The following is a 60,948-nucleotide window of genomic DNA, read 5'->3' as shown; positions in this document are numbered from 1 at the left end:
GTGAAATCTGTAAGAAATTAATAAAATTATTGCCTTATTTTTCTATCTTACATAACTTATTTATTAGTTGTTGGTATACTGAAGTATTTTATGTGACTAATATTATTTTTTTATGTGAATAAATGGAAATAAACAATACTGTATTTTTAAGTTAGTAAGAATTGACAGAGAACTAAAGAAGTAAGAATTGACACACAATGCTATAGTATTGCGACTGACTCTTACCCGGTATGGTGGTCACCATGATAGTGCACGGTCCTCAGTGAACCATCAGGCTGATGCAGCGAGTAGACTCCCTTCACCACGTCTCCGTCTCTAGTCTCGTGCTGAGACTTCATGTCTCCTGTGTGAGGGTCTTCCACTTTGTAGTCGAATGTGTAGTGGGGGTGAGTCTGAAAAGAAAAGTCAAATTATTTCTAATATCAAAAATAATTTAAGTACACAAACATTTGAGAACTGAGGTGGTCTGAGTTTCTGGTCTTGTCTTGTCCTCACTACCACAATATGGGGAAAACAATTTTCTTTCTAATTTATATCCCGCACTGCACTTTCAGTTCCTTAAGTTCTTACTAATTGTAAATGATATTTAATACAATCTACTACAACTGCAAACGAAACTCTATGTTCTAAACATGAAATAGAAAAAAAAAAAAGAAACTCGTTCTCTAAGGTTGACTGTACCTCTAATTATGGATAAGTGGTTACATTAAGGTAGTGTGGATCTAAGTTCAGAAATTTGGTATGTAGTGGGATGCTGTTTTGTGGGACAGGTAATATAAACCTTCGGAATATTCCTCGTCATGGATACAGTTGAAGTCACGCGATTAACGTATATTTTTAAATAAAATAATTTAAATATCTTCAAATCAAATCAAATCAAATCAAAATATTTTATTGCAAGTCACATTTTACAGTAGAATGGTTGGTTTATTAATGGGTAGACAATATGTGACGCCCAGCAAGGTCACAGCAACGTTATACATAAATTAATAAGTCTTATACATTTTATACATTCTTATACTATATTGTAACTAATTCTCCCACTTGTAATTAAAAAATTCAGGTAAATCGTAGAAGCATTTTGAAACTAAAAATTTTTTATGATGTCTTTTAAATAGAGAAGGCTTCTCTTTATTTTTAATTTCGTTTGGGATGTGATTATAAATTTTTATTGCCATGTGGTGACGGCTCGATGACACTAATGACATAGTTGTTTGGGGAATTTTTAATTTGTTTAAATTTCTATTATTTCGCTTGTTATTTGGTAGTGTTGAGTATAAGTCCGAATGTTTTTTAACAAATTTACATGATTCTAGGATGTAAATTGAAGTTAGAGTTAAAATTTTGTGTTTAATACAATATGGTCTACATGAATCCATCTGCTGAATATTTTCTAAAATTCTGATTCATTGTTTCTGTTGAATAAATATATCTTTTATTTCTATAATTATAATTATTCTATAATCTAGAATGTGCATACGCATAATAAGCAGCAAGGGCAGATTTGAAATCTGTTACGCGTTTTAGTTGGTATACAGCATAAGTAAAAGATGACATTTTGCTTTTTAATTTCTGTAGATATGGCTTCCATGTCAAGTGTGAGTCTAAATCAATTCCCATTAGTGTAGCTGTGTCAATTGTTTCAAGTTGTGAATTTTTGTAAGAATATAATATATTTAAGGGGGATTTTTGATAAGGTTTAAAAGGTATAATTTTAGTTTTATTAATATTAAGTTCAAGATTATTATTATTTAGCCAATAAAAGATTTTGTCCATTGTAATATTTAATTTTTCTTCTAGTTGTTTTAAATATAGCATGGGATCAAAATAGAAATGTCATCAGCAAAAAGAGTACAATCATCGTCTATTAGGTTAGGAAGATCATTTATGTATATGAGAAACAATATACAACCCAACACACTGCCCTGTAGAATCGATCCTGATAAGTGAGCTTTATTAGATCTTATGTGGTCTTTCTTTCCAGTCTCGAAGTTAGTATTTTCTATTTCCACATATTGAAAACGATTATTAAGGTAAGATTTGAACTATTTGTGGGCAATTCCTCGAATTCCTGAGAGAAATAAATTTTCTAATAAGATATCATAAGAGACTCTATCGTATGCTTTGCTCATGTCAAGCAGTAGGCCAACTGAATATTTTTTATTATTTATTGAATCAAATATTTTTGTATGTATTTGTATATCGCTAAAGTTGTTGAATGGTTTTTCGTGAAACTGTTTGCTTGCTATATAACCTATTTCTATATATTAACTAAAAACTATTTAATTTAACTCACATGGTAGTCATGATGTCCATGCCCATGGTGTCCATGTACTTGTACTATTTCTGGATGACCGTCGTGTTTGATGAAGTGTTGAGAGGAATAAGCTGAACCGTGACCGTGTCCATACTGGGCTACGACAGCAGCAACCAACAACGACAGGCAGATAATCTAAAAATATTATTGAAATTTGATTATTTTCATGAATGAATCAAGATAACGGTGACTTATGATGAAGTAATTATAATATTTTTACTGAGTGTTTTCAATACTATCAAAAAGCTATAGATAGTTTTACATTTTACTACCAGGTTATTCATGTTGTAAATCATACGTTGTTTTTATCATTGCTAACGAAGCCCGCCAAATCCGAGTTAGATTTATACACCAAGGGTTTGTACCACCGTGTTAGAAATAATATCAATGATTTTGTAAAAAACTTGGGAGTTTATTATATTATATTCAATTTTAAATTTGGAGTTTGCCGTCTTAGCATTACAAGTACACACTTCTAAATTCAATGTTATTTTACATGTTACGTTAATTACAGGTTACAGTATAAAATATAATTTATAATTATCTGAAACAATACCTTTGAATACATTGTATATATTTGTACTGAGTCCTAATCTATAGAACGTTATTAAGATACTGATACATATTGTTTTCATGTCATGTCTTTTATATGAATAGACAAAGCAATACAATCAAGGTAACGTTTGATTTCACTCTTAAATTGTGGTAAACTGTAACCCGTATGAAGAAATTTGTAACTGTTTCATAAATTAATTAGATATCTACACTGATATTGGTGTAGTTTAATAGCACTAGGACACGAGAAGAAAAATACCTGAAGATTGCATTTTTTTTTTCGTTTTGCAATAATGTGACCCCAATATACAATTCTGTTAGTGAGTCCGTACAAATGCATTTGATTCAAGCTTTTAAACTTTATTTTATGCTAGCTTCTGCCCGCGACTTCCTCCGTGTGGCATAGTTATTTTGGGTTAGCGCCAACTTTAACACGCGACTTGTTTATGCAGAAGTTGAAAATATTTTTAAATAATACGTAAATTAAGGAGCTATTTTAGTTACCTGCATCACGCTTCACTATTGTTAGTATAAAGTACTTCTGCGTACACTATACGTATTTATATTTTTGTTTTCTTCCGACAGAAGTAGACATTGATTTTCATCAGATTCCGATCTAGATAGGGCAACATATAGTTCTCTTGTGATAAATAACATATCGTTTAACGAATAGCATGTTTAAACACCTTCGCAAATAATGCATTATTTTTGAACAAATTTGGTTAGAATAAAAAAGGAAGTGAGTCAACCTGAATAGATAGAGATAATATTATGTTGTCGACTGTTTTTAAGACTTGTAAAGGGCAATAATGGTGTCATACATTATTATTACGAAACTTTTACTGTCTTACCATTTACGCAACGTACGCAGCGGAAGCTCTCAAAAGGAAAAACGTTCGATTTTTAGACATTCTTAATTGTTGCACTGTCGCTCCTATTAGTCTTAGTATGTTGATATATAGCCTTCCTCGATAAATGGGCTATTTAACACATAAAGAGTTTTCAAATCGGACCCGTAGTTCCCGAGATTAGGGCGTTCAAACTAACGGTGAAGTAGGATGAGGACGAAGATGAGTGCACTTGACATCAAATCATCCATTATTAAATTATATGATTGCATTTGAATTTAACTTGTTAATATTGGTGACACATTAACGGCCGTTCCCAATATTTAGTCTATCTCTTACTTGAGATAAAAATAATAACTATTGTTGACTTTTCTGTCCCAATAAACATATCGACGGTAGCTCAACTTATCCGTGCACGATGTCTGTCAATGGGACGATATATAGCTTACCAGCGATAGAAGTTTGTATGCAAATTGCAATTCACGCGTCCCAATATAAGGCGATAAGAATGACTTATCGGGTATATTGGGATAGCTTTAGATTATTGACAGCTAATTACTGACTGCAGGAGGTACTAATTTATCTCTATCTGTAGAAAGTATATTGGGAACGGCCGTAAATTAACTGAAGGCAAAATGTGCAACAGAATAATCTACGTAAACAATAATAATAACGCATTATTCTAGAAGGTGTGAAATTTGCTATCGTCAAAATATAAAGTACCAGTAAGACACATCTTAATGCAAATTAAAAAATTATAGATATTTAAGATTAATTGTTCGAATTTTAATCTCACTGTTAGGTAGTCGATCTGAAGGTGTACAAGGCGCAGGTCCGGCCACATATGGACTATTGCTGTCATCTCTGGTGTGGCGCACCCCAGTATCAGCTCAATCCATTTGACCACGTGCAAAGCAGAACAGCTCGAATTGTCAGTCCTCTGTGAACGGCTGGATCACTTGGCGTTGCGAAGTGACGTCGCGTCATTGTATGTCTTCTATCGAATTTATCACGGGGAGTGTTCGCACGATACGCCACAAATTACATTTCAAATACCAATAGACATAAAGCATTGGACTATAAATATACTGGACATAACTTTGGATAGATAAGATCTTGTCATTAAACGGTGACAGCAATTTATCCGTAACTAGAGATACTTTATTGAAAACGGCCGTAAGTTTATCACGATAATCTGTTACTGCTACATGTTTAAGATTAGATTTCACTGTAAATTTGCAGTAAGTTGAAAACTGTATGAAGTAATTTTTAACTTATTTCTGTTGTAATATAAGTTTTACTATCAATCAGGCGATCGGCCTTGTGTATATATTTCTTATCTTTACATAATATTATAATGTAATATACGAGTGGGACGCTCCTTTCCACAGGATGGCGGCTATATTATGGGTACCACAACGGCGCTCATTTCTGCCGTGAAGCAGTAATGTGTAAGCATTATTGTGTTTCGGTTTGAAGGGCGCCGTAGATAGTAAAATTACTGGACACATGTGACTTAACATCTTGTGTCAAGGTGATGAGCGCAATAATTTTAGTACTGCTGAGAATTTTAGTGGTTTCCAAGAATCCGGCACTGCATTGTAATGGGCAGGGTGTATCAATTACCATCAACTGAACGTCCTGCTCGTTTCATCCCTTATTTGCATAAAAAAAATAGTATGCGTTTTTCCAAAAATAAATTGTGTCTACATGAAATTTAAATCAAAATTTTTGATTAATTTCTGTTTGTCGATTTATTATTTGTTTGTGCTTGCCAATCTCAAAAATAAACTGAACTGGTGCGATTTTTACTGGTATCTGGTAAAAAACAACGTTAATAAGAACAATACCCTGGTATCCCATGTGAGTAAATTAGAGGAAGCCAATTCTTTAAGGTATTTTGAACTGTTGAAGTTGCTTTAACAAAACTAATTCTGCTGTCCATGTTGACTCGCTTAGGACTAGAATGTGAAAAATTTATTATATTATACTAGCTGATCCGACAGACGTTGTTCTGTAGATAATAAATTAATACTGTTTTTTATGAACTTGTGAAAAATATTTCAAAACACCATGAATTATTTCGTGAAAAATGCTCCCTGTTGTTATAATGAAATTGTTTCACAGCAGAACTGTCAAACAGTGCGTCAAAAAATTCTCTCATAAAAAATATGTCAATACAAAAAAAAAATTGAAAATAAAAATAATTACAGGTCCCAAATCGAAATAAAAACTATCCTATCTCTCAAGTTAGCCCTAACTGCACTCCATGAAGTAATCCCCATTTAAATCCGTTCATTAGCTTGGACACCAAAGCTATCTAAGCTATCGCAGACAAAAATTTATATATATTAATATTATATCGTGCTTAGAAAATCAAGAAAGTACAATCCAAACCGAAATAAATACTTTTATATTTGCGATTATGATAATTTTATTACAACTAATTTTAAATTAAAGGCTAAGCAATTGCTGACTACACATCCCGATGGTTACCAGGTCTTTGTCGACGCCCCTCTCGGAACGTCCGACCATTGCCTGGTCAGGAGTGTTGTGCCTATCCGACGCCAACGTCGCAGACCACCAGCGACCCGCCGCGTTTGGCACTACAAGTCAGCAGATTGGGATAGGATGCATTCCTTTTTTGCATCCTACCCTTGAGGCAGGGTTTGTTTCCCTTCGGATGATCCTAGTGCCTGCGCCGTTGCAGTAGCCGATTTGATACTGCAGGGTATGGATATTTTTATACCAAACTCTGTAGTACCCATCGGTGGCAGATCACAGCCCTGGTTCGATGCGTCTGTTAAAGCAGCATCTGACTGCAAAAAACAGGCCTATCGAACTTGGGTTGCGGCGCTGGGCACAAAGGATCCGAACTGCACAGTTCTTAAGAGGAAATACAACCGTGCCTCCAGATTTTTTAAGCGGCAAATCGCCCGTGCAAAGTCAAAACACGTCGTCAAAATCGGCGAGCAGCTTTCCAGCTACCCGACCGGAACACGCAAGTTCTGGTCGTTGTCGAAAGCTGCTCTTGGTAACTTCAGCCAGCCGTCCATGCCGCCGTTGCACATGAGGAATGACACCCTGGCCCATACGGCAAAAGAGAAAGCCGATCTCTTGTGCACTCTTTTCGCCTCCAATTCGACTCTTGACGACAACGGAAAAACACCGCCGACCATCCCGCGGTGTCAGAGCTCTATGCCTGAAGTACAGTTCCGACAGAAAACTGTTAGGCGAGCTCTGTTTTCGTTGGACGTCAGGAAGTCGAGCGGGCCGGATGGCATTTCTCCAATCGTGCTTAGAACGTGTGCCCCTGAGTTGACGCCGGTGCTAACGCGTTTATTCCGACACTCTTATTCTAAAGGCGTAGTCCCTGACTCATGACTTCCAGTCAGCCCTTGTCCATCCGATCCAAAAAAAAGGAGACAGTTCGGATCCGGCAAACTACAGGCCTATTGCTATTACCTCCCTGCTCTCCAAAATCATGGACAGCATAATTAGCCATCAGCTCTTGGTATATCTAGAGGGTCACCAGTTGATCAACGATCGACAATACGGGTTTCGCCATGGTCGGTCGGCAGGTGATCTTCTCGTATACCTAACACATAGATGGGCAGCGGCTATTGAAAGCAAGGGGGAAGGCCTGGCAGTTAGCCTGGATATAGCGAAGGCCTTTGATCGTGTATGGCACAAGGCGCTCCTCTCCAAACTTCCATCATTTGGGCTTCCCGAGAGCTTGTGCAAGTGGAACTCCAGCTTCCTCACTGGGCGCAGCATACAGGTCGTTGTCGACGGATATTGCTCGAACCCGAAGCCCGTGAATGCTGGAGTGCCCCAAGACTATGTGCTGTCTCCTACGCTGTTTCTTTTGCAATGATATGTTGGACACCTCCAACATTCATTGCTATGCAGACGATAGCACTGGTGATGCCGTATACACTGGCCATGCAGGTCTCTCTCGGGAAATCGTCAACCAGTGCCGGGAGAAAGTTGTGTCTTCTATCGAGTCCTCTCTTGAGAAGGTCGCGGAATGGGGAAAATTGAACCTTGACCAATTTAACCCCCAGAAGACTCAAGTTTGCGCGTTTACCACTAAAAAAACCCCATTTGTGGTATCACCGCTCTTCGAGAACACTTCTCTTAAAGCCGCGACTAGTATCGGAATACTGGGTATCGAAATCTCGAGCGATTGCCAATTTCGTGGTCATCTGGAAGGCAAAGCCAAAATGGCTTCAAAGAAACTGGACGTCATTAATAGAGCACGGCAACACTTCAAGCCGGCCCACATACTAGCGCTCTACCAAGCGCAGGTCCGGCCACACATGGAGTATTGCTGTCATCTCTGGTCTGGCGCACCCCAGTATCAGCTCGATACATTTGACCGCGTGCAACGCAGAGCAGCTCGAATTTTCGGGGACCCAGTGCTCTGTGAACGGCTGGATCACTTGGCGTTGCGTAGAGACGTCGCTTCATTGTGTGTCTTCTACCGCATTTATCACGGGGAGTGTTCCGAAGAGCTGTTTAACCTGATTCCTTCCGCCGAATTCCACCTTCGCACGACACGCCACAAGTTAGGATATCATCCTCACCATCTGGATGTGTGGCGGTCCTCCACAGTGCGGTTTTCAAGGAGCTTCCTTCCACGTACTACAAAGCTGTGGAATGAGCTTCCTTGTGCGGTGTTTCAGGGACGATACGACATGGGTACCTTCAAAAAAAGCGCGTACACCTTCCTTAAAGGCCGGCAACGCTCCTGTGATTCCTCTGGTGTTGCAAGAGATTGTGGGCGGCGGTGATCACTTAACAACAGGTGACCCGTACGCTCGTTTGTCCTCCTATTCCATAAAAAAAAAAGCAATATAAACATTGGGAGGAAGTAAGGGGTTTTTCTTGGTGGGGAACGCTGAGGGTGAGAATAGCGTACCCTGCCTACAAAATGCTTATAGGATATCTTTACAATTAGAATATCAAATATCAAAAAAGCAGTTCCCCAGCCAGTCAATGTAATCCACCCAATTGTCCCTGGAGGACAATCTTTGGAAGAGACTTCATCCACGCGCTTGGGAGAAAAATTTTTCATACAAACGAGTACAAGATGAGAAAAAAGATTGCTTGAAAAATCAACCCACCCCTTGGCTCCAACGTGGTATCACTACCAAATGGAATATGTATTCACTGAATAGGCTATCATGCGCTAAATTAATTGAATTAAAACAATGTTTTATTATTTAAAGTGATATCCCTAGTTCGAACAACCGTTCGAGTGAAAGAGCGCTCGCACGGAACCCGAGAGGTGACAAGTTCGAATCCCGTGTCGTTCATAAATTTTGGTTACAAATTTAATATAATTAATTCCAGAATAGAGGGATATCTAATATACTAAGCTAGAGGTCCCGGGTTCGAATCCCGGTAGGTGCAAGCATTTATATGATGAATATGGATGTTTGTTTCCGAGTCATGGATGTTTAAATGTATGTTTATATGTATTTATGTATGTTTAAGTAAGTATATTGCATTAAATATATTATTGTCTTGCAACCTATAACACAGGCTATATATGCTTAATTTGGGGCAAAATAATTTGTGTAAAAAGTGTGTCATAATTATTATTATATCACTTAAAAAAAACGAATTTATTTAAAATTCTAAAATCACTTTTAAATATAATTAGATTTTCGATACGAAAATAGAACAAAACAGGACCAACGATTTTTAGCACAAAAACACGGACGTGAATTTCTGGCTGGAATGGGCCAACGCTAGGTGTTCATATAGCTAGCCCACGACGATGTAGAAATGGTAACTTATATCTGACAATTATTGGGTTTATTGGAGTTCGTAGAATTAATATTAATTTATTCAAGTTAATAAAAAATAAAGACATTTTCTTAACTTTAAAAATATTATAAACGAAATAATAAATTTAAATTAAATTATATCGCGTGACCTTTTTAAGTATATGTATACATAAAAATCGGTGGAACCCTTCTTCTTACAGGAAGAAGGGTACCACAGATCCAAAAATTTATAGATAAATTGTTTAAACTTTATGCGTTAGTATTTACTGTTGGTATGTACTGAAGCCTTTGAAAATGATAAAAAGTGATTAAAAATAATAGTAGGATGAAACTTATTGGAAAAGGAAGAGAATATACAAAAATGAATGGAAAAATAAATTACGGGCGATCTGAGGTTGGGAAGTGGAAATGGGGAGTGTTTTAGGGTACAAAACGTTTTATCTCGATTTCCGGCAAAACTACAAGTCCTGTGGTAGAAAGATAAATGGCAAACATGTAGGTAATAAAAAGATCTACGACTTTTGTTATCACACTTTTTTTACATAACCTCAAAGTTTTTGTAAAAAAACAAGTTTTCAGCTTTATATTTTGATCTTTTACAAAAAAAAATCACGAAATAATGTAAAAAGTCACCCCTTCATGCCCCAAATACACTGTAATTTATTTGAATTGAAATATTTATTTTTTCACCTTATTTTGACTCAAATATCGGAAAAGAACCCTTATTTTCAATCGAAAATTCACCCGTCAAAATATCAGCTTTTTTAAAAGTTTTGTGTGCTTTCTATTCGTTGAAATCTTTACTTTCTGATGGTGAAAAACCATTTAAAGCACACCACACAAAGGTCCACTTAACAATAATTAACATTTGATCTTGTTACGAGAATACGCATTATAACATTTCCCTAAATTAGTACGTAAGTACAGTAGACATATGTACCAGTAAGGAAACTACCTACAAACGTTCGAAATTACACTCACACAAACATGCGCATCGACGAGGCCCCTAAGAAGTTTTCGCGGTCCATACGAGTCGAGTGTCACATTTCCACGATCTTTTTAAAAATGCCAGCGTATCAGTGGTATACGGCTATTTGAACTCGGCCCCATCAAAACTCCAGTTTTCGTTTTTTAAACTATAGAGTATTATAGTATATAAGAATGCTTTATTATAATATTATTATTATAATTAGTAGGTATTCGAATTATAAGTCCGTGAGATCGATTATAATAAATTCGTGAAAAAATTTTTACAATTTACACTAAGATGGCGGCTGCAATATTAATTATCATTTTTTATGAGTGTGGTTTAATGGTTTTCTATGATGTTTTTTTATATTTATTTATTTTGGACAATAATACTTACCTACATGTGTTTTGTCATGTTTTGCGTGAGTGTTGAAACCAATATCAAGCTAGTGCTGCCAAAATGAAAATTCAAGATGGCGGCTGCAAAAAATTATCAAGATTTTTTCTGTTAAGTGATTTGATATAGAAAAATCTTATGAATGAATCAAAAACCAAATTTACCCAGAGCCTCATGCACAGTTTGAGTATAAGAATTAGGAGTAGGAGGACTACATATTATGTACGATGTATGGACTATAAAAGATGACTTTAATAAGTTTTTACGGCTGGCGACTCAAAATCTCAACGTTGTTCTAAGAAGTCTTAGGTGAATTTAATGTCTTTTTTTTTATATGAGAGGGGGCAAACGGGCAAGAGGCTCACGGGATGGGGAGAGGTGAGGCAACCGCCCATGGACATCCGCAACAACAGGTGTGTCAAGAAATACGTTGCCGGCCTTTAAGGTGGGAGTATGCTTTTTTCTTAAAGGTCCCTAAGTCGTATCTGTTCGGGAATACCGCTGTCGGTAGTTGATTCCACAAAGTGGCTGTGCGAGGCAAGAAATTTCGAAGAAAACGCGCGGTTGTGGAATGCCAGACGTCTACGTGATGCGGATGGTACTTTGCACGTAATGTCCGATGGTGGAATTCGGCCGCTGGAATCAACCCGAACAGCTCCTCTGAGCACTCCCCGTGATAAATTCGGTAGAAGATGCAGAGAGAACCCACATCTCTACGCAATGCTAGAGAATCAAGCCGATCGGAGATGACTTGATCGTCGATGATTCGAGCCGCTCTTCGTTGTATGCGGTCAAATGGAAGAAGCTGGTACTGGGGAGCACCCGCCCAGAGGTGAGAACAGTACTCCATGTGAGGCCGAATTTGCGCCTTATAAAGTTGCAGGCGGTGGCTTTTAGTGAAGTACTGTCTCGCCTTATTGAGTACACCACGCTTTTTAGAGGCCAGTTTGGCCTTTTCTTCCAAGTGACCACGGAACTGAACGTCGCTCGATATATCGACGCCAAGTATGCCAATACAGGCTGTGGCAAATAGAGGAGTGATCTCGAATCGAGGGGATACGACAAAGGGAGACTTTTTAGTGGTGAACGCACAAACTTTTGTCTTCTTGGGGTTGAATTGGACTAAATTTTGTCGGCCCCATTCCGAGACTTTGCAAAGCATAGTCTCGATTTCAGACACAAGTTTGTTCCGGTTCTCGTCGGCGCTATCCCGGGACATGTTGGCACGGCCGGTGTAGGAAGCATACCCCGTGCTGTCGTCTGCATAGCAATGAATATTGCTGATGTGCAGCATATCATTGATATGCAGAAGAAACAGCGTAGGGGATAGCACACAGCCTTGCGGGACACCAGAGTTTATGGGTTTTAAGTCGGAGCATGCACCGTTGATAACAACCTTGATGCTCCGATCAGCCAAAAAGCTAGTGACCCATTTGCACAACTTCTCGGGAAGCCCATAGGATGGCAGTTTCGCTATAAGCGCTTTATGCCACACCCGATCAAAGGCCTTCGCTATGTCCAAACTCACCGCCAACACCTCTCCCTTCGACTCAACCGCTTGCGCCCATTTATGGGTGAGGTACGCAAGAAGATCACCAGCTGAGCGACCCTCACGGAAACCGTACTGGCAGACGCTGATCAGCTGGTGCCCCTCTAGGTATCCCAAGAGCTGGCGGTTGATGATCGACTCCATTACTTTGGAGAAAATGGAGGTAATGGCAATGGGGCGGTAGTTGGACGGATCTGAGCGTACACCTTTCTTAGGGATCGGGTGCACTAAAGCCGCCTCCCATAATTTCGGGACTACGCCTGATGAGTAGGCGAGCCTTAAAAGACGGGTAAGGACCGGCGCCAGTTCCGGAGCACATGTCCGCAGCACTATCGGGGGAATGCCATCGGGCCCGCTTAATTCTGCCTATGTGCTTCGACTTCGCGTCAGCAATAACTCTTTTGAAGGACCTGGAGGCATGATTGAAGTGTTTTTTTAGTTCACTGGAATTCACATCCTTAGATACCACCACATTGACCCAAGCCTGATAGCACTCCTGCTTTCGGCGAGAGGCCATTTTGCAGGAGCGGTCAAACCATGGTTGGGATCTGCCACCGATAGGCACAGAGGAGGATGGAATGAAGAGTTCCATACCTTGCAGTACCACATCAGCAACAGCGTCAGCAGCGGTATCTGGATCTCCCAGCGAAAAACAGATCTGCCTCCACGGGTAGGATGCAAAAAAGCACCGCATCTCGTCCCACTCTGCTGACCTATAGTGCCACACGCGGCGACGGCCTAAGAAGCGAGGCCGTGTTAGGCGCGTGATCGGCACGGTGCTCCGGATCAGGCAGTGGTCCGACGATCCCAGAGGAGGGTCAACGGAAACTAGGTAGCCGTCCGGATGTGAGGTCAACAGAAGGTCCAACAGTGAAGGTGTATGATCTTGCACATCTGGGATTCGCGTTGGCGCAATAACCAGTTGCTTCAGACCATATGCTAAGGCGAAGTCGTGAACAGATCTCCCTGCATGAGGTAGTACGTGAGCCTAGCCATTCGGCGTGGTGGGCGTTAAAATCGCCAAGAAACACGATCTCTGCAGTGGGGATCTGCTCCAACACGGAATCTGTAGCCATTTGGATGTGTTCGAGGAGCCGGTCAGTCTCTGCGTTACCGCTATGGGACCTATACAGGCATGCGTAGATTCGCGGATGGTCAACGCAGTCTACACGCAGCCAGATGATGGATAGGTCCTGTCCTTCAAGAAAACTCAGGCGTCGAGAACAGACATCCTCCCTGATGTAAACGCACACGCCAGCCCATGGTATAAAGGAGTGTTCCAAATTATACCCCGGGTAGGAAAGGTAAGATGAATCAGCCGGGGAGGATATCTGTGTCTCGGTTAAAAAGAGCATGTCCGGCTTCGCCGTCTCCAGGTGAAAGTGGACGGCATTTAAATTTGAGCGAAGCCCCCTGATGTATCAAAAGTCCACAGCGAGTGTGGAGTGTTTGACCCTCCTGCTCTGTTTGCCCCGAGTCAGCGCAGATTTGCCCCCTCCAGAATACGCGGGGCAGCTTGGGCAACCACTGTTAGGTACAGGCCCTAATTGTGGACGCCCAGGGACGGATTCTCCAGGGCTGCATAGCCTGGTACCGTCCTGGAGTAGTCTCTTTTTAGTCTGTGCTGCCATTTGTATTTGGGTGTAGGATACCCCACTCACCGGACGAAACACAGCGGCATACCCGCTATTTCACGCCGGTTTCGAGTGGGGGAGTGGTATTTCTCCGGGCGTGCCGGCCCAATTCGGTTGTGTCCGTGAGGACCCAACATGGCACTACCACTCCTAAAGTATATAGTACGTATAAAGCGACAATACTTCGCGAGTAGGTACAATAAATTAAGCAATACCAATTCAGAACTTCATAATATATTCGGTAGTAAGCTGGTCACATTCAAAGAAAGTGTTGTTAAACACTTAGTTGGTACTCAATGTGCATTAGTCAAATAAGTAGATTATCTCTTTCCTTTTTCGTTTCCATTCTTTCAATAAATAAGTTTAATTTATAATTTGTACTTTCATTACTTATTTTGGGTTTATTGTAGCCATAGTATTAATTCTATTTTTCAGAAGTAATTAATTTTTTGTAATTTTTATGTTCACCATAATTGTCCTATACTTTAGAACTACTAAGTGTAACATAAGATTAAGAAAATTATATTGTATATAATGTGGCGTGCTATAATAAATAAATAAATAAGTGACTCATATATTTATAATATATAGATAAAGGTAACCTATAAAACAATATGTGAGGTAACGAAGTCATCCACAGGGCATTTCCCGTTCTTAATATACCAGCTTTTTTAGAGCCAAATAGCCACTCTGGCTCCTTCTCATGTCCAAGTTACGTCAGTTGGTGCTGGGGCGGCGGCTTCGACTGCCGAAGACAGCAAACGTCACAAATATATCGGTCTCAATGAGTCTTACATCTGTGTGCCGTTTGGTGTCGAGACACTTGGTCCGTGTGTCCCAGAGGCGCGGAGAATGTACAAAATAGTATCTTCTCGCATAAATAGGGATGCTGGCAACCCTAGCCCTGGCAGCTATATCGGTCAACGGATCAGCCTAGCTATCCAACGGGGAAATGCTGCCAGTATTCTTGGTACGCTTCTCCATAATGATAGTTTTAATTTTATGTTGTCATAGTATTGTAAATATAGTTATACGATTTGTTTTGTTTGAATAAAGGCATATATTCTTATAATGTAATCATGAAAACTTGCCCAGATATAACTAGCTGAAAAAACGCATTACTTATGACGCAAAGTACAATTGGATAAAAATAAAATATTCAAGACAACTCCAAATCATATGATTTATTGAAAGAAACATATTTTTAATATAATCTCATATAAAAAAGTTCAGTCAGCCATTCCATTGCATTCAATAGTGGTGATGATGAGGAACAATATGATGAGTATCGAATTTGACATCCGCGTGAAATCTATAAGAAATTAATAAAATTATTGCCTTATTTTTCTATCTAACATAACTTATTTGTTAGTTGTTGACATACTGAAGCATTTAATGTGACTAATATTATATTATAATTAGGAGAAAAATTTAAAGAAATAAACATTTTGACTGTTGCTTCTCAGTACATTTTTGTTAATTTTCTGTATGTTCATTGCATATTCATAAGCACATTGAGGAATTTTCTAGAAACTGTGACATTCAGAATGTTAACACGAGGAATAAACATAAACTTGTTATGCCTACTACTCGGTTGGGTCGAGTTAGTAAGTCTTTTGTTGGGCGATGTATATGCTTCTACAATATGATCCCAGAAAATGTACAAAACAAATGTGTTACGAAATTTAAAAGAATTGTTAAAAAACGTTTGTGTGGGAAAGGTTATTATAGCATAAACGATTTTCTTAATGACACCACGGACTGGGAATAAAGCGAACACCCTCAGGCTCTTTAATTATAAATGTTTATTGTACGATATCACATTGTAATCCATATTTTATATTAAAAAAAAAGTCCGCTGAGTTTCTTGCGCACATTCTTCTCAGGTCTGAAGCAGTTTCTTTTGAATGGGTGGTAGTTTTTGACGTTCAATAAGTGATTTTAAATCCTATTTTGAATAAAAATATTTGAATTTGAATTTGTTTATGTGAACAAATTAAAATAAACAAAATTATATTTTGAAGTTAGTAGGAGTTGAGAGAGAAAAATTGGTAAACCAATTATTAGTTTAAAAAAAAATCAAAGTCATCTACACTACACTATAAACAATGCTATAGTGTTGCGACTGACTCTTACCCTGTATGATGGTCACCATGATAGTGCACGGTCCTCAGTGAACCATCAGGCTGATGCAGCGAGTAGACTCCCTTCACCACGTCTCCGTCTCTACTCTCGTGCTGAGACTTCATGTCTCCTGTGTGAGGGTCTTCCACTTTGTAGTCGAATGTGTAGTGGGGGTGAGTCTGTAAAGAAAAGTAAAATTATTTCTTATATTAAAAATAATTTAAGTACACAAATAATTTGAAATATATGAGAACTGAGGTGGTCTGAGTTTCTGGTCTTGCCTAGTCCTCACCACCAGAATATGGGGAAAACAATTTTCTTTCTAATTAATATCACACACTGATCTTTCAGTTCTTTTAGTTCTCACTAATGAGCCTATAGGTCATGGTAAATGATATTTAATACAATCTACTACAACTGCAAACGAAACTCTATGTCACTTTAAGCATGAAATGGAAAAAAAAAAGAAACTCGGTGTGGATCTAAGTTCTGAAATTTGATATATAGTGGGATGCTGTTTAGTGGGACAGGTAATGTAAACCTTCGGAATTTTCCTCGTCATGCATACGGTTGAAGTCACGCGATTAACGTATATTTTTAAATAAAATGATTTAAATATCTTGCTATATAACCTATTTCTATATATTAACTAAAAACTATTTAATTTAACTCACATGGTAGTCATGATGTCCATGCCCATGGTGTCCATGTGCTTGTACTATTTCTGGATGACCGTCGTGTTTGATGAAGTGTTGAGAGGAATATGCTGAACCATGACCGTGGTCATACTGGGCTATGGCAGCAGCGACCAACAACGACAGACAGATAATCTAAAAATAATATTGAAATTTGATATTTTCATGAATGAGCCATGATCACGATCGATGATGAAGATGTATAATATTTAATATTTTTACTTTGTGTTTTAAAGACAAACGAACAGCTATTTATAGTTTTACATTTTACTACCAGGTTATTCATGATGTAAATCATGCGTTGTTTTTATCATTGCTAACGAAGCCCGCCAAATACCAGTTAGATTTACACACCAAGGGTTTGTACCACCGTGTTAGAAATAATAACAATGATTTTGTAAAAAACTTCGGAGCTTATTATTTTATATTCAATTTAAAATTTGGAGTTTGCCGTCTTAGCATTACAAGTACACACTTCTAAATTCAATATTATTTTACATGTTACGTTAATATACAGGTGACAATATAATATTTCATAATTATTTGATACAATACCTTTGAATACATTGTATATATTTGTACTGAGTCCTAATCTGTAGAACGTTATTACGATACTGATACATATTGTTTTCCTGTCATGTCTTTTATATGAATAGACAAAGCAATACAATCAAGGTAACGTTTGATTTCACTCTAAAGTTGTGGTAAACTGTAACCCGTATGAAGAAATTTGTAACTATTTCATAAATTAATTAGATATCTACACTGATATTGTTGTAGTTTAATAACACTAGGACACGAGAAGAAAAATACCTGAAGATTGCAATTTTTTTTTGTTTTGCAATAATCTTAGCTTACTGCTCCTCTGTAAGTGACCCCGTACAAATGCATTTGATGTAAGTTTTGCTTTTATGCTAGCTTCTGCCTGCGACTTCGTCCGCATGGAACTTTGGGTTAACACTTACTTTAACCCGCGCCTTAGTTTTCGTAAGAGTTAGAAATATTTTTAAATTATAAGTACATTAAGGAGCTATTTTAGGTACCTACCAACTTATAAAGGGAATCAATTCTGTCATACATCATTTTTACGAAAGTTTTACCGTTTACGCAGCCCACGCACCGGAAGCTCCCGAAAGGAAAAAAAAACGATTTTGAAAAGTTCTTCATTGATTCACTAGACAGGCTTGATCGTTTGCCCGAATTGCTGCCAGCGCGCTGGCAGCAATTGCAGCACTTGGGTTTCCAGTAGCTTTATTGAAGCGCGTAGATAGTACTTTGTACATTCTCCGCGCTTCTGGGCCCCACAGCCCAAGTGTGCTGTCCCCACACCAAACAGCAGAAAGGTTCGAGATCTTGACTTCTACATAGACACGAAGTTATCTCTTGATAGGCTAATCGGCCATATTCTTAATGATTCTTATAAAATATTAGGCTTTGTAACAGGTACCTCTAACGACTTTAAGGACATGCCTTAATAGGGGATTAGTATTGTCTCTATTGGAGTACGCTTCTCCTATATGGAATCCTTTGTACGATATTTATATTCGTAAGGTCGAAATCATACAAAGGCAATTTCTGCATATTTTAAGTTACCGCGTTTTTGGGAATCGTGATCATTATAAGGATCTTCTGTATCAAAATGATTCAACTACATTAAGATAGATTTGTGTTGGTCAAATAAGTTGTCCTAATCTACTTCAACTTGTATTATTTCATGTTCCACATAAGTCTACCCGTTCTAAGAACCTATTCTTCACGTCAACTCCCAAAAGTAATATTGGTAAACGCTCCACTCCTCAGAATCTCCCAATTTTATAATACAAAATTATATGAATTGGATATAATAGTTTCGTGCTCTACCTCAAGGTACAAGAGTGAATTAAATAAATTAATACTTAGATATTCTCATTAAGTACTGTATGGTTTTTGTATATTTGCTGTGATTTTTTTTATCTCCATATATTTTATCATGTGTTTAGATAGATATATTTTTTTTATCCTGATTCTAGTTTCTTTTGTCATATCACCGCTCTTCGACAACACTTACAGCTTCGCCTAGTATCGGAATACTGCGTCTCAAAATCTCGAGCGAATGCCAATTCCACGGTCATCTTGAGGGCAAAGCGAAAATAGCTTCGAAGGTGCCCGTAAATAGATCACGAGAATACTTCAAGCCCGCTCACATTCTAGAGCTCTACAAAGCGCAGGTCCGGCCACAATATATATTGCTTTTATCTCTGGTCTGGAGCAGCCCAGATTCCGCTCTATCCATTCGACCGCGTGCAACACAGAGCAGCAGATCAAAAAAAGCACGTATACCTTAAATTAATGTATTTTTACGAATCTACTTTGCATTTGCATTACAGATCATTTCATTGCTGAGTTTGGAAAGTTAATTCAATGAAAGACTTTTTGAAAAGTAAAAGTAAGTATTTCTGTTTTTTTAATTTATTTAATCAAACGGACGTTTTGTGACCTTTGCAGAGCACATTTCAGGGCGCTTTATTTCTCCAAAAGAATTTTATTTATAAAGATTTAACGATACTTATAGAAGTGCACTGACATGCTTGATGAGATATCCAAAATCTATCATCATGCCTATTTTTTGTAGGCATGACGTCACAAACCGTCAACTTAAAACAAAACAGAATAAAATTGTATGAAAGTATGTAGTTATAGTACCTGAGCGAACGTGTCGTTTTAGTTCACCATGATAATCTGTAACTGCTAAATGCTAAAGAATAGATTTCAGTCTTAATTTGCAGTAAGTTGGAAGCTGTATGGAGAAAGTTTTAACTAATTCTGTTGTAATATAAGTTTTACTATCAATTAGGCGGTCAGCCTTGTGTATCTTTTCTTATCTTTGTATATTATAATATAATATAGGAGTGGAACGCTCCTTTGCACAGGATGCTGGCTAGATTATGGGTACTAAAATGGTTCCATTTTCTGCCGTGAAGCAGCATGTGTAAGCATTATGGTGTTTCAGTCTGAAGGGCGCCTTAGCTAGTGAAATATACTGTGGAAATGAGACTTAAAATCTTATATCTCAAGGTGACGAGCGCAATTGTACTGCCGCTCAGAATTTTTGTCTTTTTCAAGAATCCTGAGCAGCACTGCATTATAATGGGCAAGGAGTATCAATTACCATCAACTGAACGACCCGCTCGTCACTTATTATCATAAAAAAAATAGTAAGCGTGTCTATACTATATACATATTTTTTTTTTCAAAAATAAATAATCTCAATGTAGCAAAAATATTGATTTTCGAATTATTTCTGTTTTTCGGTTTATTATTTGTTTGTGCTTGCCAATCTCAAAAGCAGCTGAACTGATGCGATTTTCACAGATACCTCATGGTTAGCTTTCCGTTTCAATACAGTTCCTAAACAAAAAATAACGGTAACAAAAACAATACCCTGGTATCCTATGTGAGTAAAGTAGAGGAAGCCGATATTTTCAGATATAAGAACTGTTGAAGTTGCTTTAACGAAATGGATTCTGCGGTCCCTGATTGACAACTGATGAAACAGGGATGACAACCTCCTTAACTCACTCAGGACTAGAATTAAAAAAAACTATCTCCAAACCCAAATAAAATTTTATATGTTTGCGATTATGTCAATTTTGTTACAACTAATTTTAAATTAAAGACATTATTAAGCTTGGAAGGAAGTAAGGGGTTTTTCTTGGTGGGAATCGCTGAGGGTGTGAATAGCTTACCCTGCCTACAAAATTCTTATAGGATATTTTTACATATTAGAATATCAAAAAACAGCTCCACTGCCAGTCAATGTCATCCAACCCACTTGTCCTACAGCTCCATCGGCGCACTTGGGAGAATAATTTTTCATATAAATGAGCACAGGATGCAGGGAGAAAGGAGAATGTTCTGCACCTCAGAGCAGAATCCAGTCTCGTGAAGTTTGCTCGAAAAAATCCAACCTACCCCTTGGTTCCAATGTGGTGTCACTACTAAATGGACTAGGGAATACTTGGCAAAACAATTTGTTAGTATTTAAAGTGATATTCCTCGTTCGAACAACCGTTCCTATGAAAGAGCGATCAGTGGAAGAGCGCTCGGACGGAACGCTTTTCCTGTTCATAAATTCTGCTTACAAATTTAATTTAATTAATACCAGAAGTTAGGGATTACAATTTAAAAATAATAAATTAATTCAAAATTAAAAAATTACTTAAAATTATAATTGAAATTTTGATACTTTAAACTTGTGCGTTGGTATTTTATATAAAAGAGATTGGATAAAAAATTGTTACTTAAAAATAGAATAACTATTTGAAATATTGTCCTAAAATTTTATTCTCATGAAGATTTATTATTTCATGTGTATGAATAATGCCGTAATTTCAAATTTTTAAATTATTACACTGGCCTTCAAAATTAAGTATCACACTTTTAAAATTGGGACAACGTTTTAAGTTCACAAGATGTACTTTCGAAATAAAAAGGACTCCAAAGAGAATTTAATTTTGTACATAAAAAAAGTTTATAGTCGGTAACCTTCTTTTAAGAATTGGCTGAAAAAAAACTTCAAAAACAAAACCATTCCTTTTTCAAAGTGGACGTTTCCGAATTACAATTTTACCATTCACATTTTTCTTTCTGTTTTAAATTTTTTTCAAGATCGATGGGTCTTGTTTTAAAAATTTATGCTAAAAAGCACACATTTATTTATCATGCCTCTTTCAGTTGAAGAATGTGCTAGGATCATGGCTTTTCTGGAACTAGGCATCAGTATGCGTCGCACTGCAAGAATGGTGGGTGTGACGGTACGAACGGTAAAGCGAAGGTACGAAGAGACTGGACACCATTTGAGGAGATCTTGTAATGGCAGACCCAGGTGTACCAGTGCCCGAGAAGATCGTTATATTATTTCCACTGTGTTAAGAAATCGCCACCAAAATGCAGTTGAAGTCCAGCAACAGCTACTTCAGACCCGAAGGGACTACATTATTGACAGTACAGTGAGAAGAAGACTTCCTGAAGCAAATTTGAAACCCCGAAGACCAGCGAGTGGCCCAAAACTCAAGAGACAGCATCGAGTAGCGAGACTGCGATACGCCCGTGAACACATGCAGTGGGATGAAGAAGAATGGTCAAGAATTTTGTTTGCAGATGAGTCTCGATTCTCCCTTTACACTTCTGATGGAAGGCGAAGTGTTTACAGGCGACCTGGTGAGCGATACCTTCAAGCCTGCATCTCAGAAAGAGTCCAATACGGTGGAGGCAGTGTACATGTATGGGCTGGCATATCTTCAGAAGGTCGCACAGAGCTAGTAACCATAGAAAATGGCACCCTCACTGGGCGAAGATATGCTCAAGAGATTCTCAATGAGTGTGCAGGGCCGTATTTAGCACATATGGGTGATGGATCGATGCTGATGCATGATAATGCCTGGCCACACACGGCTCATATCGTACAAGAGTATATTCAGGAGGTCGGTATCAGCGTGATGGCTTGGCCATCAATAAGTCCTGATCTCAAACCATTTGAACACGCCTGGGATGAGCTTGGGAGGCTAGTCAGAAATCGCAGACCACCACCTACTACCCTCAGGGCACTAAAGCAGGCCCTGGTAGAAGAATGGGAGAATATTCCCCAACATCGGCTCCGAAACCTAGTGTTCAGTATGCCAAACCGGCTCGAAGCTGTAATCAGAGCTCGAGGGGGCAATAGCAGTTATTAAAAATTAAATAACATGTAATACATTTTAGTTGAATTTTTTTACACTAAACTAAAAATGTCTATTTTCATTGTTTTATCTTTTTTAAGTTAAAAATGTTACTAATGTATAATTATAGTTTCTAAGAATTAAAGCCTATAAAATTTGCAACAAAACGTTTTAATCTTAAATCTCTACCTTGTATAGTTAAGAAAAAAAAAATTGAAAAGTGTGATACATACTTTTGCAGGCCAGTGTATTTTCTAGTAAAAAAATATTTTATATGGTACCTACACTGTCTTCAGGCGCCACCAATATGTAGCGATAAATAATAGAGATAACAGTTCTGGGAGCATAAACTTTTTTATTCGAAATTTCCTCCACTTTAAGCATTTTTTTTAAATTCCATATTAATATTTATTGAGTTATTAACGAAAAACTAAAAGTTATTTTTTCATCTCTAATTTGTTAATTCTTTGAATACATTTTTCACGACGTCTTTCCTAATCAAATTAACCGTCGCTCATATTTTAGGAAATTTATCACGAATTAACATATTTTTGAACTTGTTGACTAGCCTATAAGAACTAGATTAGAAGATTAGACAAAATAAAGTTACTATTATCGGCGATTTGAACATGAAGGTGACAAACAATGTTGGTTTTGTAAGAAATAAAGGGATATAGGTATTATAAGCAATGGGTAATATCCTTTTCATCTCTACAGCACGAAAAGGGTGCAATTGCTACGTGAAAACTCGCAGCAAAAACGCTTTTTGCTGCGAGCGTGAGGCAAAGTGATTTAAATTTCGAACCCCACGTGATTATACATACGGGAATAACTCTGCGTTAAAAAAATAAACAATGCGATCCGGTGCGTTCCGACACTCATTTTAGCCTAGCGTATTATCTCATTGTCACAAAAATTTATAATATGTTTCATTTTTTTATGAGGGTTTGATATTTATAATAAATATTGTTAAATATTATCTTAATTTTTTAACTCTTACTATAACCTATAACACTTTTCTCGCTAGTCGAGGTGAAAAGTTGTATGTTTCACACGAGAGCATTTTTTTTTTGTCTCGTGCAGTTTCAATTCTAGACTACTTCGCCAATTCGTGATTTGAAGTCAGCACTCAGCAACTATTGTCTTTCTGAAGAGGAAACCTTAATTCTTAAATTAAAGGAAATAATCATAGAATTTGACTATTTATAAGGAAAGTAATTCTCGCTACAATATTTTTTTTGTTTTTATATTGATATTTTTAATTGTAATAAAACACTATGAACTGTTAAAATTGTATTAAAAACTGAGTAAAAAATTAACAATTAACAATTAGTCATTTAGACTAAATATTATAACAACATCACAGATCGTCTTAAGATGATAGCTTTTCCACTTATTTTAATAATGCTTGGCCGGTGCAATGTGGTGTATACCGTATTTCACGTCGGCATGGAATCTGAAAATAAATAAAATAATATAACAGTTATTATTATTATTATATACAAATATTTCATTATCAATATTACATTTTCATATGCTTATAACTTTTACTGACATGTTTCATACAAGCGCTTGTATGGATGTATGATACATGGAACATGCCACAAACTACACGATAATAAGCTTCCACTGCTATATCTATACATTGCAGCATTTACTCCAGTTGCTTAAAATATTCTTGGTTTATTAGCAGCAATGCAAAACATTAATTCAGTTTAGGTTTGATCAGCACACTAATTCAGTTTAGGTTTGATTAGCACAGTGACAATTAACACACGACTAACGGCCGTTTTCAATAACGTATCTCTAGTTATTATTGCTGTAACCGTTTAATGACAAGATCTGATCTATCCATAGTTATGTCCAATGCTTTATGTCGATAAGTTACTGAAATGTACGTAAGCGTAAACGGATAGATTTGTCTGCCTCTAGTAAGTTAAAATAAAGATAAATGGGTCCGTAAGAAGAAAAGTGTGCTTACTCACTGTATTGTCATATATAATGAACTGTCATTGACTGAACTATTTGTATTGTGAATTATTAGTATATAGGTATTTCTAAGCCGAAAAATATAGGTTCGAGGTAAGTAATTACCAACAAATTAAAAATACATATCGCATACTAAAAGCGTTTCCGAAAAATGCTGCAATAAAAGGCTCACCATTTGATAGTATAGATGAAAACGGTAGTGTGGACTTTCTATCATTTTATATACTATATGCATGCACATTATATTATTTATTAAACTAATAACGCATTATTTTCTTTTTTATGAAAGAGACGACAAATGAGCAAACAGGTCACCTGATGTTAAGTGATCACCGCCGCCCACATTCTCTTTCAACACCAGAGGAATTACATGCCTTTAAGAAAGTGTACGCGTTTTTTTTTTGAAGGTACACATGTCGTATCGTCCTGGAAACACCGCAGAAGGAAGCTCATTCGACAGCTGTGTAGTACGTGGAAGAAAGGTCCTTGAAAACAGCAACGTGGAGGACCAGATAACATCCAGATGGCGGAGATGATATCCTTATTTGATGCGAAGTTGGAATTTTGCGGCAGGAATCAGGTGAAACAGCTCTTTGGAACACTGTACGTGATAAATGCGGAAGAACATACACAATGAAGTTAGTAAACGCTAATGAAGAATTTGATTGATTGATAGTAAGTATAATGAAGACTCACCCAGTATGCTTGTCCCCATGATAATGTACCACTCTTTCAGAACCATCGGGTTGGTGCAGAGCGTATACACCCTTCACAACATCTCCATCTCTGAGCTCATGCTGCGACTTAATATCACCAGTGTGATGATCTTCTACTTTGTAGTCAAATGCGTATTTGGGGTAAGCCTGGAAACACATGAAAACTGTTAGAAGTCGTTGCAAGGCTTATATATCTATACAAATCACATATATTTAATCGACCTTACATATTAACTTGGTATAAAGTTATACCTGGGAATAAACCAAGAATATTCAAAATTTTGACTACATCGCTGACAACACTGTCAATACAATAATAATTCTAAATGTTTCCGAAGGCTGCCTTGCAAATAAACGCACTAAACGTTATTCGTCCGAATAAACCAATCATAAGCAAAATGTCTATTTGTAAATATTATATCGTCGTTAGTAGTATATGTACGAGATCTACAAGAAATTTTCTACAAAGTGGAATAAAAAAAATTTTTTGTACTAGGTATAACGTATAGATTGTTAAACATGAAAAAAAATTTACTAATATATTAAATGGTAAATTTATATTTTACCTCAATCGGACCAATTTCCGCACAATATCACGAATTCATGTATAAATTGACTTCAAAAAGGAGGAGGTTATCAATTCGATTCGATCGATTGGTATTTTTTTTATGTATGTACACCGTTTACTCTGAGATGAATGATCCGATTTACGTAATTTTTCTTTAGTTCTTTCTCTCTTCTTTAGTATGCAGAATGGATGTCATTTGGTGCCATAAAAATTTTACATAGTTTGGCCCAGTAGTTTTTATTTTATGAACAGTTTTTATGAAAATTTTTGTTTACCTTGATGATATAATTTTTTGTGTACGGCTTTTTTAGGAGTTTTCATTCTGGTTGATTATATTTATTCCCTGACACTAAAAAGTAAAACATAAAAAAACTACGTTTAGAAAAACCGACTTCAAAAACTGAAAACTATAAAATAACTAAAATTTTTATTTTATACACCCTTACCTTTAATATTAATAAAATACTATTATTTGTATGTGCTACATATTGATAGCTTTGAAGTCGGTGCCAAACCAAATGAAGTAAATACCTACACTCGCCACGCGTGACTTTGAGCCGGATAGCTTCGTCTAGAACAAAACAACCCAAGCGGACAGACACGCGTGGTATGATTTGAACTGACATCAAAATGAATTCTAAAGAAATAAATTTTGAGAATTTGAGTTAGCTAGAGACCTATTTGACTTTCTATAACCAGAGCGTGAACATAGCTAAGTACAGTTTATCACAGCACACTTATCATTGCACAGTTTATCATAGCACAATTTATCATAGCACAGTTCATCATAGCACAATTTATCATAGCACAGTTTATAATAGCACAGTTCATCATAGCACTACTTACATGATAATCTACCGCATCGTAGCCGTGACCGTGATGGTCGTGGCCCTTCACATGCACCACCTCAGCCGGTCCGTCATGTCTCACAATATGTTGAGAGGAGTACGCCGGCGCATGCGCATGTTCATATGATACAGCTACCGCCGCTAATGTTGCCAGACAAATGATCTGCAATTCAGTGTTTGTGGTGACTTTATGATAAGTATAACAGCTTGTAAGCTGCTGCCTGCGAAGTAATCCAATTTGATGCTATAAACAGCAAAATACTATACCCGCATATAGTGTGATGTAGCCTATCTGTCCAAGTTTTATACACGGGTATAAGTGCTATAAAATATTAAAATGAGATTTTAATTAACGGTAATTTACTGTCCGCTCACAGATTTTAATGCTGACTTTGTACTCGTATTACAAAAAAAACCTTTTCGACGAATGAGCTTAGACCTGACAGACTCTTTCTCATCGTGAGGTTTGTGTACTACAAATAACGCACAAAGGCTCAAGTATTTTTAGACTGTTATTTAAAAAAAAATAAAAATAAAGTATTTTTTTATATAAAGGGGGCAAAAGGTCAAGAGGCTCACGGGATGGGAGTGGTGAGGCAACCGCCCATGGACATCCGCAACAATAAGTGTCAAGATTGCGTTGCCGGTCTTTAAGATGGGATGCTCTTTTCTTGAAGTTCCATAGGTCCTATCGGTTCGGGAAAACAGCAGCCGGTAATTGATTCCACAAATTGGCTGTGTGAGGCAAGAAATTTCTTGCAAAACGTGCGGATGTGGAATGCCAGATGTCAACGTGATGCGGGTGGTACTTTGCACTTAACATCCGGTAGTGGAATTCGGCCGCTGGAATCAACTGTAGTATTTAGAAATTAGAAGATTATGGCCACAAAAGATTATAAAACAAAAACTATTTAACAAAACAGTTAAACTGCCAAAGATTTTGAGTAGGCGCCAAACAAACAAATTGATTAGTTACACGAAGCGTAACGCAGCGGCGTGACTTTAAATTACATAGATATTAAGTAAATCTAGTGTTACATTAGCTTAAGTATTTAGTTAGTAAAGTTAAATAAAAAGTTTAATTATTTTTTGCTTTTCAGTTATGTTTATGTTTTAAAAGGTTTTGTTCCGTCAAATTAAAAACAGTGGACCCGAAAATAAGTTTACAGCTTAGATCATTTACATCTAGATAGAAAAAATAGACTTTAGAACTGACCTATATTTTGAGCAATTCACGCACACTAACACAAAGTGTCATACAAATCGCGAGTGTAAGACGTAGCTTGTCACGCACACTAAACTAATATTCCGGACATGTTATTATCGGATGTCTAACAGTAAGAGACTCTATCTAGATATAAAAATTATCTAAGGTTCACAGTTTCTTCAAGAAGGTTATTCGAATACAGCACAGTGAGAGAATGTCATAGATATCTACATTTCTAATACGACTATCATAAAAAATAGATGGGCTGGTGTTGTGTAGAAACTTATCTTAAGTCAACCAATTTAGGATTTACTATTTCATCATAGTTAATTCTATTTTGGCTTCATTGCTTCAATGCATTACAATTATTCAACCAGTAAGTATTGTCAACCCTCCTATTTTAACTCTGGTTTATCTACTCTGCCAATAGAAAATGATAAGGATTAATATTGTATTTGTGCAAACGGCTTTTACATTACCGCTTTGTAATCGCCAATCTTGAAAATATTAAAATGGATATCGTATGTTATCTTTAAGAGATAGACATATGTCATCGTGAACTTTTCTGAAGACCTATATAAGATACATAATTCCACCAAACATTATTTTGTTATAACTCAAAGTGTTTAGACAGCGTTTTCGTTCATAGCTCTCAGACTGCTTTTTTTTTCCGATATCTTCAACAAATTTCATAAATACATATATACAAAAATGTATACAAAAAATTAAGAAATTATACTCGTATACCTATACCTATAAAACCTTCCTCAAGAATGCTATCCATTGGTGAAATTAGTGTGAAGATAGGTGCAGTAGTTTTAGAGTTTATCCCGAACAGACAGACGCGGCGGAGAACTTGGTTATATAATATGTACTGATAATCAATATTTTGTGAACAATTATATGCTATTATGGTAACAACACAACACCAAACCCACTGTTCCGTGTTCTAATATAATTGTATAGAATATTATTTACCTTTGAGAACATTTTTTTGTAATTGCTTATTTGAAATAGTATTTAGAAGCAAATAATGAACTGATTGAGTTGAGTTAATGTTCACGTCTTTTATATTCATAACAAGGGTATATTGCAAGGTAATATTGATTTCACTCTTTATACTTACAATGTAAGTCATTCACAAAAAAATACAAGCTCTGCCCATGGCCTCGTCTATCCATTGTAAAAAATGTGCGAAACGCATTTTCTATACAATTAATGTAGTTAGGTACGATTATGAAATTTGATAAACTAAATTGTATTATTAGTTCTGTCTGTTTAATAATGGATATTATATAGTTAAGAGTTAGATAGAAAAGCATCTTAAACAGTAACTTAAGCTAATAATGAAATTTATTAGTCCTGTTTCGTTTTATTTTTTTTAAATACACGGACGGTAAGTACGGTGTAAAATATAATATTTAATGTAATAAATGTAGGTAACTATAAGATCAGTGAGACTATATTATGCATAATTTTTCTTGCGGCGGCGTCGTGTACCGAGTCGTTTCCTTTCCTCAAACATGTGCGACGGGGACGATGCATGGTGCAATTTTCAAACAGTTTATTTTTTATTACTTTTTATATAATATACGGTATTAATACGTTTTTTAACTTTAAACTTTTCTAACTATTCATATATTGCACCTTACAGACTAATCACAAAAATCGTCACCTTTTTGCTCTTAATAGTGATTTTCATTATCATAACACTAGAAATAAGGGATTGCTTGTAACTAATTCTAGTAGGCTTCATAAGATACATAATTGCTTTAAGGGTAAATGTATACACTTCTATAATAAAGTCCCAGCCACTGTTCAGGCATTATCTATAAATAAATTTAAATGTTTTATAAAAAAATGGCTCTGTCGTAAATCCTATTACTCCACTGCTGAATATCTAAATGATCGGACAGCCTGGGACTAGATTGTGATTATTTTATAGCGATAGAAATGACTGTACAATATTGTATATTTTTATTGAAAAGAGAGAAAAAAAAGAATGCTGGGAGAGTTTGTTTTTGAGTTAATGCTGGGAACTTCTTCTCTCTCAGAGCTCCATTTGTTTCCGAAGCGGTAGTAGTATCTAGTAGTTATTAGAAATGACATCAAAAAGAATTCTAAAGGAATCAATTTTGAGAAATAAATGCCTTTTATGCCTTTTAATTATTGTAAAATACTCAATGATTTAAAAGAATGACCGTTGAGTTTCTTGTATGTTATTCTTACGAGCTCTTCTTTTTCCGAACATATGGTAGATTGGTAGATTCAGTAATTTAAAATAATTATTTATAATAACGATTCGATATCGCTTGGCTTTAGCTATTTGAATAAAGTTTAGTTGACTTTGACTAACCCACCGAGGGTTCCGTACATATTGTAAGGTTGGTAGGTAATAACCTATGCTTATAAAAAAATGAAAAGTTTTTTTCATTCTTGGTTTCCAAAATTTTACATCATAAAAATAATTAAAATCTGTTTAAGCTTGCACCAATGAAGCCACATCCTTGCATAAAGAGACTGTTTTTTTTTAATATTTAATTAAAAATGTATAATTTTCAGAATTTGTGCAATACTTATAGAATAAGACGGTATTACATGCGAAGTTTCATAGTTTTAGGTCAATGGAAAATACCCCATTGAATAATGATTACCTTACATACAAACATACGTTTCTTGGGACATAAACGACCGTATCTTATTTACGGTAACTTAGAAGTTTGAGATTTCACAGCTTCAAGAAACTGTAATCTTGTCAAAAATAAGGTAGGAAGGTTGAAGCTAGGATAGATTAGTGATATCTTAGTGTATTGCAGTGAAATAAAATAGTAGATTTAACAACGAGTGCACAAAACGAACAATTTTTATCCGAGACTTTTAGCATGATTTTAGCTGATAGTAATGTCGAGGATAAAAAGGTTTTGTGGACGAGTTATAAACTCTGCTTTTAATTTCGATTGCGAGGAAATAAAAAAGTAGTATAACATGGACATTTTTAATAATTTTAGCAAATTTGAAGAAATTCATAAACGCACGAAAAAACAAGACCTGTTTCCCTCCGCTTTTTTTTTAAATCTTACGACTTGATATTAGGCTTGGGCTGCAGACCTATACAGCCTACTATTGAATTAATTAGGTAATATATATTTTTTAACTAATTAAATAACCTACCGTATTTTAATTTTAATTTTAATATCTTTTATGTCTTAAAAACACACGAGGCAAATAAATTAAAGTGAATATTAAAAAATAACAAATTCTATCTCTAAACTTTTTATTGTGTTTTGCTGTATGGCTCGTTTTCTTTGCCTTAATATAGATACATTTATGAGTAAATCCTTTTGTACACTTGTGCACAAAAATCGATTTTGTGCAGCCTGTATCGTGCACAAATAAGCAATTTCAGAGCATGAGGAATGAAAATTATTTTGAATAACTCTTAAGAACACGAAGACAAAAGATTTAGTAACAACTATTGATATTATTGCTAGGGACAAATTATTAGTTCAATTCTACTCAGGATATAGTGAAGACTTGTTTGTAGTTATAATTAATATATCTACGTTAACGGTATACCTATATATATCATCACAAAATAACAATGAAATCATTTATATACTTAGCATATCTATGGATAAATTTCGTATTTAATCCTAATCTAATGTGAATTTACGACAACATAAAATTTATATCACATCATGAGGTTGTTTAGAAAACAAGTGATTTACGTAATTTAATAATAAGAGTTTCATGTATTTTCTGGTGTACTGAATAATTAATTCGAAGTGTGTTGCAAAGTTATAGGCTTCACAATGACTGCTTTGTGCTTTTGAGATAGACGCAAAATATTTATGCAACGCGTTGCTTGGAACTAATCATAGTTAAATTACTTTCTTAACAAAGTATAAGTTATATTATTAGTTATATTATTAACGTGGCATTATGATTTAATTACGGCTCTGGCTGTTGGAGTGAAGGTTGCTTGCTAGTTGTATTAAAAGAAAATCTCAATGATTTTAACTCTACAACTATAGCTATGTATTTCTAGGTAACGTGAGTAGACTTTCCATTATTTCTTTTAAAACTCAGTGTTTTGCGTTTGTGTCTGTGGCCCACATTCTAGCGTTGTGCAAAGCGCAGGCCGGCCACATATGGAGTATTGCTGTCATCTCTGGTCTGGCGCACCCCAGTATCAGTTCGATTCATTTGACCACGTGCAACGCAGAGCAGCACGAATTGTTGGGGACCCGGTGCTCCGTGAACGTCTGGATCACTTGGCGTTGCGTAGAGACATCGCTTCATTGTGTATCCTCTACCGCACTTCCGTTTCACCTAATTCCTGCCGCTGAATTCCACCTTCGCTCGACACGCCACAAGTTAGGATATCATCCCCACCATCTGGATGTGTGGCGGTCCTCGACAGTGCGGTTTTCAAGGAGCTTTCTTCCACGTTCTACAAAATTGACGAATGAACTCCCTTGTGCGGTGTTTCCGGGACGATACGACATGGGTACCTTCAAAAAAAACGCGTACACCTTCCTTAAAGCCCGGAAACGCTCCTGTGATTCCTCTGGTGTTGCAAGAGAATGTGGGCGGCGGTGATCACTTAACACCAGGTGACCCGTACGCTCGTTTGTCCTCCTTTTCCATAAAAAAAATAGTGTCTAGCAATAGCAATGTACTTGATTAAAGTAATTGGAATTGTAACCGTTTTAATCAAAATAAATGATATAATTATTTTACATGTGTAATAAATACTTAAAATACATTTTGTTACGGTAACCGTCAGTGTAACGGTATAATTAGGTAACGATGCGGTCAGTGAATCTGGCACGTGCGCAGAGCGGGCTTTTGAACTAAACCGTGTCAGGTTCAGTTTAATGACGGACGTAATGTAGAGCAAATATTGGTTATGCAGTTTTTATATAAGTGAATTACCACTTATGTGTATTTTTAGTAGCATAAATGTTATATTTTTTTAATTTAGGCGAAGGGTCTTAAAACACGCAGACAAAGTGTTTTAAAACAAGTTTTGTGGTGAATATATAGCACGATTTCGAGTTATGAACTCTACTTTATCCGGATACACATACCCTTAAGTCTTATTTGTAGGTTGCTTATGCTTGCTGTTCATTATAGTTCAAACTCTAGAGCTATTTTGAACTACCACTTTTCCTTGCAGTTAAACAAGTTTTTTCTCGGCATGACGCATTTGTTTAGTACTACTCTCAGATAAGTTATTCTTATAGCTTGTACTTTTTTGTGTACGTACATTTATTCAGATTAGTAATCAATAATGAGAATTGTAAGCATATAAACTTTTTGCATCTGTTAAAATGTAACGTTTTCCACGGAAGAATTTTGAAAATATTAGCTTTGTTCCATAGATGGTGGGCCGGCAGCCGTGAACTCATATCACTCAAGGTCACTGGCATTAAGTGCCTTAAGAAAATAGGGATAAAGTTCGAAATTTAGTGTTGAGACGGCTGTTTCTTAGAACTCTACAGCAAATAAACAAGAGATTATCCACGTATTAAATTTATTGTGCGCTGTGCATGTAATTAGATTTAATTGAGCAGAAGCCATTTGTGGACTCCTTTGCACAGGATGCCGACTATATTACCATAACGGCACCTATTTCTGCCGTGAAGCATGATTGTAATGTGTAAACATTAGTGTTTCAGTCTGAAGGGCGCCGTAGCTAGTGTAATTACAGGGCAAATGAGACTTAACATCTAATGTTTCATGGTGACCAGCGCACTTGTAGTGCCGAATCAGAATTTTTGGGTTTTTCAATAATCCTGAGCGTCACTGCATTGCAATAGTCAGTGCGTATCAATTACCATCAACTGTACGTCATGATCGTACGTAATTTATTGCACCAGTTTTTCTCAGTCTGAGACATACTTATTCGATTCGGTGGTTGTTTTGGCGTTTATTGATATCATATCTTATTTTAAATAAAATATTTGAATTTGAATTAATTGGTGAAAGCTCAAGTTGTAACTAAGTAGTTTTGAACACTGTGTAGGTATATTTATAAATTACCTTCGAAATCATTGAAGAGTTCTTTTCTAGTGGGTATTAGATGGGCCTGATGAATCAGAGCTGTTACGCTGAACTATTTGACGCTCGGATAAAGTCAGCTCGAGTCGACTAAAGGAGCGCAGCCAGTCAGACCAAAATTTTCCAGAGTTATTTATACACAATTATAATTAGATAATATATTGTATATTTCATATTTTGTTTAAGGTTTTTTCATAACATTTTCATTTCTGGTCCGCTTTTTATGGTGGCAGGATGATCCTGTTACCAGAAATTCTGCGTCATATTTTTAAAATTAAAGTTATTATATTTTATAATAACTAATACAATGCTCGTATATACCTTTATATTTTCTTAGTGTGTCTGGAAGTATGTATGTACTGTACTTAATAACTCTTAACTCATAACTTTTTAACTTACTCGTTTAAGCATTGAGTATGTGAAGTTTGAGTATTTTTGTTGCATCACTTTACATATATTGTAATTGAAATGATTTGTAAAACTATGAGGCTGTAAACGTTGATTTAAAATTGTGGCAATGAGTTTTTTGCCACTTCTTCTCATTAGAGCTCAACCATTTCCGATGTTGTGGGAAATGTAAAAGACACCTTGACAAACATGCATAAAGTGATTTTTATTTGATTTGTCATGAGGTTCTTAAGTTTACAATTTTCTCTAATTTTATTCAATTTAACACAAAATGTACCGAATAACGAAAAAATAATCCCAGTAGGATAGCAGCTGCTACAATTTTCACTGATTGCAACTTATGAAACCCCTTTATTTACTGGACGTTTCAAATTGCCTCTGTATAATTTGCAGACTCCATTGCATTATAAGGAAAAGTGAAATAGAAACTAATTGGCATCCGGAAACCAGCTGCATGTTGACTCTCCTCCCGTTTGTCATCATCCTTCTGATGTCACTAGTCCCAATTAGATAGCACCTTCTGTGCTATATCCCAGCGGATACTCCCAAGGGGGTGCCGCTTGCACCTCTCTCTTCTCAAGAGAGGTCGACCTCAGGTGGTGTTTAGTGGGTAGGCATGTAGGTTCATGTGAGTGCATGAGCATTCACCACCTCCCTCCCATCAGTATCCTGGAGGGTAGCCCTTTCTCCTTTGTCTGGGCGCAATAAAAAAAACTAATGATAATTATAAATTACGCAAAAAGATCTTTTTCAATTTTTACAAACAAATGAAAATCACTAAAGGATCCAAACATTAACCAAAATTTTTCATTCGGATCATGTTACTCGAGTTTTATCGAAATTAAAATGGTAATTATAGAGATATATTCTACACAATAATGTCGTTTATAACTCGATGTTAGCTTTAACGTTTGTTCCATGCTAAAACTGTCGTGACTTTTACATTTAGATAGAAAACTAGAGCCAACTCAAATAGGAATACTAATGCATTTTAGAAATCTACCAATGTGTTTCATAATCGAACGGGCAAACTTAAACATATGATAAGCCTGGTTTTATTACGAAATACATATAAATAAAATTGATGTAGTTATTATAGTGTAAAAATAACAACTTTATAGTAAATTCAGTTGTATTTTACATTTTTACACTGATAGAAAAATTTAATACATTTTTTATATGTGTGCTTATGATATCTTCAAAAAAGTCGGATGTTTAACGAACCTTTCACTCGCAATAGCAGATATATGAGTATCTTTATCAGTAAACAAAGTTTAACTTATATTCCGACTGCCACTTAAACGCAATTTACACGAATCATGGACCTATGAAAAATTAATATTCTAGAGATTTTAATGTTTCATAGGTTAGCAAACGCATTTCACTAGATAATAAACGGTTGATTTCAATATCCGTTTAGTAAATCCTGGAGTTAAATAATCCCTTGGTAAGCTAAGCTCCACCTACCAGACCGCTAACTATTGATTCAGATATTATTTGAATTATTTTTGTTAAACAATATTTGTTATCACTTTTACTTCTATCTACTTTTTTCATTAATGGTAAGTAATCAAGCTCCATTGCAAAACCAGGGCGATTACATGAACCAGCCTTATAGGTGGAACTGTACATATACAAATGATTTAAGTTTTCTTTAGTGTTAATTTCGCGACGAGACGAGAGATGTCTCGTGCCAGATTTTGGCAAGACAACACGTCCTGAGGATGCCTCGTGTAGAGGCGAAACATGTGTCAAATTGTTTAAAAACAAATATTGTCGGAATTAACACTAAAGAAAAACTTAAATCATTTGTATAATTATGGATTTCCGCAAAGTAACGCCTACTTCAATAAATTTTCTGGAACTGTAAAAATTTTTGAAGGTGCAAAACGAATTTTAAATTATTTTATTTAAAAAGTAAAATTTTTATAACGTGCTAGTGGTATCAATGAATTATAAATAGATTATTTTACCATTTTATAATAATAATCAGTTAAATGAATTGGCAGAATCCCAGGATCATTTTACTCTTTCTTTTTATTCATAAATAAGAAAATCAAGAACAGAGAGAGAAAAAAAGGTGTTAATTTTCTAATGAATAATATCAATATAATTCTGTATCATTATTTGCAAAATAAATAAAATCTCACTTGTTAATTAACATTAACATAATTATAAAGATTTTTGTTTATTCTAGGTAGAGAGTGAAATGCCAACTTTGGTCAAATGATGAGGCTATATCGTCAGCGGTTCCGTTTGTCAAATTATTTTTTGTTGGAACACTTCCCGTGATGGATGAAGAAGAAGGCACATAAAAAAGTGACAGTTCTACGCAACACCAAGTGACCGATCTCATAGAGTACTGCATCCCCAAACAATTCGAGCACCGCTGCGTTTTTAGATTATATTGTCTGTCATTAACAGCCGTTTTCAATAACCTACCTATCCTTAGTTTTACTTACTAGAGGTAGACAAATCTTTTTTACATTTCAATAACCTATCGACATAAAGCATTGGACTATAACTATATTGCACATAACTGGATAGAAGAGATCATGTCATTAAACGGTGATAGCAATGTATCCATAACTGAGATTGTGAGATTAAACTGTTATGTCTGGTATTGAGTGCAATATTATAGATGCAACAATTAGGATTTATTTTGCAGGTATTCGGGCAAATTTATAATAAGCATATTTAAAGCCATTTACAATTAAAAAATCATTCAGAAATACGTTTTTGTTTCATTTTAACTCATTAACTTTGATTATACATTTCCGATGGCCTTAGACTACATTATTCCCGAATTCTTACATGATTTTTTTCTATTGACAGAACAGCGTCTGTCGGGTCGGGCTACTGAACTAATAAAACAATGTAATTAGATCAATCAATCATTTGTATTACGACGCGTGCGCAGAGGTTTTTATTGAATTACGTACTCATCGAACTTCCTACGGAAAATGACTATAAATGGATGAGAAACATTATTGAATTTGAAATATTGTGCAATCCTTGTTACGATAAAATTATGAAACTTGCTCTTACAGTCGTGTAATTTTTTCATTACAGACACCAACAATCGTTAAAATATACTGATATTGATAAAATATAATGTATTTTACAATCGTTTCCTGGCTTTATGTAATATTAAAAAGTATTTTTGATACCAAATTTATAGTTATACGGTCAATTGGTTTTGAATAGATATCGATACAATTTAGAGCAATTGCAATATGCAGCGATAAGATGAGTTTTTGTCAGTCTTACGTGCTGCGGTTTAACTTCTACATATTAACAAGTTATTAATTTCGTACAGATTAGTTGTATCGACTGACGTTATATTTAAAAAAAAGTGTGTGTGTACTTATGAATATATGCACGCAAGAACGATATGGCATGGGTGCCTTAAAAAAAAGCGCGTACACCTTCCTCAAAGGCCGGCAACGCTCCTGTGATTCCTCTGGTGGTGCAAGAGAATGGGGGCGGCGGTGATCACTAATTAACACCAGTTGACACTCGTTTTGTCCTGCTTTTCCATAAAAAAAGAAGTTATTCTTGTTTTGCGTAATAAAACAATAATTCTTAAAAAAAAATATTCGTCGTGCTGTTTTACGTTTGTAGAAAAAACAATATTGTAATAAAGAAGGTGTTAAATACAACCAATGAAAATACTTTTATGCCTCATAATATAGTTTTTTTTTTAAATTAATATAATTCCAGTCCAGTGCTCAGTAGACACATGAGTTACAAGAGGCTTGGTAGCTGAAGTATTAAACAAACGGTCTAGTTGTCCAGCTAACGTCAGGGTGGCCAATTTTCGTGACGGTGTGCGCGCGCATCGTAAAATTCATTCTGATAATATTTCTCTAACGCGATAAACGAATTAGTATAATAACTTCAATAATGCTGTAGTAGAAAGGCCTACTTTTGCGACATAAATGATCCAAATAATTTTTATCTTGAACTTTGCTGTATCTTTAAAACAGCTGAATTGTATAATATTTATTAAATACTAATTGTTGTCCACCCCATATTTGGCCTTTTTAGATTAGATTAGGAATATTATTACATAATTATATTACATTATTCAAGTTGAATGTTATGTACTATAATCTTATTGATTTAAACATGAGTGTTCCGAAGAGCTGCTCGATCTGATTCCTGCCGCCGAATTCCACCTTCGCACGACACGAAACAGATTAAGGATATCATCACCACCATCTGGATGTGTGGCGTTCTTAAACAGTGCGGATTTCAAGGACATCCTTCCACGCACGACCAAGCTGTGGTATGCGCTTCCTTGTGCGGTGTTTCCAGGACGATACGACGGGCTGGCAATGCTCTTGTGATTCCTCTGGTGTTGCAAGAGAATGTGGGCGGCGGTGAACACTTCTATAAAAAAGGAGTTATTTTTTTATTTTAGCCTAAGATGTACCAGAAGTTATAACACTCCCAGCCCTTACTATAGTTATCGATTTTGTTCAGCTTATACATTGTAATGACTATCATTAAGAGCCATCAGCGATACAGCAAAGAACCTCTCATCCAGATGAATACAGTAGGAAAACTTTGCTGTTATATGAGTACAAGGCGTTAAATTTTATTTTAATATTTTTTAGGTAATAAATACCATCAAGATCATGAGAATCATTAAGAGATATTTGAACAAATGTATTTTTAAACTTTTACCTTTTCACATAACTTTGATAATTTTATGTAGGTACCATAGGCGCTTTAGCGAATTTTCCAGAAACTGATAATCATAATATTAACACGCAGCAATAAATATAAAGAACAATGGCGAATTTTCATACTACAAAATATTTGAAATTGAATGGTAGCGTCTCAAGAACTGACGTGTACTAATTAATTCTCTATAATTTTCTGCATCTACTGACATAATTCATTTTTAATTTAGAACCGGGATATTGGAGAAATAAATGATTATTTTGTTTGAGTTTTTAGGTTAGGTTTTTCTGTTTATTACTTTAGCGTTCTAACTATAGTACCTATACTTATCTATTATATTCTAACTAACATGTTCCAACAACAATAACACGAATTCCAAAAATCTTTAAGGATAGGAACTAGTAACCATAAGCAAATAGTTAATTAATACCTAATTACTAAACTGTCTACGGTCAACAACTCTGAGTATTATGTTATGATAAAATGGAAACTTGTTACTTGATGCAATGGTAATAACTAATAACAGTTTATTTTCAACAAACCAGAGTTGGTTGTCCATAGATTTTATAAGAGGGAAGTCAAATGCGCAATCCATAGTCGTAGGTAGGTACTTCTAAAGTATACCTAACCTACGCCCGATTTTAAGGCGCGGGTCGACTTTTAAACTAAGTACTTCCATTGTTATAATCTTAAAAAACTGGTAAAATAAGTACCTAGTTTCCTAATGTCTTTTTCTCAATCCAAGTTCTTATTTTGTAGAAGTAGGTAGCAGTAAATTAAACAAGCAAAATATTTTATTTTGTTTATTGTTATATAAACAGCGTACGTTAGACCAAATCGTGGGGCATATCATAGTCCGGTAATGGAGAGCAGAAGTAATTCAAAATGAGGTTCAGAGTTTAAAACGAGAGAAAGATATTATTAAAGTCCAAAACCAAGCCAGGTAAAATAGAAACTACTTATTAATATACAGAAAGCACAAAACAACACAACAGCGGTAACTATAATTGATGGTATAGATACTCATTGATCATTCGCTCATCGCTGTCAGTCATATTGACAGATAGCTTTCCTTGATGTAACCTAAAATGGATATGATTTCATAGTTGTGACAGCATATAATGTGAAAATGAAATAAATATTTTATTTATTTCCCCGGTTCCTTTTGCAATACAATTTTATCTAACAAGTCAATCTATCAGTGAAGTTTTTTTTTGTAACTATCCTAACCTTAGACGGTTATTCCTATAGTCAGGTAAAATTTCGCCATTGTTCTTTGTAATGCTTACAAGTCGAGTTAGTAAGTGTTTTGAAGGCGATATATTTGTTTTTACAACATGATCCCTGAAAATGTACACAATAAATGTGTTACGAAATTCAAAAGAATTGTTAAAAAGCGGTTAAGTGGGAAATGTTACTATAACATATATGATTTTGTTAATGATACCACAGATTGGTAATGGAGCAACCGCCCTCAGGCTAATCAAATATTAATTAATTGTTACGAAGTAGGGTCTAAAGATATTTATTTTCTCATTAAAACCATAACGTCACTTACATAATAAGATAAAAACAGTAATGAATTGTTTTGCCGTTACTTACGTATGTTTAAGCTTGCTGTACATACTATTTAAAATGTTCTTCTTGACAAATATAATATATAAAATTCTCGTGTCATGGTGTTAAACATTGAACTCCTCCGAAACAGCTTGACCAATTCTCATGAAGTTTTGAGTGCATATTGGGTAGGTCTGAGAATCGGACAACATCTATTTTTCATTCCTTTCCGTTATTGAATACAGTAGCTGCATCATCCACATACACCATAAATAAGTAAAGGTATTCTGTGAGCATTTTATAAGCGATTATAAATAAATAAATATGTATATATCCATACATATATATACACGCAATAACTTTTAAGAATCTGAAACCGAGTCTCCGGCAACAGGATCATCCTGCCACCACAAGCAGCGCCCGTTCACGTGCATGACGCATGAGCCAGCCATCGCCTCGCTCAACCATATTTTAGGGAAGGGGACGACCCGTCCCAAGTCGCCGACAGAATTATATAGAATTCAGCCTTATTAATTAATTAATTCAGTCTTAGATAGCAATGAAGTATGTTGTTATTTTTAGTCTAGTGGTCCCGTAGTTGAACAACAACCTTCACATTGGTTACGTAAATTACATCATGCAAAGTCTGCGCGTGCTAAGAGTTACCAATGAGACGCCCCGAGCGGTAACGGATCGATTCAATTCTCTCGCGTAACGTCTCCACTATATATTGAGGTATGAGCCTAAACTACTACAACAGTTTCACTGCCGAGGTCGTAGGAGACGGATCAAAATGTTTACTAAAGTTAGTTTAAAATAACTCCTAATAATTCTACAAATTTATAATGTAATCACTTTTCTAATATTACAAATTAATTTGTTTCAGATTCTAGTCCTAACTGCCTCATTAGCTCTGTGCTATGGCGAAGAATACGTTTATAAATATAGACCAAGTCATCACGAAGATATAAAGGAGTACAGATATCAAGATGGCCATGCTAGTCGAGAGCCAGCACCGATACAAGAAGAGACATCAGCTGAAGGTCACGGAAGTCCACTGTCCTCTCAAAGTGTTGTTCACTATCCAGCAGACCAATCGCATTCTCAAGAAGCATACCAATACGTTCCAAGCCCTGCAGCGTACAAGCAGTATTACCAGAGCCAGGAACACGCTGAACACCAAGCTGATCTTCACGTTCATAGTGCACATTATCCATCTATCCATGAGCCAAAACATACGCCACACCAAGAAGTAAAATATGTGCATGCCCCAGTTCGCCATTACCAGCATCAGCCAGGCCATGAAACTCCAGCTTATCACCATGTGGATAGCCACTCACACGATGAGCCTGTAGACTATTATGTAAGTTAACATGAACAGATTTAAATCAGTCTTTTGTGTACGGATGTCCGCCTCTAATATAAAACTTTCTATTCGTATTACAGTGTCCATTTAAATCGCGAATTAGACTGTTGAGCATTAGAATTTAAATCTTATGTGTGTTGCAGGCTTACCCTAAGTACCAATACGAGTACAAAGTTGAAGATCCTCATACTGGTGACAATAAGTTCCAGCACGAAGTACGCGATGGAGACAGCGTGAAGGGTGTATATTCTTTACAGGAAGCAGATGGTTCTATCAGAACAGTGGAGTATACCTCCGATAAAGATCATGGGTTAGTTTTATATGATGTTTACTTAATAATTTGCCAAAAAATTCACCACCTATACTGTCTCATTATACCAGAGGAATCACAGAAGCGTTGTTGGCCTTTTAGATAGATATACGCGCATTCGTATCGTCCTGGAAACACCATACAACGAAGTTCATTCGATAGTTTTGTTGTACTTGGATGAAAATTCCTTCAAGATTACAGTGTGGAGGAATGCCATCCATACCACAGATCTAGATGGTGGGGATGATACCGAAGCTTGTGGCGTATTTTATGATGGTGTAATTCTGGGGCAGGAGGTCATTAAAACACTCCCGAAAATCCAAACTTTTGTATCTCCAAAAAGTTACCTTACCTTACCTTATATCCTGGTCACAATACTATTAATGAAACGATATTTCACGTTGAAATTGTCTAAATATCATACAGGTATGTTTGAACACAATTTTGACAAAACTTAATTATTGGATTGTTGGAATAACAGCAGAGTGCCAATTAAATGAAAAAGAAGTTATCAACACCAGCTTTAGAAAAGTTGGGGTAAAAACTAGATTTTTTCCTTGTGAATAAATAAATTTTGGTTTATAATTTTTAATATTATAATTTAATTTATTATTACAGTTTCAATGCAGTCGTGAAGCATTCAGCCCCCGGACAGCACGTCCATATCGATAGCCATCACCAGAATTAGAAGAGTTAATTGTTAAGACTGTCTGTTAGTTGTTATTTAATTGTTGTTATATGTGTAAATTAATAAATTATGATTTATAAACATTATAAATGGGTTTCACTATTGTTTATTCACTGAATTTAAATTCTTTCGATTTTTTAAAAACAAAATAATGCCGATGTAGATTAATAAAAGTAAATAAACACTTTCATCATCATAGACATCATTATTAGCCAGAAGACGTCCACTGATGGACAAAGATTGACGATCGATCCTGCACTGCCCTCATCCAACCAATTCCGGCGATCTTGACCAGATTGTCGGTTCATCCTACCAATTTTGCGTCTTCCGGTACGTGGTGCCATTCGATGATTTTATTTGACCCACCAGCCATCAATAAAACATTTAAGAAGATATAATTAGTAAAATTTAAATTTTACAATTTTTTGCCAAAATATATAATTCGGTATTATATTGTGTAAAAATATCATTCAAGTATTTAATTTTAAAAAAATACTTCAATTTCTTATTATTACTTATATAATTCGTCTCTACTTCTTTTTTGTTATAGTTACTAAATATATTAAATTTATAAGTACGGGTTTAACATGGATGTAATAAGATAACTATGAAAGCATTTAGTCTGGGATTATTAAAGGTAGGTAGATAAAATTTTGTATAAGCCTGTAAACAGTTTTCCACATTAAATTATTAAAACTATCGTGAGACATTATTAACTGTATTTATTTAAAATGGCTTTACACACTGTACTACACTGATAAACAGTGAGTAAAGTCATTTTAAATTAATAAAGTTTTCTACATTATCTTGCTAGTACAACGCGATGAATTTGGTGTTATTACAAAAAAAGTTAAACAAATGTTGAACACTTGTTTTAAAAATGGTCTATTACAAACCTGTTTCTTTCTGCTGTTTAGTATTCGACAATCTTTAGACATTAATATTTGGATTATATGATAACAGATAGATGACAGCTGACAAAAATGGCGTCCGTTCCTTTAACTATTCCTGTACACATCAGTTTATGTTGTGCTTATCGAAGCTTAAGTTAAACACTGTTTTGAAATAGGTCACTGTCTAACAAAAGACATGACTAAGCTATATTTATATAATTTTTTGTAATACTGCCGTGCAATGTTTAGCAAGTTTTAATTAGATGTAGTATTGTGCGTATGTTTTCACATATTATCAAAGTATGCAGTGAAAGGAGAAGACACGGAAGACTATTCGACGCGACCAACGAGGTTATTGTACACGATATTTTGCTGACGCATTATTACATACTATATACCGAAAGTTTGTTGACATTATGTAAGTTAGATCAAAACTATGATAAGGCACATAAATATTAAACTCATGCTCTAGAAAGTATGTTAGACTTCACATGTGCTCAATTTAAATAAAGTCAAATATTTTTTATTATGAAAATAAGGGACGAGCCGAGCAGGACGTTCAACTGATCATTATTGATACGCCCAGCCCATTACAATGCAGTGCCACTCAGGATTCTTGAGAAACCAAAAAAATTCTGAGCGGCACTACACCTTGAGACATAAGATGTTAAAAGTCTCATTTCACACAGTAATTTCTCTAGCTACGGCTTCCTTCAGACCGAAACACAGCCGAAACACATGGCAGAAATAGGCGCCGTTGTGGTACTCATAATCTAGCCGGCATCTTGTGCAGAGGAGCCTCCCACTGGTAAATCTAGTGTTATTGTATCATTAATCATGTGTATTTTAATTAAAAACCTGATAGCATTACAAATGGGACATAACTGCTGCAATTTTATTCAATAACCACTTCTGCAGTGACATTCTAATCCGGGTTTCCTGTTTTATAATTATAGTTTTTGCAGCGAACGCCCAATATTGACTTGTAATAGCAAAACCTTGATGAGTTAGTTAACATTGCAATTTTCGTTTTGACTCTTAATTATCTTTATTTTTTTAAATTAAAATAAGCTCGTGAATTGACCGAATATGTTAAATCGTTGCAGTGATTTTCGAGTTTATCGGAAAAACGCAAACAATTGAATCTAGAGTCATAGATAATTTATACGTCTAGATAGAGTCTCTTGCTATTAGACAACCCATAAAATACGCTAGGAATAAGAGTTTTGTGTGCGCGACAAGCTACGTCTTACACTTGCTACTTGTATGACACTTTGTGTTAGTGCGCCTGAATTGCCCGAGGTTAGTTCTAAAGTCTATTATTTTAGACGTTTTCACAGCTGTCATAGTCTATCTTGACGTATAAATAATCTAAGTAAAAAATAGCTCATGAAATGAATGGATATGCCAAATCGTTGCAGTGCTTTTACCAACAAACTCTTTCGGGAAAACACAAACATTTAAATCTTGAGTATTTATTAAATTAGCAGAGATTATCCGTACGCAACGCGAATAAACTTGGTATAAAGTTTATTGACAATAAACTAAGAATATCCAAAACGTTGAAAATCGCTGACAACACTGTCAACTGTATGTTTCAATAGAAAGAGCGCAAAAAAAGAGGAATACTGGGAGAGCGCCGCTTCTTCTCTCTCAGAGCGCCATTTATTTCCGAAGCAGTAGTAGTGTCTAGTATATTAGAATTGACATCAAATAGTCAAATCAAATTTGAAAAAATAAATACCATTTGTGCCTTTAATACAATGATAATTCTGAAATTTTTCGAATGTCAAGCAGCCTTGCAAATAATCGAGGGAAACATTACACGTCCAAATAAACCAATCATAAGCAAAATGTCTATTTGTAAACAATTTTCATATTCTAGATTTATTCTGAGGTATAACTTTATACCAAGTTAATTTGTAAGACCGAAAATAACACAGTGATAGTATTAAAAGTGAGCATTTCACAATAATATGATTTCACAATAGTCTCACGCAATAAATCACTCAATAAAAAATATGAACGTATTTTAATAAAATACATTTGAAAGGCTTAAAGAGCGTGTCATGATGAATACATTTTACCATTTTCTAAATCAGAAATAAAAGTAATTGATTGTTTTGCATGCCTTTTACGGAATTAGCTGTCATAAGACCAATATTCGACACCAACATTTTAATATAAATCTACACATATATAATATGTATCAAATACCAAAAAGTCTGATGTAGTAACTGCTCGGGGAAGAAGTCTTTTGCATGAGTATGTATAAACTTGTACTTGGCTGGTTTTTATGACATTAAATAGGTTTCGAGCTCTTTTTCACTCGTTTCTTATGTCTTTCTTTTTATTTACTGAAGAAGTTCGTTACATAGATTTAATTTTGGAGTAGTTTTATTGAAGTCGGCTGTTTTTTTGTTAATTTTATTTTTAGTGAACCTATAGTACAATAACTTATAATTTGTCAAACGTAAGCGCATTGCAATTTGATTAAAGACAGTTAGAAATTCTGCCACAGATCACACCGTTACTGTAAGTCGTTAAGGTGTTCCATCGATCATCATATTCGACTACGGTATTAGCCCTATTTGATGCAAGAGCAAAATAATATAATTGGTTAATAGTTAGAAGCAATAACTTCAAGAGGTTAGCAAATAAAACTGAAGTGGTAATATTTAAGGACTAGATTTATTCCAAAGTGATCTAACAGGATATTTAACACTAACTTATAGATTTTAAGAACACATTATTAATATTCAACAAGGTAAAATTAATAATTAATGATGGTAGTTGTGTTGAGGTACTACATATTGTTGTACTGGCTGGATGTGCTTCGATGGTTCTGAGTGTTCAACATGAGCATTGAATCTGTAAAGAAAATAATAATTTTAACTAAAATATATTATAATACTAAATATAAAGAAAAGAGATTATGATTACTTTTTTTATGACATTAGGAGACGAGACGAGCAGGACGTCCAGCTGATTGTAATTGATACGCCCTGCCCATTACAATGCAGTGCCACTCAGGATTCTTGAAGAACCCAAAAACTCTGAGTGGTACTACAATTGCGCTCGTCACCTTGAGACATAAGATGTTAAGTCTCTTTGCCCAGTAAGCTTCATACCGAAACACAATAATGTTAACACATCACTGCCGCACGGCAGAATCAGGCGCCGTTGTGGTACCCATAATCTAGCCGGCATCCTGTGCAATGGAGCCTCCCACTTATTAGTTACTAACAGATATTTTTTTTGTATACATATATAATTTTATTTTCATTGCCAATGTTTATGGTAGCAGTAGACTTGGGGGTTTATAAATATATAATTCTCGAAGTCTGTGTCTCGGTGTCTAGAGAATACCAGCGTTGACAAGTGAAATTCCCAACATAATGCTGACTAGACACCATTTTGGTTCTGTAATATCAATAATTTTATTATTAGTAATAAGATTTCTGTAGTTTTGAACCAAATAAACCTTTTAATTATTATTATTAATTATTATATATATATATCTTACCCGTTGTGACCATCAGCATTGTAATGCACAGTACGGACAGAGCCGTCTGCCTCGTGGAGGCTGTATGAGCCGGCCACATGGTCTCCGTCCCGAGCTTCGTGTTGAGACTTGATGTCGCCGGTATGAGGGTCGTTCACGCTGTACTCGAACTCGTATTTTGGGTGCGACTGTCAAAATAACATATGTAATAAGTCGACAATATTTTAATAATACTAATAATGTAAAGGTAGTGTTTCTTCATGACATATAATACACAATATTTTTTTTACAATTTGCTGTTTTTAAAGTGAAATCCCTAAATCCTCTGGGATTAATTAAATTAAATTTGTAACCAAATTTTATGAAGGATGCCGGACTCGGACCCGCAACCTGAGTTCGTCCGAGTGCTCTTCCACTGAACCAACCGTTCGAGTGACGTATGGTTCGTAAATCTTGGTATGTCTTGTTCAACTCTTTCTAGTTTATTGTTTGATTTATGTCAGTGAGTATCTGTCAAGAAGGCCTGTAAACAGTAGCCGTGGACAACGTGATTACAAAAAAAAATTTTAGTAAATTGAACCATTTCGATATTCATACGCTAAGGAACGGTTACTTTATGGAATAGAACAGCTGGTTATTTAATTTATCAAAGTTAAGTTTACTTTCCAATGATTTAAACTTAATAACTGATATAACAGTATTTAAATATTTTAACGTTTTTTTTTATGGCTCCTTTTAAACTGCGGGACGAAAAGGAGTAGAATGTATTTTACAGATTATGAATGTTTTTCTGCTAATGTTTGTTCCCTTGTGGAGCTATAGTAAAGTCTTTTGATTTTCAATATAAAGAATTTTGAACATTATCACGCAGTTACTGAGCAATACAAACATATTGAATGAGTAAGTTAATACAGATATCTAATGAGAATAAAATACTTACGTAATATTCCTGGTGTCCAGTGGCATATTGCTGGTTATAATGAACTGGAGCTTGTTGAATGGTTGGAGCAGAGTAGTGTACGGATTGATGTATAGGGGCAGCATGTGCAATGATTGGGGTAGCATGGGCAATAGATGTATGAGTTGGGGTATATTGAGAAACTTGGGAGATGATTGGGGAAGAATGAGAAATAAGTGGAGCGGCATGACTAATGATAGGGGCAGCATGAGAAATGATAGGGGCAGCATGGGATATGACTGGGGCATGTTCATATACTGGCGCAACATGTCTGATTGGGGTTGCGTGCTGCACAGTTAAGGTTTGATGTGCTATGGGTGCAGAATGATATGATGGTGCTTGGATAGCAATAGGTTGAACGTTGTAGCCTTGTTGGTAACCATTTTGGTAATAATTCTGGTATCCATGTGGGTTATGAGATATTCCTTGTGAAAATGATTGGGATGAAGAAGCGTGTCCATTGGAGTAGTGGTCCTGTGCGCTTACTGCTATGAAAGCAGTAGCTAATATGATCACCTGAAATAAATGACAATATTAAGACCACCTCTAGTTTGTATTAATAAACATGTATTGACGGATGATATTCAACTTATAGTACTTACTTTGGAATACATTTCTCTTGCTTGCTTGTATAAGAAAGGTGATTTAAAACTAAATGATACTGATTGAAAGAACTCCGCTCTTTATATATTAAATTAAAGTCCTTATTACGATCCGAAGTTACGTATTTTCTTGTTAAGTAGGGTATGAAACGAGTTTAAATTTGTGACTGGCCGAATCAACAACAGTGAATGTAAATCGACCGATAAGCCCATAAGGTGTAAGGAATAAAACGAAATGTTATGTGATATTATGTATTCAACATTGAGTATTTATAACCGGAGTCTCGAACCAATACCCCGAAGGCATTACGAGCGTTTCATAAAATGTAACAAATAATGAAAACATGAAAGCTTACAAACTAAATGAAAATATAATACAATAGTCAAGACACGTATGAAGCGTTATGACTTTGGGCCGAAGTCCCAAATGATACAAATTATGAAACGCTATGAGCCTATGAGCGTTCGTTGTACCATTACCAAGCGTTCTAGTTTCATCGTGAGCTTATCAACTAGGAGTTATAACTAGGTGATTATTGTTTAGCCGTGGTAGATGGCGCCATGGGCGGGGGCTAGAGCGACTGGGGCGTGTGCCACAGCTACGGCAGGTCCTGGATGCGCGGCATGACCTTGTCTGCTCACAACGGCGTTGAATCTAGAAAAAAAACCAATACAGTTTTCAAATTGACGTACTATATACAACTACTAGTGGGAGTTTTACCAGTTACCAGCCAGGAGGCTCATTTTGCAAAAGATTCCGGTACCACGGATGCCTAGATTATGGGTAACACAACGGCTCCTATTTCTGCCGTGAAGCAGTAATGGCTTAATATTATTGTGTTTCGGTCTAAAGAGCGCCGTGCAATTACTGGGCAAATGAGACTTAGCATCTTATGTCTCAAGGTGACGAGCGCAATTGAAGTGCCGCTCAGTGTATTGTAATGGGCAGGGCGTTTCAATTATTTATTTTGCATATTATGTATTTTTATGTATCCGTTTTGTCTGTAAATATATTTTTCATAAAAAAAAAACTAGACTCCTAATCGCTTATTAAAAGGTCATCAAAAATGTCCGAGCAACGTTGACATTAACTGACATTAACGATATGACAGATAACATTAAAACATTACCCGCATTGTTCGAAATATTGTAAAAACATCCATAGATTACACGAAACATTTAAGGCTCAGTTCTCAGATTTCAAAATTTAGCGATAAAGAATTTAATAACACAACCACGCGTTTCGCAAGGAATTTCTTCCTCGTAAAGCCACCTTGTGGAATCATATACCTTTCATTTACTGCAAGCATAGTCTAACTTAACTCAAAAGGATGGCAACGCATCTATAGATATTATTTAATATTCCAGATTTCCATGTGTCATGGTTACGACAGGTGACCCGTACGCTCGTGTGTGTGCTCTTTTTTCATAAAAAAAATATTATAAACTCACCCATTATGGTCGTCAGCGGAGTAGTTGACGGTACGGATGGTGCCATCAGGTTCGACGAGCTGGTACTGTCCCTTGACAACATCTCCATCACGGGTTTCCCACTGGCTCTTGCGGTCACCGGTGTGCCCATCAGCGACTCCATAGTTGAATTGGTACCGAGGGTGTGACTGGTCGAAAAAATCCATCATTATTCGTTTATGATATGTAGACACTACAGATTCGTTCGGCATAATAAACATTTATTTTCTCTAATTTGTTCCTTTTAAATTCTTTTTGATGTCATTTCTTATATACTAGATACTCATACCTCTTCGGAAACAAATGGCGCTCTGAGAGAGAAGAAACAGCGCAAGAAACTCTCCTAGCATCCTTTTTTTCGCTCTTTTTAATAAAATATACAATAATGTACATACGTACATTATGTCTGGAATTTACTTCAAACCTTAAAAATTGAAAGTTATGTATAATAGTATGAAATTTAAAAAAGGTACACCAAATTGTAGCTTCAAATGCATCAACTTGTGGCTTTTAGCGTGCGCAAAAAAATTTTGAAGAGACGCTGCTGTAAATAAAGAAAAATCTATTCGAAAGGCTTAAATTAAATATAAAAATTAATCCATCCAATATGAATTTTTAAGTAGAAACCTTTTGTATTTTTTTTTAATGTCTGGGTTACTATCCATTCCTACGAACTCTCTTGACAAGCAAAACAATAGAGTATAGGCAACATCACCAATCTAGAGCGGTTACCGTAACTAATATGAGAAGTATACCATTATACTGTAGAGTAGTTTGATTTTGTTTTGCGCGTACCCAAATAACGCTAAATGTACGCCAGATAGAATCTGCTTACTTCTTATTTTTGACATTTGTGAATCTTATAATACAACTAAATTTTCGTTCGAATACCTATTAAATTCTTATAATGTTTAATGCCACAGACTTCTTGAACCACTAAGAGTCCTATTACCGGGTCATCCGGCAAGCAAAGCTGCTTCTGCAGTGAAGTTGGTTGTTTAATTTGGATCTAAAAGATTGGCTCTGTGAGCCGAAATACAGGTTCCTCCTAGTTCGGCTCCAGCTGATTAAACATTATTAATATACTGAGCATTGTTATATAATGTATATAATTTATGTAAAAAGTACTTTTTGTGAAACAAATAACTAATTATTATATAAACATGAGCAGAAAACAACTAGGAACCTATAGCTACCAATCTGAATAGACTGAGCCAAAATTGGACTTAGTAATTCAGTCTGTGCAGACTCCTGACTGACACTTCCTACTGGAGTCTAAAGTAAATGCTATCAAAGAGCGAGGACGATACCCCCTGAGGATTTCACTGTTAAATGTAAGAAATAGGTCTTAAAGCAATCATTATGGACAGTAGTTTACTGTAAGCGAGGGAAAACTTGTCCCTCATTAATCCACGGATTCAATTACTTGCCCAGAATATATTATTAGTTTAGATCATTTATTTGTCAAGATAAACTGGTACAGATGTGAAAACGTCGAAAAAAATTAAAGTTGACAGTTAACCTCTATGTTAACCTCTATGTCTAGCAATGCACACAGACTTACACACAGTGTAAGACGTAGCTTATCACGCACACTAAAATGATAAGCCTGGCCTATTTTTTTTTTCAAACAGCAAGAGGCTTTATCTTGATGTATAAATTATCTTATATTATTAGAAAACAAATGGAGTACAATACTCACGTATACTTCAACTGGGGCTGCGACTGCGTGAGCGATGGGGGCGTGGGCAACGACAGCACCGTGTCCTGATGAGAATCATAATCATTAATAAAGTATTGGTCACATCCAAATAATCTTAACTAATAATAAATTCTTTATTTCGACAAACAAAGGATCATAATGTGTTCGTAACAAAGTAACTTAAAACCTAGTGTTAGTACAAAATATCTTAAAATCTAAACCTTCCTAATCTAGGACAGGATCGGCTTGTCAGCACATGTATCAAACAGCAGTAGTTCAGGTACTGACAATCGAACCTGTGAGAAAATTACCTTAAAATACCATTGGGGCTAGCCCGGACCCTACGCAACTGGGATTAATAAATGAGAAGTAAAGTCATTCCAAAATAACCCAATCGTTATATGTATTAAGGTTTTTGTCAAACTTCCAAAAATTTTAGAGAGATGCTTTGTGTGAAAATTTTTGTGTGAAAAGCTTAATCCGGTTCATAAAATACATCTGCTTACCAAGTTTCAACAGTATAGTTCTTATAGTTTTGGAAAAAAGAGGCTGTGACTTAAGAACGGACAGATAAACAGACATGACGAATCACAACGAACGCCAAAAGGAAACGACAAAGGGAATGCTAAAAAGCAGACAATGGTATTGCAAGAGAGTATAGGTTGCGGTAATTACTTTCAGTCATAAATAATTAAAAGTGTTACCTAAACCATATCCGAGTCCATAAGCTGGGGCGGCAAGAGCTGGTGCAGCATAGGCTGGTGCAGCATACGCAGGTGCAGCATAAGCTGGAGCTGGGTGACCGAGGACAATGCTTTGTGAAGACACGGCTCCATGGGGACTAGCAATAAGTCCTCCATGAACCACAACCAAAAGCGCGCACGCTACTATGGCCTGAAAGAAAAAGTAATTTAGTAATGGCTTGAAATTAATTAAATTATTAAAATTCATGTTCATTAAAAAAAAATCAACCTGTTGCGTCAAAAAAATATTTATTAATCTGTTACTTTATTTTTTGAGTAAAAGTTACAAGTTTTCAGTGACTTTTACTGAAACAGTAATGTAAAAACACAGTTACAATTAGACGCGTTTTTATCCTTTTAAAAGGTTTTTATTTAAATGACAACACTCACGTTAAAGAAAAGAAAAGAATAAAATCTATAATGATTAATATTAAAATACTATTTATTACCTTTGCGAACATTTTAATCTATTTTCTAGCTCAGAAACGTTAGACTAGTGCAAGCTGTAGGGCTCGATATGTGTCTTAATCCGAGATAACTAGCGTTTATATACAGGTTGCGGACCTATGTCCTATAGGTACAGACCTTAGATATTACTACAAATGTTAGATATACGCACAGTGGGCGCTGCCCGATATGAATCTAGATCATAAGTTATAATATGGATATGACTGTTCTATTTTTATCTCAAATCAAACAATATAGTTTTGTTTGCTTTCATTTATTTCTGAAATGAATGAAAATGAAAATCTTTCTAAATGAATAATATGAAAAATCTAAGATTGAATCGTTATCAAATCGGCTCAAATGTTAAGTGTAGCTAGATCACATTTTCAAGTTGGTTATGGAGGTACTGTATGCAGAGAACTTGAGAGCAAACTCTTATATTACTTAACTCACATACTTATTCCGTGTGGTTCAAGATAGGATTATGTCTTATCTCCTTTCATTGTGTCAGTTTACAAGTGAGAGACTTCTAATGGATGGAGAATGCTACCAAAATGATCCACAGTGGCTCTTTTTTCAGCCCCTTTCAGTATTGTACAAGCAGTATTTGGGATTTGGTCACCGTAACTAGTAAAATTTTTGGGCTAATGAGACTTTACATCTTATATATCAATATGACGAGCGCAATTATTATCCCGCTCCAAATTCTTGATTTTTCAAGAATTTTGATTTGATTTGAACGATCTGCTGATCGATCGGAGTTTCTTAATACTTCATAATACCACTTAATTTTAAATCAACAAGTCAAAAGTGTTAAGGTTATTAAAAATTTATTAAAGATATTTCTTAGATATACGGCTTATCCATATTAAATCTATCTCGTGTACAAACCTGAGAATAGGCTTATTTCTATCAAAATACAAATACCTTCATATAGTTCATACGTGCACATGAAATAGAACTGAGAATAATTAATTTAACATACGTGCGTTCTAACTATTAATTGGAGTAGTAGTTTTTGTATTGATTTTGTCTGCAATTCTATTTTCCCAAGGCCTCAATGTTCAACTTAAATAAAATACAGTAGAACCTAAACAGTGTTTCAGACATTTCGACTATCTTAATATATAAAAATCCAGTGTCCTGTTGTTTGTTTCCAGTGCACTCCTACACTAATGAACGGATTTCAATCGTTTCAAATCGGGGAGTACTTCATGGAGTGCACTTTAGTCCATCTTGAGACATAGGAAAGTTTTTATTTCGATTAGGGATGCATAAATATTCTTATTTCCAATATTTGATTTGTATGGGCATATGTTCTATTAGACAATTTATTGACGCACGGTTTGACAGTTCTGCTGTGAAACAATTTTATTGTAACAACAGGGAGCATATTATACAAATAAATTCTTGCTGTTATGATATATTGTTGACAAATTCAGAAAAAAAAAGTATTTTATTTATTATGTACAGAGCAACGTCTGTCGGGTCAGCTATTTGTTTATATATGAGGTGGTAAGTAAGCAAATTATTCGCCTGATGGAAAATTAAAACTAGAACGCCCTTGACGTTTGTACTACAAGAGATTCATTTGTAGCATTTAAGATGGGAAAATGCTCTAGACTTAAAGATCAGATAGTTCTACAAGGTGGCTATGTAAAGCAAAAAGTTTCTTGCGAAACACATGGTTTTGGAATGATAGACATCAACCTGATGCGGGTTAAATTTCGCATGTTGATGTTATGTGGTGGTGAAATAATCCTTTGCCTGAACAACTACTCTGAACACTCCCCGTGACATATTTAGTAGTAGATGCCCCACCTTACCAGTGGGAGGCTCCTTTGCATAGAATGCCACCGATATTATGGGTACCACAACGGCGCCTATTTCTGCTGTGAAGCAGTAATGAGTGAACTTTACTGTGTTTCGGTCTGAAGGGCGCCGTAACTAGTGAAATTACTGGGCATATAAGACATAACATCTTATATCTCAAGGTGACGAGCGCAATTGTAGTGCCACTCAGAATTATTGGGCTTTTTAAGAATCCTGAGCGGCGTATCAATTACCATTAGCTGAACGTCCTGTTAGTCTCGTCCCGTATTTTCATAAATAAAAACCTTTGTACAATACACCAACCCCAACTAAACTCCACTTGAGTTCAGAGGAAGAATTTACTTATAAAAAATGGTCTATAATTTAAAATGTACATGGTTAGGCCGATATTGATTAATTTTGAATAAGAAAGGTGGCTTAACTAAACTATTTGAATAATTGTCTAAGGAAAATATCTATTGAAAAACTTTCTAGGGAAAAGTTATTTAATCGACTTATACTCGTAGAGGGCTTACTTAGATTTTGAGTAATGGATGTTTTGAGGCTTAGCTAAGCAACCAAGTATTTTCACTATTTATAGAGGTAAGAAAGTTAATTAAATTAGGCGTTATTTTGCAAAAATCAATAATCATCCATATGTTATGTTTTTCAGAATTCGGCGAGTCAACATCTCTGTACTATAATATAATTGTGTTTATAATAATAAAAAATAGTATAAGCTTTAGCTGAAATTTAAAAAAAAAATATATTACTTAAAACTAGAACAAGTACGTTTTTCCATTGATTTATATATAGAGAGCCAAATTACCCAATATAAACTGATTTATTATTTGTCTTACGTACTAAGTTGTAAAGTGTCATTATTTCGACGCATTTTCATCATGAACATCAATCACAGTCAAAATCATTCGTTTGTAAATCAAATGTTACGAAAATCGATATGTGACTGTGTTTCGAGTAGCTCATATATGTGAGATCAATATATTACATGTCAATTCTGCCTCACAGTTTTAAATTTAATGCCATACTTAGTTTAATTTATAGGTTTTTATATCTCAATCTTAGAAGTGTAAGCAGATGGATTACTGTAAGTAACTTATTTGTTTAAGTAACGGGACAGTTTCAAAAACTTATCCATTTTAATCAATGACATTCTATACACATTTAAGGACATATCATTCGCAGAATGGCAAAAGTGTGCATAAATACAATGTAAGCACACTTTTACCCTTAGTCGAACAGTCACTGTGCGAATCAAAAATCAACAGAATAAATGTTTTACATTGCTGCTTATAGACCAAGAATATTTTTATCAGCTGGAGCAATGTATAGTTTCGAGCAGTCGAAGCTTATAATGGTGTAATTTTTGGCATGTTCGATATTTCGTTTTTTTTTATTTTCGTAATTTGTACGTAATTTGTCTTTACGTATAGCATGTCATTTATTTTAATTTATTAGAAAATCAATATATTTATTTGCACATAAACAAACAAAGCTTGTGAGACAAAGAATGTGTTACTGTATTGATTACCGATACCGATTTCGATGGACAAGTCATAAACAGTCCCCCACTCTTGAAATTAGCTCCTTAGTATTTTTAATGATAATAAAATAGATAACGCAACAAATGAAAACACACATTACCAGACTGCCACGTCTTCTATACGCTGTAATATATTCTAAGTGTACGAATTGTGGTATCTAATAAATTTACCCTATATCATACCTTCATGATATAAACGTTAATGATTTTGACTTAATGCATTATATGAATCTATTGAATTTGGCATGTTTTTTAATGATCTTATCCGGCTGGACTAATAACGGCGGGACACTAATTGGCTCAAGTTAAGTAACTTAGACTATCCTTATGTATAAAAAAACGAATAAGGGTTAAATCAATTAAAAGCTATGCAAAAATTTTTCAGATACAATAGTTAGATGATATTAAAAGTTACAAAGCTAAATATTTGTATGTGATTTTGTAAATGTTTAAACTTTTTTTTAATCCTTTTGAGAAAAATTACAAATAAAATGAATTCTAATCTAAATTGTAATAAAGCTCTTATTGTACCAAGTATATCTAAGAATGTATGTTAATTATCAGAAATTTATGATCGTCTAGATTTCAGATCGTTTTATTAACATAACAATGGAAAGAGGAAAACGAGATTATCTGGCTTGCATCTTTGCAAAGATATGCAAATGAACGTGTTGGTAATACTATCTTCAATCATATGGTGCCGACCGAAAAATAATTAGTTATCATAATACCAGAATTGCTTCTTACCCGGAAGGCAATCCAACCCTTACTAATCAAAAATAAATCTAGAAACGACTAGTTAATCTATATGTTAGACAGAGGAAATGAGCTAGTCAATTTTGATAGTGCTTCATCATGTTAGCCGGAAGACGCCCACTGGACATAGGTCTCACCAAAGAACTCCACGACGATCGCTCCTGCGCTGCCCTTATACAATGTATTTCGGCGATCTTGATCATCTTGTGCCCCACCCTAGAACTACGTCTTCCGGTATGTTGTCGCCATTCTAGGACTTTGCCGCCCCAACGGCCATCTGTCCGTCGACCTATGTGCCCTGCGTACTGCCACTTCAGTTTCGCAAACATTTGGGCTATGTCGTTACTTTTGGTTCTCCTACAGATCCCCTCATTTCTGATGTGATCTCGCAGGGAGACACCGATCATAGGTCTCTCCATTTCTTTTTTGAGAAACCATAACCTTTTTCAATAGTGATAGTGCTAAGAGTTACCCTATCCCCCATGGACCTATACCTATACATTTGTTGTTATGACAAGCCTCACATGAATACGTGTTTTGTTTCTTTGTTTTGTACTGTTGAGAATTAAATACATCGCCTAGCTATCTTCATATTGAAAGAAATAACGAAAATAGCCACAAATTGTTTTAGAAAAAATTCATGGCATTCTTTTAAGACTTGTCATCATTAAAACAAACAGAAAAAGAATATGTATTAAGATTAAAATTAGTTAACAAAAAATACAAGATATTTTCAAAATTGTTTATTGACGAAAAATTTGTGAACATAACGTTTAAGAACGAAATGGAATAATAGAAATGTGTGCATAACACATAGTAGAAGTAAAACTTCAAGGGACCAAGTTTAAAAACTAATATTTCGAAGCTTCCCGTCAATACTTAAAAACATATATTATTTCAAGGAAAAATATTTAAAAAAAATATGTTAACAAAATCCAAGTTCCGAATGTTTCGCTCCATCACACTTTTCGTAACGCTCTCGTCACACATTCACCAGCTTACTTACTCCTGTATAGAAGTTTCACTTCAATAAAAATCTGGAAAAATTTATGGGCAACTAACAAGAAATTTTGCCTCTCATTCTGAGTCGGTCAAATGTGCCAAGACAATGGAATGGTTTAGATTTTATAAAAGTTTCTTTTTTACTGGCCTGTAAGAAACGCTTATAAAAAAAAGCGACCAAGTGCGAGTCAGACTCACCCATGAAGGGTTCCGTAGTAGCAAGTAACATAATATAAAACTTATATAGAAAGGAAAATGATATTAAATTATTTAAATGGAAAAGGTAGAAAATCTTTGCCCAAAATCATACAGTGCAATTGAAGTCTCATCATTTATACGTATTAAAAAACAAACTACTTACTAGATCTCGTTCAAGCCAATTTTTGATGGAAGTTTGCATGGTAATTTACACCATATATTGTTTTAGTTTTATCATTCTCTTATTTTTGAAGTTACAGTGGGGGGGACCCATTTTGCCGCTTTGGAATTGTCTCTCACACAAACTATTCAGTTTAGAAAACAAATATATTAGAAACGTCAATATCATTTTGGAGGACCTATCCACAGATACCCGTATGGGTTTGATGAAAAAAAAAATTGGGTTTCAGTACTGAGTATGGGGATCTGCGGTTCCCAGAATACATCTACTTACCAAGTTTCAAGAGTATAGTTCATATAGTTTAGGAAAAAAGTATACAAGTACACGGACAGACAGACAGACATGGCGAATCTATAAGGGTTCCGTTTTTGCCATTTGGCAACGAAACCCTAAAACCTAAAACAAATTTTGAAGGCATTTCAATATTATTTTAGTTACTTTCATTTGACCTGAACTAAAACTTGTAGAAGTTTTTATGAATAAAGTAAATTGAATAGGTACCTGATGCGACCTATGAGTCGAGTTTCTAAAGATTAGACTATTAACATATGATTGCCAACCCCGTCACGTAGTTAGATTGAATTAGACATAACAGTACATTTAATTTGGCTGTTTATGTAATGAATACTAATTACATAAAAACGACTTTGAATGAAATTTGTTTAGAAAATAAATTTAAAAGAAAACACGATGTTAAGATCTTACATAACTATTTGATATATTGATTACGTATTAAGTAAGTAACTTAACTAAAGTAACTGCTTGTAGCGGCGACATGGAACGGGTCGTTCCCTTCCCTAAAATATGGTCGAGGGAGGCGATGGCTGGCCCAGAGCATGACGGCCCATGAATAGGCACTACTTGTGCTGGCAGGTGATTTAAAATTAAATGTTACTATCTAATATAAAAAATTCTCATGTCGCGGTGTTTGTAATTAAACTCCTTCGAAACGGCTTGACCGATTCTCATGAAGTTTTGAGTGCATATTGGGTAGGTCTGAGAATTGGACAACATCTATTTTCCATCCCCCTAAATGTTAATGGTGGTCCACGCCAATTTTTTTTTTAATTTTTTGACATTTTTTTTTTAATTTGTTTGATTATGAGTCAACATTAAAAAATACATACAACTTCTAATTTTCACCCATCTACAATCAACAGTTACTTTTGTATCGCGATTTTAATATCGGCAATACAACGTTTGCTGGGTCAGCTAGTATATTATATAATTGCTAATAAAATGGTCACAAAATACGGCTATTTATTTACGGCATGTGTGGATTGATGCATCTACTGTACTCAATAACTCTTGTTTTCATGTATTAATTTACATTTATTTATTTTTTCTTAAATTATTTGACGTTTGAGTATTTTTGTTGCATCATTTTACATATATTGTAATTACAATTATTTGTAAAATGATGAAAATGTAAATCTTGACTTAAAAGAGTGACCCGTTACAAAGTAGCGGTAGATTCAATAATTTTTTTTTCTGACATTCATAAGTGTCATTTCCGTGACCTACATGAATGAGATCAAAAAGATTTGAAGCTTAAGTTAATTTTGAACGAGGCCTTTGCCGTCTACTGCTAGTAGACGTCTTCCGGCTGAAATTATGACGTTGATGATTTCACGAACTACATACTACCATGTATGTTACGTTAGTACAAATGTTTCTTCATAATAAATTGCACAATAAACCTTCCCATTCCATGTCACAATAGTACATATGATAAAACTCTATACAACAACGACAAGTACCTTGATAAATTTCTTCAAAGAAATGTCTCAATGCTTAATGTTATGAAAAAATAAGTAACCTTCTATTCCCATACTGATTAACAGAATTTTAAAACATATCCAATTATTGTTAGTAGCCTTAGATCATAATTATACGTCTAGATAGATATTCATACAGTTGAAAAAAATGCACTTTAGAACTAACGTCTATTTTGAGCAATTCACGCACACTAACATAAAGTGTCATAGAAATCGCGAGCGTAATACGTTGCTTGTCACGCACACTGCACTAATATTCCTGGCCTGTTCTTATCGGTTGACTAACAGTAAGAGATTCTATCTAGATGTATAAATATATATATGTATATATAGCCTAACA

General features: G+C 35.3%; 3 protein-coding genes across 3 annotated transcripts; 1 reads left to right on the top strand and 2 right to left on the bottom strand.

The window, feature by feature from the left end:
- Positions 1-221: 221 nt before the first annotated feature.
- LOC126968179 (histidine-rich glycoprotein-like) lies at positions 222-17,494 on the bottom strand. Its single transcript, XM_050813037.1, has 6 exons — positions 17,442-17,494; positions 16,866-17,021; positions 16,204-16,370; positions 5,672-5,681; positions 2,297-2,452; positions 222-392 (listed from the first exon to the last, which is right to left on the bottom strand). The coding sequence occupies exons 1-6, from the start codon at positions 17,451-17,453 to the stop codon at positions 222-224; spliced, it is 672 nt and encodes a 223-aa protein (XP_050668994.1). The 5' UTR covers positions 17,454-17,494.
- A 23,837-nt stretch (positions 17,495-41,331) lies between these two features.
- Positions 41,332-43,087, top strand: LOC126968234 (histidine-rich glycoprotein-like). The gene is made up of 4 exons (XM_050813112.1): positions 41,332-41,438; positions 41,520-41,996; positions 42,143-42,309; positions 42,928-43,087. The coding sequence occupies exons 1-4, from the start codon at positions 41,427-41,429 to the stop codon at positions 42,995-42,997; spliced, it is 726 nt and encodes a 241-aa protein (XP_050669069.1). The 5' UTR covers positions 41,332-41,426; the 3' UTR covers positions 42,998-43,087.
- Positions 43,088-46,562: 3,475 nt separating this feature from the next.
- LOC126968178 (cuticle protein-like) lies at positions 46,563-53,346 on the bottom strand. The gene is made up of 8 exons (XM_050813036.1): positions 53,320-53,346; positions 52,832-53,021; positions 52,128-52,192; positions 50,408-50,574; positions 49,559-49,610; positions 48,336-48,869; positions 47,417-47,583; positions 46,563-46,761 (listed from the first exon to the last, which is right to left on the bottom strand). The coding sequence occupies exons 1-8, from the start codon at positions 53,329-53,331 to the stop codon at positions 46,671-46,673; spliced, it is 1,278 nt and encodes a 425-aa protein (XP_050668993.1). The 5' UTR covers positions 53,332-53,346; the 3' UTR covers positions 46,563-46,670.
- Positions 53,347-60,948: the final 7,602 nt, after the last annotated feature.

Source organism: Leptidea sinapis, chromosome 15 (genome assembly GCF_905404315.1).
Source record: "Leptidea sinapis chromosome 15, ilLepSina1.1, whole genome shotgun sequence".
Classification (NCBI taxonomy): domain Eukaryota; kingdom Metazoa; phylum Arthropoda; class Insecta; order Lepidoptera; family Pieridae; genus Leptidea; species Leptidea sinapis.
Note: the sequence above shows the minus strand (reverse complement) of the source record. Positions and strands in the feature narration are given on the sequence as shown.

Coding starts and splice junctions, on each gene's coding strand:
- LOC126968178 (XM_050813036.1), bottom strand. Junction 49,611..50,407: donor TCCGCTGACGACCATAATGG/GTGAGTTTATAA, acceptor TTTTTTTTCTAG/ATTCAACGCCGTTGTGAGCA. Junction 48,870..49,558: donor CCGCGCATCCAGGACCTGCC/GTAGCTGTGGCA, acceptor CATTTATTTCAG/GTGATCATATTAGCTACTGC.
- LOC126968234 (XM_050813112.1), top strand. Junction 41,997..42,142: donor ATGAGCCTGTAGACTATTAT/GTAAGTTAACAT, acceptor TGTGTGTTGCAG/GCTTACCCTAAGTACCAATA. Junction 42,310..42,927: donor ACCTCCGATAAAGATCATGG/GTTAGTTTTATA, acceptor TTATTATTACAG/TTTCAATGCAGTCGTGAAGC.
- LOC126968179 (XM_050813037.1), bottom strand. Junction 16,371..16,865: donor ATGGACATCATGACTACCAT/GTGAGTTAAATT, acceptor TTTTCTTTACAG/ACTCACCCCCACTACACATT. Junction 393..2,296: donor ATGGACATCATGACTACCAT/GTGAGTTAAATT, acceptor TTTTCTTTTCAG/ACTCACCCCCACTACACATT.